This window comes from Euprymna scolopes, chromosome 45 (genome assembly GCF_053919585.1).
Source record: "Euprymna scolopes isolate OS-2025 chromosome 45, ASM5391958v1, whole genome shotgun sequence".
Taxonomy (NCBI): domain Eukaryota; kingdom Metazoa; phylum Mollusca; class Cephalopoda; order Sepiida; family Sepiolidae; genus Euprymna; species Euprymna scolopes.
This window is the reverse complement of record NC_136526.1, coordinates 36,400,977-36,473,065: the sequence shown is the minus strand read 5'-3', so window position 1 is coordinate 36,473,065 and position 72,089 is coordinate 36,400,977. Positions and strand designations below refer to the sequence as shown.

Sequence of the window (72,089 nt, the reverse complement as noted above, 5' to 3'; positions counted from 1 at the left end):
GTTTATCATCAAAGAAAGACGTGAATCGCCGATAAAGAATACGCTGAAATGAATAACCTTAACAGCAGGGACAAACTGTTCTTGAACTGAAGAACATTTTATTTTATTTTGATTTGGTACCAATGCAGAGATTGATCCGCGCTATATTTTTAAATCGTATTTTCACGTTTAATTAAAGTTTTATGATATGTTTTGTTTTATTCAATTGTAAGGTTAAAGTACAGAATAGGTACAAAACACCCTCCCCTTGTTAAGAATGGCTCTTTAAACAATAACCTTATTATTTCCGCCCGGATCACTCTCTGCAGGAGTACCTTTGATTTTCTTGCGTTCATTTTTAAAATAAACGATTGAGCAATCAATCGCTTAAAATTAAACTTTTATTGTCTGTCTGGTTCTTTCTCGCCACCATACGTTTATTCATAATATAACACTGTTTATTCCGAAAGCTGTTCTTAACATGGAGAGGTTGGGGGTGTTTATTCCAAAAGCCGTTTTTAACATGAGAAGGTTGGGGGTGTCCAAAAAGAAATTTATTTTCAACATCCCCATGTTAAGAACGGCTTTCGGAATAAACAGGTGTGACAACCAATGTCCATTTACCTTTATTTATTTTATTGTACTTTGTGTGTGTGTGAATATGTTTTTATTGAAATATATTTAAGCAAATCTACTTTTAGTGTAAATAAATAAATAAAACGCTTAAACATGGCTTAGTCTGGAAGTCCGGTTATGTAACCGGAACAATTGTACATGAGTAAGCGATTTTCAACTAACACCGGTCTGAGTCGCCCATAGTTCCGAATCGCCGGAAAAATATTGAAAAAAAAAAAAAGAAAAAAAAAAAAGGAATTTAAAATCACGCATTCATTATGCATTACCAGGAAAGAAAATGAATTGGAATTTAATTTATGAAAATACAAAGATGAGCCGCGAAGAAAACAATGAGTTGAAAATTATACTTACATTTTAGGGGAGGGGGGGGGTACTTGAAGTTTTTTTCACAGAAAAAAAAAAAAAAGTTTACAATTAAATCTCTTTGTACGGTTTGATTAAATGTTTTGTTTTGTTATTTGTAGTATTTCGAGTAAATCTTAAGATGGATGCTGATAAGGTTGTGAACTCATTAGGGTATGTTAAGAAGAAGGTGTGTCATGGCGGATATGAGAACAATGGTCCCACAATGCAATAGGCTTTTCTACTTCCACGCGTGTACACACAAACTCTTTTTAGTTGTTGAAACCTCATGCGTCGAAATCGACGAGAGATTCCAATTATATATACTACACAATAAATGTTAAAATACTGCACTCTGATATCGACAAATTAAATTTTAAATAGGTATTTTTTTTTTTTACATTAGGTCCACCCCCACCTCCGCAATTTTCTTTAAAATGACGACTTGTGAAGGTTTTCGACTATGCTGAATACGAAAACCGCATTGGAATTTTGCAGTGACGAGTACTTATCGATATATATATATATATATATATATATATATATATATATATATATATATATATATATATATATGGGTTTGTATTACTGTACACATAGATTCGAAAAAGTTGTCAAAAAACAAATATATAACAAATAAATGTTATCAAAGGCAAGATAAGTTACTTTTCTACCAAACTGGATATATTTTTCGTGTTTTTATTCAATGTAACATGTTTATTCAGCTCGAAAAACATACAGTGTTTACCGATGTATTGGAAAATTCAAGATGGCGCCTGATTCTCTCTTTAACACGGTAAGTTTGGGAAAAGGTGTTATAAATAAAAAACCGGATAAAATACTGTTAAAAACTCGCCCAATATATGTTACCGTGACATAGGTTGACATATATTCGGCGGGTTTTTAATAGTATTTTGTATAGTTTTTTATTTATAACACCTTTTCCCAAACTTACCCTGTTAAAGAGATAATCAGACGCCATCTTGAATTTTCTAATACATCAGTAAACACTGTATGTTTTGGAGCTGAATAAATATGTTACATTGAATAAAAACACGAAAAATATATCCAGTTTGATAGAAAAGTAACTTATCTTGCCTTTGATAACATTTATTTGCTATATATTTGTTTTTTGACAACTTTTTCGAATCTATGTGTACAGTAATACAAACCCTATATATATATATATATATATATATATATATATATATATATATATATATATTTAAAAAAACTGTATTAGACCTTGTATTCTTTGGCGACCATGTTTTTTACGCGCACTACAAGCAAATCTTAAAAAATTGTAAAACACGCAGTTTTAGCGGGTGGGCACTCTCATACAGGTCCGTCCGGATTTTTCCGCTAAGTGGTAGGGAGGAAGGGGGAGAGTCTCAGAAAAGTGCATTTTATTTCTACTAGGTGGCAGTGTCGGTCGTAGAGAAGTAGATTTGTTTATGGTGCGCGCATGCTCGTAAAAACATGGCCGCCAAAGAATACAGTGAATAATAGAGTTTTTTTTTATATCTTGATAACGACTTGTGTCTGCAAAATTTCAATGCGATTTTCGTATTTAGCATAGTCGAAAACTTTAAAGTAGTCACTTTACAGAAAATTGTAGAGGTGGACCACTGGACCTAATGTAAAAATTTACCAAATTTTAATTACTAAATGTCGAATTCAGGAATATTAAAATAGAATATATGTGGTAATCTGGAAGAAAGAGAGAGCCTGTTTCCTCCGTTTGACTATAGGTGGCGTTACTGTCTATCCACCCAGTTACGGAAGCACAAAATAATGGCATCCTTGAAATAAAAATAAATGTTTTTGTTATATTTTAATTTTAAACATGTTTTTTTTTTGTTGTTGTCTTTTGCAAACATATTTAAGTTTTATTTTTCCAAACATTCACGTTCTATTGCTTGTTTATTTTCAAACATTTACTTTTTTTTTTTTTGGACGTTTCTAAGAGAACATCCTTTAAGGTGTTGCGCTGTTGCGTATAGCTAAACCCCCACCCACCACTGCCCCTTCTATGAACTCTCCGAAAAAGGAGGAAAACTGGCTGTATGAAAAAACATGGTGCTCAATAAAGCTGCTATTACATCCTAACTCCGTGTCGTCTTCACTCTGATATTAATCCGTGGACGTAACATGGTAGCAGCAGTGTTTATTGAATTAATGACATCCATGGAGACTGACAAATCATCAAAGAACATGTAAGCAGTATTACTTTTGGTTTTAACTTCTGCTATGTTTTTCTTTTATTAGTCGGTCGCTCCAGTAATGGCACCTCGTGGTCGCGGCAGTCTGTTATTTTTACGATCGTTATTATTGATATCGAGTTGCTGTCGCAAGTGATTCTTGCCAAAACTTTATTTTTCCTGCCTCTTTGCATTAATTAACGTTCAAATCAAAACACTTCTGCTTGACGGCGATGTCCGCCGAAGAGAATATGACTGATGCAAATGATCCCGTGTCATTGACTAACGATATGTCCGGCTTACACATAAGGCCACCAGAGCGACTCGTATTTAGTGGGAATAAGGCAGACCCGTGGAAAATATTCCATAAACGATGGTCCAACTACTCGTTATTGGCACGTCTGGACCATAAACCACGAGAAATTCAGGTTGCCCTTCTGGAGAACTGTTTGGGCGATGACGCCATGAAAATATACCAGGGCATGCAGTTTGACACCCCGGAGACTGAGCGCACTGTAGATGACATACTACAAGCTCTGGAGGAGTATTCTGTCAGAATTCTCAACGAAACATATGAGAGATTTGCGTTCCGTCAGAGGAAACAGGGTGAGGGAGAGGCTTTCGACAAGTTCTACAATGATTTAAGGGTACTGTCGAAGACTTGCAATTTCTGTACCCGATGCAGTGACTCACTTCTGCGGGACCAAATTGTAGAAGGTGTACGTGACCAATTAACCAAGCAGGAGCTACTGAAGATACAGCACCTGACTCTGCAGAAGAGTGTTGACATATGCAGAGCGGCTGAAATGGCCTCAACCCACAGCCAAGGAATGGGACTGGGTACAGCCCAGGTAATGAGAGTATATGAAACCAGTCAAATAAAGAAACCCGTCTCCAAAAGAGAATGCCAATTCTGCGGCTACGCACACGTGCCAAAGCGCAACAGATGCCCAGCCCATGGCAAATTATGCCATGCATGTAATGAGAAAGGACATTTCGAATCCAAATGTCCCAACAAAGATGGAAGGACGCGAAAACAGAGACAGAGCACACGGATGTATGGAAGCAAGAAATGTATTGCACCCCCACCACGGGTAAACCAACTTGATACATTCTCAACAGAAGACGATGAAGAATACACCCACTGGGTAAATGCGATAAAACCCCAGAAAACAAAACAGGCAAAAGATGCCAAGTGCCTTATGCTTCTGAACAAGAAAGAAATTATTTTTCAGATTGACACAGGGGCATTCATTAATACCCTCCCTGAAAGGTTTGCAAAAAGGATGCAACCATACAAAGGGGTTTTGTAAATGTGGAATGGGTCTTTGATGAAGCCACTTGATGTATGCCGAAGAAAGATAAAAAAAAAAAAAAAAAACGCAGCAAACCTACTCAGTGAAATTTGTAGTGTTTAGGGATGGAGATGATTGCCAGCCACTGCTTGGCCTGCAGGCAAGCGTACAAATGGGCCGTGTGGAGATAAAGCAGAAGAACTTCCACCATGTCGCAGCAGTCAACATAGAGGAAAGCTACAAGGAAGTATTCGATGATCAACTGGGCAAGCTGCCGGGTGTTGCCACTCTCCAGCTCAAGCCAGATGCAATACCAACTATAATGCCCAATCGGAGAGTCCCTATAGCTATACGCTCTGAATTGAAGAAGGAGCTAAGTAGACTGACCGCATTAGGAGTGATCAGACCAGTAGATAAACCCACTCCGTGGGTTAACCAACTTGTCATAACAAGAAAAAATAACGGAACAATGAGAATATGCTTGGATCCTCATGAGCTCAACAGAGCACTCATGCGAGAGCACTATACCATACCAATTCTCGAGGACGTCCTTCATGACATGAGAGATGCAAAAGTATTCACAAAAGTGGACCTCTCATCAGGATATTGGCACGTTGAGCTCGATGATGTATCCAGTGACTTGACCACCTTTCAGACATGTTTTGGCCGATATTGCTGGCGTCGGTTACCATTTGGCCTGAACTCTTCAGCCGAGATATTCCAAAGAAAGCTGAATGAACAATTCCAAGACATGCCTGGAGTTATTATCATTGTAGATGACTTGGTAATCTATGGGAAAGACCAAGAACAACATGACAGACGGCTCCACAAGCTACTCCAGAAATGCCAAACAATAGGAGTTAAACTCAACCCAGAAAAACTGGAGACCGGACTAGACGCGATCACTTTCATAACATCACTAAAGACGGCATTGGAGTCGACCCAGAAAAAGTAAGGGCTATCACTGACATGCCAGCACCAGGAAACATTGGGGCTCTCCACAGATTCCTAAGTATGGCGAACTACATAGGGAAGTTTATTCCTAATCTGGCAACAGTGACAAAACCCCTCCAGAACCTGACTAAAAAAGATGTTCCGTGGTCATGGTCAGATTCCCAACAAGCAGCTTTCGACACTGTCAAAGAAGCAATTGTGAACTCACCCGTCCTTACATACTACAACCCCCACAAGAAGCTGATTCTCGAGAATGATGCATGTGAGTACGGGTTAGGAGCAGCACTAATGCAGGTGGACAAACCAATTGCATTTGCAAGTAGATCACTATCAGATGCCGAACAAAGATATGCACAAATTGAAAAGGAGATGCTGTCAGTTGTATACGGCCTAGAGAAATTTCACCATTGCACACATGGAAGAGAAGTAGTAGTTTTGACTGACCACAAGCCGCTTATCTCAATCAGCAAAAAGCCCTTATCGAAGGCACCAAAACGGCTGCAGAACTTCCTGCTACGGGCTCAACAATACAACTACACACTACGATATAAAGCAGGGAAAGATATCCCATTAGAAGATACGCAGTTGCGAGCACCAACAAGCAAGCCAGAGTTGGAAGAAATAATGTCAGTGAATAATCTGACAATGCAGCTGATACAAGACCACAGACTCGCAGAGATTCGCCAAAAGACAGTTGAGGACTCCAACATGAGAGCACTGGCAGAAGTAATCGCTAAGGGGTGGCCGCATAATAAGGAAATCTTACCCAACTCTGTCAAACTGTTTTTTGATTACAGAGATGAACTCACAGTAAAAGATGGGCTAATACTGTGAGGACAGAGAATAGTCATACCGCATGCTATGCGGAGTGAGATGAAACAAAAAGCACATGCCGGCCACCTCGGCATAAATACATGTCTGCGACGAGCAAGGGACCTCATATTTTGGCCAAGAATGTCTAAAGAAATTAGACAATACATCGAAGCCTGTGGCACCTGTGCAACCTATGCAGACCGCCAGCCAGCAGAAGTGCAGATCATAGCACCAGTGCCGGAAAGACCTTGGCAACAAGTAGCAGCAGACATGAGGAGGGAACAACTATCTGATCACAGTAGACAGACATAGCAATTTCTTTGAAATTGACAAACTGGTTACGTCGACATCAGAAGCCATGATTGAATGCATGAAAGCGCATTTTGCACGCCATGGAATTCCAGAGGTGCTGACATCCGACAATGGTCCTCAATTTTTGTCTTATGCATTCCGAAGGTTTGCAAGTAAATAGCTATTCATACACAAGACAATATCGCTAGGCAACAGCCAAGCAAATGGTGCTGCCGAAGCAGCAGTAAACATCACCAAACGCCTCTTCCGAAAATGCAAAGCATCAAGAGAAGATCCATTCCTGGGACTGTTGAACATACGCAACGCACCAACTGAAGGACTAAGTACCAGCCCAGCACAAAGACTCTTTGGTAGAAGGACAAGATCAACAGTACCAGCTGTCGAGTTAAAGCTGAAGCCACTTTACCCACATTCAACTGATGAAGCATGGAGGAAACAGGAAAGGAGGATTAGGCACCATAAGACGGGGAAAGAGCTAAAAGGCCTCAACGTGGGTGATAATGTTCGAGTCCAGCCACCCAGTCCCTACACAAGAGAGTGGAGGGAAGCAACGGTCCGAAAACGAATGACTGGTAGGTCCTTTGAAGTGGAAGCAGAGACGGACAATGATACCGCCGAAACAGGCGATTCCTGCACAAAACGCCTGAGTCAAAACATTCCTTCCCAGGACACCATCAAACAGCACACACAGCTGATGATCACCCTCAGTCTCAAATACAGCCTGACAATCCCATATCACAAAGAGAAAGGATTGCACAGGAAAATGAGCCGACTGAAGTAAATATTTGTGAAGTGACCACGCGCTCAGGACGCATTATTCGAAAACCTGCACGCTACAACGAATGAACAATTCACCCTCCCCCATGTGGCCATTTAAAACCCTGTCCCTATCCCTTCCCCCTTAGAGGAAAACAAAATAAACAAACACCCTCCCCAGCGGGGGGAGATGGTGCGTATAGCTAAACCCCCACCACTGCCCCCCACCTGCCCTTTCTATGAACTCTCCGGAAAAGGAGGAAGACTGGTCTGTATGAAAAAACATGGCGCTTCTATTACATCCTAACTCCGTGTCGTCTTCACTCTGATATTAATCCGTGGACGTAACAAAGGAATACTCAAGAAAACACATGTCACTTAGAGGTAAAATGTTATCAACAATTACATCCATTATGTGGTTTGGCAAGGGTTAATTGGGGGCAAAGATCGTATAAATTGCGCATGTTTACAAAATAAAAAAATAAAAAAAAACTATATTTGAAAAAAAATAACAAAAACAAAAAATATGTTTGCAAAAAAAAAAAGAAGAAAAAACGTAAATGTGTTTGGAAAAACAAAAAAGAAACGTAAATGTTTCCAAAACAAACAACAACAAAATAAATATGAAAAACGAAAAAAAAAACCGTAAATGTTTGAAAATAAACAAGCAACAAAACGTAAATATGTTTGAAAAAAAAATAAAACTTAAATATGTTTGAAAAAAAATAAAACTTAAATATCTTTAAAAAAACAAAAAAAAAACGTAAATATGTTTGCAAAAAAAAAAACGTAAATATGTTTGAAAAAAACAAAAAAAACGTAAATATGTTTGCAAAAAAAATAAAACTTAAATATGTTTGAAAAAAAAATAAAACTTAAATATGTTTGAAAAAAAAATAAAACTTAAATATGTTTGCAAAAAACAAAAAAAACGTAAATATTTTGGAAAAAAAAACAAACAAAAAAACAAACCTTAAATATGTTTGCAAAAAAACAACAAAAAAGAACATGTTTAAAATTAAATATAACAAAAACATTTATTTTTATTTCAAGGGTGCCATTATATACATTTTGTGCTTCCATAACTGGGTGGACAAACAGTAACGCCACCTATAGTTAAAGGGAGGAAACAGGCTCTCTTTTTCTTCCAGATTACCATATATATTAAACAAAAATACCTAAAATTAAATGAGAGGAAAAAAATCTGTTTCGGAATCTGTTTTTGCATTTTAAATTAATAATTTCTTGTAAAGAGGATAGATTGAATCGAATTATTAAACATTATTTCTAAAGCATATTTTCAAAAAATTAATTATTAACTGTTTTCAACGGGATCAGATTTTTTTTTGTTCTTTTTGTTTTGTTTTTTTTTCTTAGAAACTTATAGGCGCTTCTACACTATCAGAACGGAATTTTGTAGTGGATAAATAGAGTTTTCAGATAATAATAATAATAATAATAATAATAATAATAATAATAATAATAAACAATGGTTTCCACTGTTTTTTTTTTTTGGCGGGAGGTTGTCAATTCTAATAAATGACAATGTTAACTTCCAAATTATGCCGTTAAAAGTACCTAAATATTACTGAATTATTTAAAAAAAAACAAACAAACAACTTTAAGCATGTTAGCAGGTGAAAAATTGCGGCCATCTTGTTTAAATCCAAACGGAAACTTACCTTCCTTTTGGGCCCTTCTATGTCTTACATAAGCAAATACGATTGTTTTCTTCAAATTATATTTTCTATTTTCTTTAATAAATACTTTTCTACCTCATCGATTTTCGTAATTTTTTGGATATAATCGTCTTAAATCTATGAGGAAATACGTAGATACCATTGTTTTCATACGAAATTCAGTTTTACGATTTCCGAAATTTCGTTGTGACAGTGTAAAAGCGTCACCTTATAGCTCTTCCAGTGTCGAGCAATATTAGTATTTTTATTTGGTGTGTAAGATTTAAAAACGTATTTTTACAAAACGGTGATTATCAAGATAGAATCGACAGATCAATTTTCGTAATATATCCAAAAATTTATCGAGTTCAAAGTTATTTATAGTTAAAGGTAACTTTTACAGAAAAGGAGGTAAAATTGCATTTTTCTTAGATGTTATGGAGTAGACGAGGAAAAGTTCGCACACGGGGACAAAACTTGGAACGCAAGATTTTGATTGCATCGTTAATTGCTTCCGACGTTTGTAGCCTATAGCGGTAAATTTTTCTTTAGTACAAATATTAGTATTAAAGGACCTTTTCCAAGATAACTGTATACTCAGATTCACCGTAGAACTAAATGTTAATATTAACTTGCCTCCCAACGAGGGAAGAATTAGACACTCTCGTCGGTTTTTAATGTAGATAAATCTAGCTCCCCCAACAGGGACACTCTGGATAGGAAGAAAAATAAAAATTGCTTCAATCGAGAAGGATTTCTCCTCGACTGATCGAGGTCAGAAAATGTGAAGTATAGTATCAGAAAAGATACTACACGTTGCTCCTGGCCAAAAGGCAAAGGAAGAACTAAATCTTCCTATTTACTTTGCCTCCCCACGAGGACAGAGTTAGACACCAATGTCATTTTTTAATGTGAAGAAAGGAACAAAATTTTTTAAATGGTCTCAGTTGTGAAGAATCTATAAATATAAAAGCGAAAATGTTTGTGTGTGTGTGCGTTTTCGTGTATGTCCAAGAAAAGCTTCTTTCCAAGAACCGATCGGTCGCCTCACAACTTCTTAAAACTTTTTATATTGTGCCTAAATGATAATATCTACGAGTTAACAACCGAGGTCGCCTGTCTATTTGATTTGCCCGACTTTGAAAAGATAAATATGCAACAATTTTCGATCGCCGCATGTGCATTAAGCTAATTGCTATTCAATTTGGATAATCCCCTTGTTATGGGGAGCTGGCCCCCCCCCCAACATCTTGAGGAAACAAAAAAAAATAATGATAAAAGCGTTCTCGCAGTAAATAAAATACTACCCCGCAGTCAAAGTTGGTCGCATTAAGTCATTAAAACGGGCCCCTGCCAATTCTAAATACTTAAATAAATTCAAATGTGTTTCCGTTAGTATTTCGTGGTGGCCCAATGGTTAACGTTGCACATTTTTTTCACACTTTAATTTCCAACTTTGCCTCAAGGGTTCGGGTTCGATTCTTCATACTTACCTACCAAAATCTCCTATCCGGACAAGCGACGAGGTCTTGCTTCTGAAATTCATCTGTGTGTCTACGGTTTGCACACAAACATGGAGGGAAAGAAAATCCTAAAAGGACTTTAAACAAAAAAACAAAACAAAAAGGCACATGCCTGACTGGCTTTCAATTTGTGAGTATGCTCCTAAAATTAATTTCATATGCGAGTGTGATTAGAAGATACTATTTTGAATACTATTATTCTTTAATGGATACCCACAACTTCTTTGTAAGAACCAGTGTTATTTTTTTCATAATATGTTACCTTGGCGTTTCATAAGTTTAATGCCTGCAAAGGGAAAAATTTGCAACTTATTGTAAATAAAATTTCTTCTTCGTTTCAAAGCAAGACGTTTATATTTTATTCTCTACCCCCTCCCCCTCTTTTGTTTCATGCTGTTTTTTTTTTCAGGTTAGTTACTTTAGCGTCGAATTTATCAGGAAGCAAGATAAATTCCGATGTTGTTTGAAATTTGATCGAAAAATTAGTGAGCAGTGAAGCTTTAAAGCGGATCTAAATGACTACAACTGCCACTTAACCATATATTCAAAATACTACCGTGTTTGAATGCTAAACAACCCCAAAGTCTCTCTTCTAACATACTATGGAAGCTAGTAGCAATGCTTCTTCATAAAACATATATCATCTTAATTGCAAAGCTTTACAATATCTGAAGATTGCAGAAATGTTTAAAGATGAATTATTCAAACCACAAATTTGAATTAAATTTTTTAATAGTCGTATAAACATTTTTAATTGTAATTATTTAAACACGCAAATATATATTTTTCCTTTTAGCGTTTAACTTGGGGCTTTTATGTTGCTAACAAAATCAACATTTACATGTAAAGCAAGTGAAGCATGCAAGTTCCCCCGTAAGTGCACAGTGAACGAGGCAGAAAAAAAATGACTAAGTTCAGCATTTTCCCTCCTCCCCAATTTAGCACCAAAAGTCCCCAGGATACATCAATTCCTGGTGAAAATGAACAAACGGTGCAGTTTTAGGCCTTAACATGTGTAAATTTGAGTTCTACACCATGCAAAAAAAAGAAATGACTAAGTCCATCATTTGCCCCCCCCAAAGTCCCAAGGCCCTAACATATTTACATTTGAGTTCAGCACCATGCAAAACTGCTAAATAGACATAAACAGAAAATTTTGGACAAATATGGTAAAATAGTCCCAAAAATGGAGTGTTTTTATTAGCCCTAAAAGAGCGCCTGGGGCACACCCAAGAGTTATTGCAAAGTATAGACAAACAAAATTATATAGAAATCAGTTAGTTACAACTTTTCAGAAAGTTTTATTAAAATCCAAGGCATCACATTTTTTTGATAAGCAAAAAAGTGTGAATTTAAGCCATTTTAACCAGGAAGGCACCCCTAGGGGGGTAACCGGAGTTTTCCTGGAAAATCCGTTCTGTTACTTTTTTTACGCATATCATGTTTAATGTTTGTGCAAAATTTAAAAAATTCCAAGGCGTAGTTATTGAGAAAAGTGTGGACAGACGTACGGCTAATGGACAAGGGTGAATTTACAGGTCCACTCTCTTTTTGTCGGGGAACCAACAAAAAATAAGATTGTTATATGTCAAAATTGTTATCTGTTTTTAAAACACGATTTTATGGTATTGAATGATTGTAAGATTGATCACAATGTATATATATATATATATATATATATATATATATATATATATATATATATACACTAGACTACCTGTTACCCGTTGGGTTAGTATGTTATATTAGCTATGGAATTCATGTATGAGCAGGACACTTGTGACGTAAAGAAAATAGTTTTTTTTTTACATAACAGAAACATTTCTATGAAAGTATATTAAAATGAAAACTCACAGACGGATCACTCAAACATGAAAAAAAATCCTCCCTATTCGTGTAAAGTTACTTATTTTTCCGAATAGTTGCTCCAAAATCGAAAATTAAACATGATTTTCCTACCAATCAAACACGGATGAAAGTCATTTAGCAGCAAAAACGCACATGAACCTACCAATGAGAAATATAAGAATGAAAAACCCATATTGGAATCCTTCAACTAAGTTATAGAAACTTAAAATTTAAAAAAAGAATAATTAATAAAACCTGAAGCAAAAAAAAAATAAAACCTAAATAAATAAAATAAAATAAAACTAATATTGAAACAGATTAGTAAATGTGTCAACAAATTCACCGTTCTCACACAACTATTTTGTATCTAGAAATGTAAACAAAAATAAAAAAAGAAGGAAGGGAGGGAGGAAAAGAGACGGATAGAAAGTAGTAGTAGTAGCCTTGGCTTTGCTACAATTGTTCTTATGTTTGTCAACGGGTTAAAGTTGTTTAGTTGTAAGAAAATAGCGACAGTATAGTTGTAATAAAGAATAGTTGCAAAACGCCCCCACTCTTCCCATGTTTAATTATAATTTCGAAATAATAACGTTAATATTTCAGTACGCAGGTCAAAATCTGCAAAAGAAGCGATTTGTGTTTATTTGTTTACATTGTTATGAGTTAATGTTTATGCCTGCATGCGCAACCGGATGTCATAAACTAGAAAGTTGGTTACATCATTCGTTACAAGGTCATTTGAGTTTTATAATTATATATATATATATATATATATATGTGTGTGTGTTTGTGTGTGTGAGAGAGTATTTTTGGTAAATGTTTTGTCAATTATATTTTACTCTTTCTGTATATAAATACTTTTCGCTTTAAAGCTCAATGTATATAAAATTTAACAACAGAACATAAAATGTATTAAATGTAAAGAAAACATTTCTTATTTCAATCAATGTAAATCCTTTTTAGATATTACTCTAGTTAACAAATTACAGAAATTAAATATTAAATAAAGTATTAGCAATAATAATATTAATAGTAAATAGACTTCGTAGCCTCGTAGGAGATGTCCTTTCCTCTTCCCTGCAGCCTCTATCTCACAGAAGAAATGTTGCGAGTTTGTCTCTAATGTATCGTTACTTTCATGGAAAGTGTTCGACTGAGCTTAAGTCTGTGGTCCCCCCTCGCCAAACTTTCACAAGAAACACTCGTCTAGCTGAAAACACTATCAATAATTCCCCCCACTCTTTATCTGTGCCTAAACCTAAACGTAGATTCCATGAACAAAGCTTCTTTCTTAGAACTGCACACCTGTGGAATTATCTTCCGTTTTCCTGCTTTCCGGCTGACTACAATATGGCTGTGTTCAAGTCTAGCGTAAATAAGTTCGTGATGAGCCGTTCCATATAAGTTATCAAATTTACCGAATTTTTCATTACTAATGATTACTATATTGTCTAATTTCTACTGTACACTCTTTAACCCTTATGCTTGAGTGGCCTCTTGGCCTTGATAATGTGGTGATTCCTGTGTACAAAAAAAAATTATTTTCAGAAGTAAAGCATTTTAGATACACTCAAATTAAAACAGTGTATAAAACCTCTCTAGCTTTACAACATGAACCAATATTTTTGCCGGAACAAACATAAGATGTTGAGTCTTCTTTGAATTTTATTTCTTTTTTCTTCTTTCGACATGATATTATCATGAACTTTTTTTTTCTAAGCAAAGAATTTCTCATTTTTCTGAGGGGTATATACACGAAAAAAGTCGGTATTGACATAATAATAACCAATTGTTTCTGCATAACGAAGCAGATCTCTAAAAAAATGTACTGAAATTTTAACATTGTATGAAAAATAAATATTTGGATCTTAGAATGTACCTATACTATTATATACATATATTTGTTAGAATACTTCAAAACAGTTATCGCCCTCTTATCAGAGGGGCTTGATGTGTTGAAGAAATTTTGTCTTACTGAGTCCTAATAAATATTGACTAATTTATTAATCGTCCAATATATATATACTAGCGAGGGGTACCCGGCGTTGCACGGGTGTTTGTAGGTGTGTGTGAAAAAACCCGGAAGCCTTGACATGCATAGTAAAAAAATCAGGTGCCCATGAAACAAAACGAAGCCTTGACGACGCGCAGTTGGAAAATAGTAAAGTGTGAAAAAAAAACAGGTGTGCGTTTTTGATTGACGTTGTATGAAAAATAAATATTTGGATCTTAGAATGTTTGTAGGTGTGTGTGAAAAAACCCGGAAGCCTTGACGTGCATAGTAAAAAAATCAGGTGCCCGTGAAAAAAACGAAGCGTTGATGACGCGCAGTTGGAAAATAGTAAAGTGTGAAAAAAACAGGTGTGCATTTTTGATTGACGTGACGGCGATAGCTATTCAGCAGTTACGATTTTGTGCTGGACAGTTTTTAAATAAATAAATAAATCGGTTTGTTTGTTTTTAACTAAGTTCGGGGAAATCCAGCTCTCTGTTTATTAGGGGAAGTGTCTCCTCTCAAAATGAAAGCTACCGTCTGATATGACGAAGTCGACATTGAACAAACGTTACTTAGCTCTCTAGCGACCACTGACTCTGGGCCGGTGATTAGAGTCGAGTTTCGCTTTTTGTTTATACCAAAAACCAAATGTAACGCATGCCGATGCAGGAAATGTGGAATAATAAACGTTTAAAAGTCAATAAAATTAAATAGACAGGCGAGCTCCGTGGTTAAGTGTGAGATATTACAATTTATAGATGATATACAAAGTTTTAAGAAGTTGTGAAGCGAGCGAGCACTTATCTGAAAGAAGCCTTTTGTGGACATCGAGGAAAAGCGTACATACATACATACATACATTTTTTTTCGCTTTTATATATATATATGTTATATGGTTGCTGCTGAGTAAAGGTATGAAAAAAAGAACGAAGGGCATTTCTAATAGTTAAAACATCTTTATTTTTCATAATATAAAAATCTGGGTTTGTATTACTGTACAGTGTACAGTCTGTACACATAGATTCGAAAAAGTTGTCAAAAAACAAATATATAACAAATAAATGTTATCAAAGGCAAGATAAGTTACTTTTCTACCTAACTGGATATATTTTACGTGTTTTTATTCAATGTAACATATTTATTAAGCTAAAAAAACATAGTGTTTACCGATGTATTAGAAAATTCAAGATGGCGTCTCACACCCTAAGTATGGAAAAAGGTATTATAAATAAAAAACTATACAAAATACTATTAAAAACCCGCCGAATATATGTCAACCTATGTCACGGTAACATATATTGAGCGAGTTTTTAACAGTATTTTATCCGTTTTTTTATTTATAACATCTTTTCCCACACTTACCGTGTTAAAGAGAGAATAAGACGCCATCTTGAATGTTCCATTAGTGTTTTTTTTTTTAAATATATTTCTATTAATTTTAAAACAACTTTAATAGCTTATTTTGGAAGTATACGTCCAAAATCCACAAAGCAAATAAACAACCCACTTTTAAAAGAGAAATTACAAGTTTTTTTTATATTTTATTCGCAGTTTCGTATCAGGGGTGTCAAAAATTCCTACAAAAATTCTGATACACCTAGTGGTGAGGTGGTTTGCAAGAGCAAAGTTTTAGGAATAAAAAAATAGCGAATTTTATAAACTGTCATCAAAAGCAAAGAATAATAAATATAAAATTATTTTTAAAATTAAAATCTGTTGTACTATCCAGTTTCATGTTATTTAAGGTAACATCACCTGAAGAAAGTGCACCATTTCTTGTAATAAATCTCACTTGTCTGCTTAAATGCATGTATGTATCTATGCTTGTATGTTTTCCTAAAACTTTCGACAGAGGCCACGTATTTTCACGAGATCAGTATCGTCTTGAAGCTTTACCCTTTGGATGACAAATACCGAAAAATTAGCTAAAAACATTAATCGCTTCACCCTCAACTGGGCACTTTTCTACAGAGAGGGGTCGCTTTTTTTGCCGATATTTTCTAAAGTCATCCTTTTCTTTTCGCTTGACTAGCCTTAATTTAAACCTTTACCACTTCCAGTTTGGCGATGGACACAACAGCAAGGACATCTTTTTTTTCACATTCTTTTCCTCCTTCACGGTATGGGTTCAAGCCTGTCTGCCTACTACCACTTTTTTTTTTTTTTTTGCTCAACACACACCTCCAAACACACAGGCAATGCCGGGCACCCAGGCTAGTTCTTGAAAAAGAAGAAAACCGCGGCAAGAATACCCGGATTGTGACAAGACAGACTTCTGAAAACTATTTACGTGACTACGGTTTTGCACATATTTTAGAAGGAGTGAAATTATTTTAAAGAAAATACCTTTTTACGTGACAAGGAATTTTGGAATCTCCTATCCGGACAAGCGACGAGGTCTTGCTTCTGAAATTCATCTGTTTGCACACAAGCATGGAGGGAGCGAAAATTCTAAAAGGACTTTAAACAAAAAAAAGAAAAAGGCACGTGCCTGACTGGCTTTCAATTTGTGAGTACGCTCCTAAAATTAATTTCATATGCGAGTATGATTAGGAGATACTATTTTGAATCTTATTGTATTCGTTAATGGATGTGACAACCAGTTTTATTTTTTTCATAATATGTTATCTTGGCGTTTCATAAGTTTAATGCCCGCAAAGGGAAAATTTGCAACTTATTGTAAATAAAATTTCTTCTTCGTTTCAAATCAAGACTTTTATATTTTATTCTTTACCCTCTTCCCCTCTTTTATTCCAGTGTATGTTTTATTAAATGTGACGTTTGTGAAAATGAAAATCTACTTATTTGATAGGAAAATGATATTACACTCTTTTTGCATTTCGCTTCAGACAAAGTTCTCCCAAATCAAGGGATGCCACTAACATTTGATCTCTATGTAAATATTTGAATCTTCCATTAAAGTTCACCTATACATCTCAAACACAGAGTTAGTATAGTTGAACATAAATGGTCGATTGGGGCTAGGATAATTAAGTATGGTAAAATTAGGGCTATGACAACAGCATATTCTTTTCATTATTTTGACTTTCGAGTATATATCTGACACAGACACAGTTAATCAACCGAGAACCACATCACTCTATATAAAAGCATATAAGATATCAACGGATACACACTCGAGAGTCAAAACAATGAAAAGAATATGCTGTTGTCACAGCCCTAGTAAGTTTGTACGGCATAATCACGTTGACACACAGGTTCTCATCAGATCACCAAAGTTAAGCAACGTTGAGTCTGGCAATACCAGATGGTGACTATTTGGGAATTCTGGGTATACTGTATGTGCCTTCCGCTTATCTCTGCATTTTGTTTCTACTCGTCCTGAACCTCCACTTGCCACTGGTATTTAATAATGTCAACTCAGGAGAGGTGTGGTTGGAGACTGCGCAACTCTTGCCACAAAAATTTCACATGCACACATCCTTACCGTGGGTATCCATAGTCCGTCAAGACTGAAGGAAGCCTTCTTTTTTTTTAGTTGAAATATATCTTGCGGTCTCTTGGTCTTATTGGATTCATCTAGTCTGGTGTAATATCCAGCTTCCTGCTCTTACTTGGGGTAACATCACTTGTAAAAGGTGCACCATTCTTTGTGATAGCCAGTGTGAGATAATCATACAGATGAGATTTTATTTCGCCAGGGAATACTATGCTATTTTTAATATTTAGTCAGGGCTTACATGTAAGGAAAAGTATCCTTATATCAGACTGTCCTGACAAACCCATGCGCAGAGAGGCGCGAGACTATCAAGGCTAGTGTCTATAAGCACATGCTTTATTAGATGTGAATTCTGAGAACATGAAGATCCACATATTTCACATGAAAATGTTTTTTTTTCTTTAGTGTGTGTGCATAAGTCCTGCCTATTTCATGTGAAAATGGTTTCTTCCCAGTGCGTATTCTTCAAGAAGATACTTTGTACTCTTTCCAAAAATATTTTTTATCATAATGTTATAAAGATGGATGGTGGGTTCTATCTAATACCTGACATTTATCCACTACCTAACATAGTAATACAAACTAATGGAATTTTCTTATTTATTACTTAAGTAACTAAATTTATAAAGAAATGTTCACATACTAAGAAGTATCACATATGTAGGAGTACTTAAAATAGAAATTGAAAACCAGAAATTATGCAATAATAAAACGAATATAAATTAGGCTGAAATCTTTTTAAGATACTAACCAACTCTTCAAGTGCAATTGTCTGTATTGTTTGTACTTTTGTGACACTTGGTTCACTGGATATATTTGTCAGGTAGTTTTAAAAAATTCTTTTTCAGGAGTCCGGTTGGTTTGTAATTACTGGAATGATAGAGATCTCCCTAAGGTCCCATTTGTTCATGTCATACATAGGAAGTTTGTTATATTTTCCCTTTCAGCTCTATTAAACTCAGCATCATTAGGGGCATCTACTAAGGTTGCTTCTTAGTGTGTGCATCCACGTCTTTTCTTAAATGTATTGCTCTAGTTATTACTGGAATAACACAGATCTTCCTAACATTCCAGTTTCTTTTCATGTCGAACATAAGACCTTCATTATATTTTTTCTCTCTGTATCATTACATACACTAGCTTCTATTAAGGTTGCTTCTGACTTTTTGTTTTATTTTACTTCAGTCAAAGTTCTCAGAAATCAAGGAGTCCCACTTCCTGGAACTAGCACTTGAACTCTATATGAGATACATAGATATTTGAATATTCCATTTACGTTCTTTGTCTCTCAAACACTGAGAAAGAAATTGGGAACATAGTTTTCTTCTCCGCAATTAACCATTTTCATATGTTAGAGTATATTTTTCGTTTTGGTCTCTTGGTGTAACTGGATTCCAGGACAAGAATTTATCTAGCCTGGTGGAGTATCCAGCTTTGTATTATTACTTGAGGTAACATTGCTTGGAGAAGGTGCAGCATTTCTCGTATAAGCAAATTTGAGTTAGCCATAGTGAGGAGTCCCACTTCCCAGAGCTAACACTTGAACTGTATATGAGATACATAGATATTCGAATGTCCCATTAAAGTTCTTTATCTCTCAAACACTGAGTTAGTAAAACATTTGAGAACATAATTTCCCTCTCCCCAACCAACCATTTTCATACATTGTAGTATATCTTTCATTCTGGTCTTTTTTTTACATAGGTATCACCACTTATCAAGGCCAATAGGCCACTCGAGGATAAGGGTTAAAGAGTGTACAGTAGAAATTGGACAATATAGCAATCGTTAATAATAATGGTCTTTTCGTCTTACTGGATTCTATGACAAGAATTTATCTAGCCTGGTGGAGTATCCAGCTTTGTATTATTGCTTGCGGTAACATTGCTCGGAGAAGGTGCCCCATTTGTTAGCCATAGTGAGAAGATCTTTGGGTTGCGAATACTATGCAAATTTTAATATTTAGTCAAGGTTTTCTTCTAGGGAAAAGCATCCTCATGCCAGGTTCTTCTGACGAACTCCTGTACAGAGAGACCTTAGACACCTGAGAATAGTGTCTAGTAAGCATTCAAGTTATCTTTTTGTTTTATTTTACTTCAGTCGAAGTTCTCAGAAATCAAGGGGCCCACGACCTGGGGCTAACACTTGAAGTCAATATGAGATACATAGATATTCGAATGTTCCATTAAAGTTCTTTATCTCTCAAGCACTTAGTGTGCGTATCCATGTGTTTTCTCAAATGTATTTTTTGGGTAAATGAAGATGCACATATTTCACAGGAAAATGGTTTCTCCCTAGTGTGTATGCGTATGTGCGTTGTTAAATGTGAATGCTGAGAAAATGAAGTCCCGCATATTTCACATGAATATGGTTTCTCCCCAGTGTGTACACGCATGTGATTTGTTAAATTTGATTTATCGGAAAACAGACTTCCGCAAATTTCACAAGAAAATCGTCGTTCTCCAGTGTGTCTTCTTATATGTTTTGTTAAGTTTGACTTTTCAACAAATGAAGATCCACATATTTCACAGCAGAATGGTTCCTCCCCAGTGTGTATACGCACATGCTTGGTCAGACTTGATTTCTGAGCGAAAGAAGATTCACATATTTCACAGGAAAATGGCTTCTCGCCAGTGTGTACTCGCATGTGACTGATCAAAGTTGCTTTTGCAGAAAATGAAGATTCACATATTTCACAGGAAAATCGTTTTTCTCCCGTGTGTGTAAGCATGTGCTGTGTTAAATTTGACTTTCCAGAAAAAGACGTTCTGCATATTTCACACGAAAACGGTTTCTCTCCTGTGTGTACACGTGTGTGGTTTGTCAAATGTGACTTTTTTGAAAATTTAAATCCACATGTTTCACATGAAAATGGTTTCTCGCCCGTGTGTATGCGGATGTGTTCTGTTAAATTGGATTTTCGAGTAAATAAAGATCCACACACTTCACAGGAAAATGGTTTCTCCATAGTGTGTATACGCATGTGGGTATTCAGCTTTGACTTTTGGAAATATGAAGATCCACAAACCGTACAAGAAAACCGTTTCTGTTCTTTTTGCATAGCCATTTTATCTGAAATAAATAAACCATTAACACAAATTCAAGGCACAAATACTATTAAAATAACTAATCTTATGAAGAAATATTCAAATACTAAGAAGCATCATTAAATCATCAAATTCATAAAATACTCATATACTAAAAACATCACTGACCTACAGAAACCATTGATTAATGACAACTCATAGAACCCCCCCCCCCGGTGTAAGCCAATTTGGTGACCCTGCCAAAATTATGTTCCATAATTTCTTGTTCGTTTCATCCCAACATATTTTTAATAAATATATTTAAATACTTTTATGGGTTAAAAAAAATAAATATGTTTATTTCACCTAATTGCATTTCACGATCTCTTGCTTGTTACATTAAATTTTCGCAAAATGTTTTTGGATATTTCCGTGAATATTTCTGTAAATAAACATAATTTTTAAAAATAAATATATATTTTTTATATTATATTCAAATATTTGTGAAAATGTGAGTCTTGATTTGCATATTAGAAAAATATCTGAAACATTTGAAAAATATACGTGAAAAATTTATAAAAGTAAATTAACGTATTCTTTTTAAAAAGATATACGTGAAAAATTTATAAAGGTAAATTAACATATTTTTTTTAAAATATATACATGAAAAATTTATAAAGGTAAATTAACGTATTTTTTTAAAAAAAGATATATGTGAAAAATTTATAAAGGTAAATTAACGTATTTTTTTAAAAAAGACATACATGAAAAATTTATAAAGGTAAATTAACGTATTTTTTGAAAAAATCTATGTGAAAAATTTATAAAAGTAATTAGACATTTATTTGAAAAATATACAGGAAAAATCTATAAAAGTTTGAAAAAAATATACGTGAACAATTTATAAAAGTAAATAAACATACATTTAAAAAAAATATATATGTGCAAATTTTCTAAAAGTAAATAAACGTATTTGAAAAAATATATGTGAAAAAGTTATAAAAGTAAATAAACGTATTTTTGGAAAAATATACGTGCAAAATTTATAAAAGTCAATAAACGTTTTTTCCTAAATTATTTGCGCAATATCTATAAAAGTAAATATTTTTGAAAAAATATGGGAAAAATCTAAAAAAAAAGTAAATAAACGCATTTTTTTTTAAATATATGTGAAAAATTTATAAAAGTAAATAAACATATTTGTTTAAAAAATATACGTAAAAATCTATTAAATTAACGCATTTTTTTTTTAAATTTACCTGAAAATGTTTATACAAGTAAAACATTTATTTGAAAAAATATACGTGAAAAATTCATAAAAATAAACATTTATTTGAAAAAAATATATGTGAAAAATTTTATAAAAATAAATGAACATTTATTTGAAAAAGTATGCGTAAAAATTAATTAAAATAAATAAACATTTATTTGAAATAAATATTTGTGGAAAATATATAAAATAAACATTAAAAAAATCAATTTACGAATATTCTTGTTATATATAAAAAATAATATTCAAATAAAACAAACAAGAAATTGTGATACATGGCCTGAGCAGGGGGTCACCGAATTGGCTGACACTGTCTATTACCTATTAGGCATCACCAAGTAATGGCTCAAGTAAGTTAATATACATGATTTTCATTTTTATCTTAGCACTGGCTGCAAATTTCAGATGATTAATTAACATCACATTTCAGTTCCATTTCAGGTTAATATATTCAATATCATGAAAAAATATAACGTGTGTACATTATTTAAAAAAAAGCAATAATTAAATGCTTGTTTAAAGTTGGTTTCTAACCTAGAAAAATCCAAGATGAATTGAACATGTACCTTTTAATGTATAAAGTGAAAATTAGGTATGTACTAATCTGATCTAAGAAATGTATAAACGTTTTCACCTCTTTCCCTTCAGCAAAATTCAGGAAACCAATCACTTTTGAAGAAATTTTCAGTATCAATAAAACATCATAGAATATAATAAATTTGTTATTCCTTTCAAATGTTAGTAGCTTTGTATAAACAAAAAGACTTTTTATAAGGTTAAAATCTAAAACACTAAAAAATTGCACGAATTTATTTTTGCTTTTTTGTGAAAATATATCATTGTGGAGGTTATCGATTAATTTGAAACAAATATTACTTATATATTACGAAAATAACATTACTTAGATATCACGAAAAATATTACTTTGATATCACGAAAAAATATTACTTAGATATCACGAAAAAATATTACTTAGATATCACGAAAAAATATTACTTATATATTACGAAAAAATATCACTTAGATATTACGAAAATAACATTACTTAGATATCACGAAAAAATATTACTTATACATTACGAAAAAATATTACTTAAATATTATGAAAAAATATTACTTAGATATCACGAAAATAAGATTACTTATATATTATGAAAAAATATTACTTATATATTACGAAAAAATTGTACTTATATATTACGAAAATAACATTACTTAGATATCACGAAAAAATATTACTTATATATTACGAAAATAACATTACTTAGATATCACGAAAAAATATTACTTATATATTACGAAAATAACATTACTTAGATATCACGAAAAATATTACTTATATATTACGAAAATAACATTACTTAGATATCACGAAAAAATATTACCTATATACTACGAAAAAATATTACCTATATATTACGAAAAAATATTACTTATATATTACGAAAAAATATTACTTATATATTACGAAAAAATATTATTTATATATTACAAAATAATATTACTTATATATTACAAAAAATATTACTTATATATTACAAAAAAATATTATATATTACAAAATAATATTACTTATATATTACGAAAAAGCACATGAAGTTCATGTTAAAGAAATCAGTATAATTTGAAGAAAAATTAATTTACTCGAACTAACAATGTTATCATAGAATTATGCAATGTTTATTCAATTATTTCACTCCCAAATTGCTAAACAATATTTCAAAATTTTAAACCATGATATTTTAATATTTCCCTTGCCTGAAATCTCACAAAAAATAATTATAAAAAGTTAGTTTTTATTACTAAGAATTAAATTGAAGTATGGAAGGACAGAACGGCAATAAATAGACAGGACCTGCACCACATTCACTGTTCTCCAAGCTGTATTTTCAAAGAATTAATAAAATTACCACAGTAGATAGTTCGTACAAAAAAAGAAAATAATTTTCAACAAAATTTTACCAAAGTTTCACATTAAATTCTATAGCAGATTATTGATGTATCCTTCCCTGATTCTGTCACCAGACAGGATAGACAGAGGTGCTGCCACTTGTGTAAGTCATATCTTTCATTACCTTTGCTACACAATCATAATTATTAGGAATTTTAATAAGAAAAAAAAAATAAATACATGAATACTATACCTGAACAGTGGTCTCGACAAGAGCTGAATAAAATTAGTCCCGGAAATCGTCAAAGCAGTTTACAAAAAAAAAATATCATAATATCAACAAATTCATATTTTATTTCACAATCATTAGCTGAGTAAACTGTCCTAAGTCTCTTTAAAAAAAAAGAAGTAGAGCTTTTCCTTAAATGTGTTAATTATTTAAAAATTAAAGTCTAGTAAAGAAATATTGGTAAAAAAAATTGTAACTAATCGCTGGAAAAATGATGGGATTCTTCTATCGATCCAGTAGATATCTACCTGCTATACAAGAGCTAGGTACGTCCGAGGATGGATTATTGCTCCCAAGGGCAGGAGCTGTTAGAAGCAGCTTATCCTGCCTTGACAGAGTTCAAAATTGACTTCGTAGCCTAGTGGGGGGTGCCTTTTTCTCTTCCCTGCAACCTCTTTCTCACAGAAGAGACGTTGCGAGCCTGTCTCTGTTTTATCGTTATTTTCACGGCAAGTGCTCATCTGAAGTCCAATCTATGGTTCCCCCCTCGCCAAACATTCACGAGAGACACTTGTTTAATTGTAACCACCATCAATAATTTCCATCACTCTTTATCTGTGCCTAAACCTAAACGTAGATTCCATGAAGAAAGCTTCTTTCTAAGAACTGCACACCTGTGGAACTTTTTTCTGTTTACCTGCTTTCCAGCTGACTACAATATGGCCATCTTCAAGTCCAATGTAAACAAGTTCTTCATGAGCTGTTCCCCTTAAGTAATCCAATTTACCAAATTTACGCTTCTAACGATTACTATGATATTGTACTTTTGACCGCTGTATACCCGTTAGCCCTTATCCTCGAGTGGCCTCTGGGCCTTGATAAGTGGCGATTTCTTTGTAAAAAAAAACAAAAAAAACTACTGATATATAATTTATCCTGGGTTTGCCAGCATGTTGAAAATTTTGATTTTGCTGTGAAGGTTGGTTAGTACAAAAAGAGGTCAAAACTCTATAACTGAGGTCAACGATAGCACCTTAAATAGGTCATTCAGGTTTGTGTTAAAGAGAACGTGGAAAGAAAGAAAGAGGGAGAGCGTGAAAAAAAAGAGAGGAAGATATCTTTTCTCTTGCATGCAAGTCAGTCTGGTTTCTCATTTTGGACGGAACAAATGCATCAAGATTGCCGCAAAAATGCACTGGAAAAAGAAACGCAAAAAAAAAAAAAGAGTTAAGGACAGCCAACAAGAAAGAATTTTTTTTTTTTAAATCGATCTGTCGGCAGCCGACAGATCGATTTAAAAAAAAATATGTTGTGCTAAGCAAAGACAATATTACGTACTTAACTATCATGTCGAAAATAGTAATATATCCAAAAATTACGAAAATTCATTGAGTAGAAAGTTATTTATAATTAAAAGTAATTTTTTACGGAAAATTGGGTAAAATTGCATTTTTCTTAGAGATTCGAAAGTAGTTCATATACAGAAACGCAAAATTTAGATTACACCATAATATTTTTAACCATCTGTATTCTACAGCGAGACTTTTTTTTTTTACTAAAACACAAGTTTTTCAACTCAATGAATTTTCGTAATTTTTTTTATATATTACTATTTTCGACAGGATGATTAAGTATGTAATATTGTTTTACTTAAAACGACATATTTATAAAAAAAAAATCGATGTGTCCACTATCTTAACAAGGACCTATTTTTTTTTTCATGTTCATCCTGTAAACACAAGAAATAATCGAAAACTAATAAAACAATTATGACATTTTAGAACAAGAGTCCCTATCACGATTTGATGTACATGCATAGTGGACATCAGTATCAGAAAATACTTCAATAAAAATAATCAGTATTTTTAACCAATTTTTTATTTGTCATTTAAAAATACTTCAATAAAAATAATCAGTATTTTTAACCAATTTTTTATTTGTCATTTAAAAATACTTCAATAAAAATAATCAGTATTTTTAACCAATTTTTTATTTGTCATTTAAAAAAACCGGGCCAAATGTCATTGTGTACCAAGTAAATAATCACCGTTCAAAAGTTGTTTTTTTTACAGGTATTCAGGTTTGTTTTGGGTGAATATCACATTTAAAATTGCTGGCAACAAGTAGTTTATACGATATTAAAACCTTTATTATCCGATGTTTTCCCTAATGCTTTTCAATAGTTGCTATTTTTGTTTTCACTTAAAACATTTCACAAATAACGCCCAAAAGAAAATCGAAAATTGCTGAGTGTAATGAAAAAAAAAGGGGTAGATTTATGGTTAGGGGGCTAGGTTAGAGTTAGTTTAATGAAAGGTAAATTACAATGAAAGAAAAAATGATGGTCTTTAAGAAGAGAAGTTACCATGCTGAAATAACTTTATTATTTAGGAACCTGCTATGGAGTACGTAGCTGCGGCTACAACAAAGTATGTAACTGCGACTACAACCTCCTGCGAAACTGTGCGTATGAAAACACGACTAGCTTCGCGAGCCACCATTGATTCAGGCAATAAAGCTGCGGCATATTCTTAACTAAGTATTGGCTTTGTGTTCTCTCTGCTTCTTGCTACTTAACATGGTGTCAGCAGGATTTCTCTCTTCGAAATAACCCATATACACTCAGTGAACACTTCCAACACATGATCGGCAAAACCCACGCAGTATAATACTCTAAACTCTAGTCTTACATACATCCTCGTCTCTGTATAAAAGAGACATCTATCGAACCACGTGGATTTAAACAAGCTTGGAATTTTGACAAAGCCTATTCATCAATAAACATGGCATATGCAATTCCGCCACCAGCAAAAATGGAAATGGGTGGCGATTTGTGAGAAAACTGGGCGCTTTTCAAATTAACATGGGAAACTACAAATGCCTTACTAAGGCACCGCTACGACCGTCTCTCACAAAGTTGAAGCTGTATGACAACTCTATACTTCAACCTTTAGGCTCAATAACACTCCACTGTGAAGTGAAGAGAATAAAAAAAAAAGGTCACCTTCCAAATCGTGGACAGCAACTCACCATCATTACTTTCTGGACGGGCTAGCTCTGCACTGAAGCTCATAGCTTTTAACACAGAATGTGTGCGACAGCTGAGCAAAGTAAAGGAGGCAAAACCAATGACAAAAGAAGAAATCCTCAGCAACTGCAGCGACATTTTCTCTGGACTGGAAAGGCTACCAGCTGAATATAAACTTGAAATTGACCCAAACATCAAGCCTATGCAAAATAGTCCTCGCCGAGTCCTTCTGCCACTTAAAGCGAAGTTAAAAAGAAAACTTGACGAAATGGTCAATGAAGGAATAATAGCCTGGGTCACTGAGCCAACTTCATGGATCAACAACCTAGTTGTCATACAGAAACCTAATAAAATGTGAATATGCATTGATCCATATCACCTGAATAAGGCGATCAGGCGCAACCATTACCTAACCCCAACAGTCGAGGAAATCGCAACGAAAATGAAGAACGCCAGACTATTCTCAGTTGTAGATGCCAAAGACGGCTTCCTTCAGGTCGTTCTAGACGAGCCATCCTCATATTTAACGACATGCTGGACCCTCTTTGGCAGGATACGGTGGCTTCGAATGCCATTTGGAATCAGCTCAACCCCCAAAGAATGGCAGCGACGACTTGACTGTTGTTTCGAAGGACTCCATAACATACAAGTGATGGCAGACGATACTATACTCTACGGGTCTGGTGATAGCGATGCAGAAGCTGAAAAAAGCCATGATGCTACCCTTGTGGCACTTCTAGAAAGGTGCCGCAAACAAGGAGTAACCCTAATAAGTTCCACTTCAAAAAACCTCTGTTAGCTACATGGGACATACTTTCAGTGCACAAGGGTTGGCACCAGATCCGGATAAAGTCAAAGCAATATCAGAGATGCAATGCCCTACGGTTATCAAAGGCATTCAGCGATTACTAGGAGTCATAAACTACCTCGCCAAGTTTGCACCCAAACTCAGTACAGTATATAAACCACTGCGATGCATACTGGACAAGGAATCTGTCTTTGACTGGCTGCTGCAACACGAAACAGCATTTATTCAGATTAAAAAGCTCATCACTGAAGCCCCTATTCTTCATTATTATGACCTCAATAAGGAGGTCTCACTTGAATGTGACAGCTTGGAAGTCGGTCTAGGGGCAGTCCTAACACAGGAAGGACATCCCGTTGTATATGCATCCCGAGCACTCACAAAAACAGAGTGAAACTATGCTCAGATTAAGAGTGTCTTGCCATCGTATTTGCCACAGAACGTTTTGAACAATACATTCTCGGTAAAGAAAAAAATCAAAATATTCTCCGATTATAAACCACTGGAGACCATACTTGCAAAACCCATTCATGTGAGCCCAAAGAGACTCCAGCGGATGCGGCTAAGGCTTCAAAAATACTCTTTAGACATGAGATACAAGCCAGGACCCCAAATGTACATTAGCGATACCCTGTCTCGTGCCTCACTACCTACTCATGAAGTCACGACAGAAGATAACTGCACCATATTCCAACTGCAAGGAGCTCACAAGAGACTTGGAAAACATCAATATGGAAAACAGCCTCTTTGTTACAGGCCATCACCTCTTACAGATTCGAGAAGAGACCAGTCATGACACAACACTACAGACACTAATAAAGATTACAACAAAAAAGGGCTGGCCTGAGGACAAAAACGACACCCCACTAAACATTAGAGAATACTGGCCATACCGTGACAAACTGTTCTGAAAATGGTCTAGCATACTGAGGCACACAGTTTATCATTCCAACCAAATTCAGACCTGAGATGATCACTAGAGCACACAGATCTCACCTGGGCATTCAGTATACACTGAACACAGCCCGTGACATAATGTTCTGGCCACGATTGCATGCAGAGATCACTGAAGCAGTCCAAAGGTGTGAAACCTGTCAACTGACCCAACCTCAACAACAGCGACAACTTCTGATGACCCACCCAATACCAGTACACCCCTGGCAGTGTGTGGCCAGTGACTGTTTTGAACTTAAATACTTTGCGGTATTGGTTGACATATACTCTGATTTTGTGGAGGTCGGCCTGCTCCCAGACCTAAGTGGGAACTTCCTTGTCAAAGTGCTCAAACCCATCCAGCAGCAATGATAACTGACAATGCAACCAACTACACGAGCAGTGATTTCCGTAGATTTCTGGAATCATGGGACATTGAACACATAACTTCTAGTCCTCACCACCATCAATCAAACGGACGGGCCGAAGCAGCAGTGAAATCGACAAAGGAAGGCACGGGCATGTGGAAAGCCATACTAGAATGGCGCAATGCTACAACACCTGGTATGCACAGCTCACCAGCACAAAGATTCTTTTCCAGGCGCACTCGCTCCATGCTACTCTGCAAAACCACAGATTACACATCGCAAGTGCCAGCAGAGGTACAAAATAGCCTCATAAACAAACGACAAACAGCGAAAACATATTATGACCGTCATACCAAGCCACTACCCAATCTCACCATAGGACAGCCTATAAGGGTGATATGCCACCCACAAATCCCTAACAGCAACTGGGAATTGGGCACAATCATTAGTAAAGTTGCTCCTCGCAGTTATGGGGTCAAAGTAAACGGAAGAGGTTATAGAAGAAACAGAATCCACATCCGCCAACCAACCACTCTCCCAACTGATGTAGACTCCATACCACAATATGCCTTCACGCCACAGCATCTGAAACAAAGATTATCAGGCAAACCCAGGACTACAACGACCCCCAACACATGAGAAACAACTGTGTAGGTCTAAGCGGGTGATCAAACCCCCAGCATGATTGAGAGACTACACACTCTAACACACACACACACTATAGTACACCACACATTTCGTTCAATCAAACCAAAAACCAATGGGGAAAAGGGGGATGTTATGGAGTACGTAGCTGCGGATACAACAAAGTACGTAGCTACGACTACAACCTCCTGCGAAACTGTGCGTATAAAAACAAAACTAGCTCCGCGAGTCACCATTGATTCAGGCAATAAAGCTGCGGCATATTCTTAACTCAATATCAGCTTTGTGTTCTCTCTGCTCCTTGCTACTTTACAGAACCAATTCTTAACATGTGAAGGGAGGGTGCTTTGTAACTATTCTGTATATTCACCTGATAATTTAATATATAAAGATATTGTAAACTTGAATTTAACTTAAAAGTATTATAGTATAAATATGTTACCGTGACATATATTCGGTGGATTTCTAACAGTATTTTATCTTTTATTTTTCATTTTTAAATAATTATCAAACCGTTAAATGTCATTTTGTGAATATTTTCCTTGTTCTCATATACCGCTTGTTTTCGAGTTAATATCACTAAAAACTTTCCCAGGCATGTAGAAGAGGAACTTATCTTGCCTTTGATAACATTTATTTGGGTACTTCTACAGTTTATCACCAAAAATGGAAACGTCATTTTTTTTCGCGCCCTTGTCATCAAAATCCGAGGGAGAAATCAGTATTATAAACTTTGCCTGAAGTTAGAAATAAATAACAAAAATTTTAAACTAGATATTAATTTAGGCACCGCCATAACTGGGGGGGGGCAGGTAAGTACTTTTTGACGGACCCTCTTTTTAAAAGTCTTCCAAAAATCAGGTAATTCTCCGATCAATACGAAATTTTCAGCGATTATTAAGAGAAGAATGAACTTTATAACAGTGTACTTATTTTTCATAAACGATATTTATATATATATTTTTGCTTACAACCCCCCTTGTTTTGAGGGGGTACAAATATGCTTAAAATAATCATCTGAAACTGAACACAACATATTGTGTTGTTGTAAGGGACAGAATTATAGATTAAAAAAAAAAACATTGTTTGCATACCTTATTTTGACGTCTGAATATCAGAAATTCGATTGTGTTTTATTATCCCGCTTTTGAGTTTTGGAGTGAGAAATTCGGTGAATATGTTAAGTAAAATAATTAATTTAAGTTAAGCAAAACAAAAATTTTTTTTTTTAAATATTTATACGAAAAAAGCCATTTTAAAATCTTTGATAGATAAATTAACAATTATTTTTTAGCGAGCCGAATAATGCACGACCATTATTAAACAGGGCATGCTTTGAAGAATCGATACAAAAAAAATTCGATAAATATTGTGCCCTTTCTGTTAAAAATAGCATCATTTTTTCGATCCCGTTTGAAAACGTTTGCGGCCTTTCGACTACGGTGGACCAAACGTGCTGAAATAATTTTTTTATTCTGCTTTAAATTGCCCCCCCCCCATTTTGGGGAGCCTGGCCCCCACACACATACACATTAAAAACCAAACTCATAAAAATGGTCACCCATCTGGTACTGGCCAGCCTCAGCTTAATAATACATTGAAATTTTCGTCACTGAAAAATAAGTTTTTTTGGCCTGTTTGGTCTTCCATAGTTTGCTTTTTATCAAATGCAAACATAAACATTGTCGATCTAGACTCTAGATCGACGCGAAGTAACTGGTTGCCTGTATGAATAAGTGGAATTATTTGAAATCCAGGTACTTATATTATAATATTTTTACATATTCTCGTAAAAAAATAATCCTAAATCCTAGTTAGACAACAAATAAATAAATTAATTATTTCAAAAACCTTCTTCTTTTTAAAATATTTATGTACGTTTTTTTGTGCAAGACAAAAAATGTCAATTGTTAACTTTTTGGGAAAATTTAACATTTAAAATTTAATTAAAAATAGTAGAAAAAGTTTTACATTATTCTGTTTTCTATATGATAAAATTCAGGGTTTTATCTTTCTGGAAAAAAAAAGTTACTCAGAGATAATGGATTTTAATAAATGTAATTTCGTTTTAAAAAACAACAAAAATTTGATTTTTCGGCCATTTTTGGCGGTGCCTATATTAATTACTTCCGGAAAGAACTATGAAAAAAAAGTAAATAAAGTGAAAGAGAACATATATCCATAATTGCTTAATTGGAAATGTTTCGATTTAATTAATGAAAACAGGAAAGTTTTTCATCACACACACACAGACACACAGACACACAGACACAGACACACACACACACACACACACACACACACACACACACACACACATTAAAAACAGAAAATAAAAAAAATAAAAACAAACATTTTTATTAAAAACAGAAAATGATATATTCATAACTGGACTCGCGCCATTTGAAAACCAAAACATTTACTGTATAAAAATTTATCAAAATATAATTGGAAAAACATTTATTGAAAAGTTTGCATAAGAAAATATGGTGCTAATGCAGAGTATTTCCATGTTTAATTAAAGTTTTATGATATGCTTTTTTTTTTTATTCAATTGTAAGGTTAAAGTACAGAATAGGTACAAAACACCCTCCCCATGTTAAGAATGGCTTTTTAAATAATAACATTATTATTTCAGCACGGATCACTCTCTACATGAGTACCGAAAATATAATTTTAATAAAACAATTTGTAATGAAAGTAACATTGGATTTGTATAAAATATTTTTTTTTCGAACAAATAAATAATTTTAATGAAACATTTTTTTGAATCAAAGCACCTTTGAAGAGTCAAAACAAATTAATTTAAATGAAACCGAAAAATGGTTATCTAGTTTAATTTTTTGTTATTTATTTCATGCTTTTTAAAATACTGACTTCTCCCTCGGATTTTAATGACAGGCGCACAAAAAATGGCGTCTTCATTATCGACGATAAACTGTAGAAGTACCTTTATTTGTTTTATATATATATATATATATATATATATATATATATATATATATATATATATATATATATATATATTGTATCTTGTGTACAGAAAGTTGTTAGTTGAGACAGATCATTGGTACCGTCGGTTTCAAGCCCGATAATAAGGCCCGTTTAAGGTATCCTTATCAAGCTCTCTTCAGCCAATATATATATTATCACATTTTTGTACTTCTGTGGATTGTAAAACAAACTCCTTTGACTATCACCTATGAGCGGTAAAAACAATGTTGAAAATTATACTTACATTTTTAAGACCTAGTTGAAATGTTTCCATAGAACAAAAAAATAAATAAATACAAATGAAAAAATAAACAAGTTGATATTAAACAAAAGACTTTACAGTGAAATATCTTTTTAAGACTTGATTAATTCTTTTGTTTCCCTATTTGTTGCATTCCGGAAGATCTTTGGCTGATTTAAGATTTCGTATTACGACAAGATGTCATGGCGGACATCAGAATCAGCATTATTACCCATAATGCAATGTTTACTTCCGCCTGTTTACACAATTAGTGATATTTATATACTTATCTAACCATTTAAACATTTCTTCTTTTTTCAATTCATTAATATACATTAAAATAGGAGTATAGTTTTTACTACGAAATTGGGATCTCAACGGTCCTGTTACACTAATTTACTCACCAGACACAGACAATACTCGAAACTGTTGAACCACAGATTTCGAATGAACTGAAAGCGATCTCAATCAAAATCTTGGTCCTTGGAAAAAGCTTTCAATTGAAGTAATAAATGCAACAACAACAACGCAACAATTTAAGGTAAAGTTCGATGCTACTGCTGAGTGCTGCTGCTGGGCTGGACTACTGTGCCATCTTTGTAAATTTTTACCAGCTTTTCCGTACAAGAACACGGTGTGTCAGAAATTTCGTGAAAAATAGTGAATGATTCCACCCCGTCTTTCCAAGCTTATAATTCATCGAAAAATGTAATTCAAGCCCTAATTTTTTTTTCAATTAAAGGAGCGAGGACCAAGGTTTCATTAAAAAAAACAAACAAACAAACGTGTTTTTTTTTTTAAAAGGTTTTAAACTTCGGACTTTACAGGTAAATTTCTAAAAAAACACTTCTTTTTTTTGTTTTAAATTTGAATATATTATTTATTAACCTTTTCTCTTCAATTTGTGATATATAACACTTTGGTGAGTAAATTAATTATTTACTTTTTAATAGACATTTCAAAATGGGGGGCGTGAATTATTCGACCCCCTATCTTTCTAAGCTTATAACTACTCGAAAAATGTAATCCAAGCCCTAATTTTTCTTTTCAATTAAAGGAGCAAGGACCAAGGTTTCATTAAAACAAAAGAAAAGAAAAAAACAAACAACGTGCTTTAAAAAAAAAAAAGGTTTTAAACTTCGAACTTTACAGGTAAATTTCTAAAAAACACTACTTTTTTGTTTTAAATTTGAATGTATTATTTATTTACCTTTTCTCTTCAATTTGTGATATATAAAACTTTGGTGAGTAAATTAATTATTTACTTTTTAATAGACACTTGAAATGGGGGGGCGTGAATTAAAAAAAAATGTTTGTCTAAAATATTATATTCGGTTTATTGGAAAGAGCATAAAATTTCACATTGACCCTGAAAATATCGTAAAAATAGAATCAATAGAAAAATTTTGATAAATTTCTAAAGTTTAAAAATTGAAAAATATTGAGTTCGTAAAATTCATTATTTTTTTTTTTTTTTAAATAATATTTCTATTACTTTTAAAACAACTTTAATAGTTTATTTTGGAAGTATAATCCATAAAGAAAATAAACAACCCACTTTTAAAAGAGAAATTACGAGTTTTTTATATTTTATTCGCAGTTTCGTGTTAGGGGTGTCAAAAATTCCTACAAAAATTCTCATACACCTAGTACACGTGTGAGAAGGTTCCTTGTAATAGTAAATATGGCCTGGTAGACCAACACACAGTCTACCTATAAAAACTTGTTTTCTAGAAATTTTTGGGTGTGCAAATGCATACATAAACATAAACCCATAACAGCGTAAACAAATAAACACAAATAACTACTTTTGCAGAATTTGACCTGCGCACTGAAATATTAACTTATTCTCCATTTTTTTAATACACCTTTCTTAAAAACATTAATACATTTTCTTCTACACTACCAACATAAATAAATAACCCTGAAAATATGTATTTTTTTTAAAACTGCGTTACAAATAAGTAATCAATGCGACAATAAAATGTATTGTTTTACTGTGTACGTTTCCAGTGTCCCAATTGTTTTTCTTTTCGCATTTACATTATCCAAATAAACAATTGTTAATACTTTCTGCATTTTTTTACATCGTTCATTTCTGTATTACGTTGAAGTTATTTTAACACAATTTTCTCACAAATAAATCTACTTTAACCCATTGACAACCATAAGATCATTTTACAACACCGATTACTAGATGTGTCAGAAACTTTGTGAAAAATATTGAGTAATTCGACCCCCTGTTTTTCCAAGATTATAACTACTCGAAAAATGTAATTCAAACCCTAATTTTTTTTTCAATTAAAGAAGCAAGGACCAAGGTTTCATTAGAAAAAAAAAAAAAAAAGAAATAATGTGATTTAAAAAAAAAAAGGTTTTAAACTTCGGACTTTACAGGTAAATTTCTAAAAGACTACATTTTTTTTTAAAATTTGAATACATTATTTATTGATCTTTTATCTTCAATTTGTGATATACAAAACTTTGGTGAGTAAATTAATTATTTACTTTTTAATAGACATTTTTAAATTGGGGGGGCGTAAATTTAAAAACGACATTTGTCTAAAATATTATATTCGGTTTACTGGAAAGAGCATATTTCAGTGACCCTGAGAATATCGTAAAAATAGACTCAATAGAACAATTTTGATAGATTTTTAAAGTTTAAAAATTGAAAAATACTTAACTCGTAAAATTCAATTAATTTCATTACTGTTTTTTAAAAAATAAAAAAAAATATTTCTATTACTTTTTATACAACTTTAATAGTTTATTTTGGAAGTACAATCCATAAAGAAAATGAAAAACCCACTTTTAAAAGAGAAATTACGAGTTTTTTATATTTTATTCACAGTTTCGTGTTAGGGGTGTCAAAAATTTCTACAAAAATTCTGATACACCTTCCGATTTACCCACTGCCTTCCTTTTTTTTTTTAAAAATTATTCTTCATTTTTTAAGGCACCTTTCTTAAAAAAACATTCATACATTTTCTTCTACACTACCAACATAAATAAATAACCCCGAAAATATCTTTTTTTTTTAATTGCATTACAAATAAATAATCAACGCGACAATAAAATGTATTGTTTTACTATGTACGTTTTCAGTGTCCGAATTGTTTTATTTTTTTACGTTTAAATTATCCAAATAAACAATTGTTAATATTTTCTGTTTTTTTTTACATCGTTCATTTCCGCATTGTCTTAATTAGTTTTATTAACGTTATTATTAACATATAAATTAAATATTTGACCCAATGGCTCATGAATGTTTGTTTAAAATAAATGAAAAAAAGTTACATTTTATTTTCATTTTCTATTTAAAAAGCTATTCTGAGAGTGTTTTTACCTATTCTGTACTTTCAACTAACAATTTCATTTAAAAAACATATATTAAAATTCGAATTTAACTATATAGTATGTATTATAGTATCTGTTCAGTGCACATTTACCTATAAGTATGGCAAATACTTCAGTGGCTGTAAGTTTTATTTTTCAAAAATAAACAATTATAAACAGAACGTCTCATAGAAATCTACCTATATTCTTTTTTCATGTTAATATACTTTCATAGAAATGTTTCTGTTATTTCACAAAAAAACTATTTTCTTTACATCGGTGTACCATGCTCTTCCATCTTGCTTGGAATTCCTACATAGTCAGAATTGCAAGACTGTAGTTCAAAGCCTCCCTGAAGTAACCGCTCCTGAGAGAGAGTGAGTGAGAGAGAGAGAGAGAGAGAGAGAGAGAGAGAGATTGTGTGTATAATCCAGACAGTTCCTCTTGACTATCACTAGACATAATAAGATTATCTACATAAAAGCGATTCTCCATCATAAATCTGTAGTTATTCATGGGAAACCGAGCAGCATGATACCAGAGAATATAATTCAAGATAAAAGGACTGGAAACGAACCTAAAAATGATTGTGTTGTATCTAAATCAACATAGTCGTCCTCCATCCTTAAAAAAAACAAAAAAAAACAGAATCAGTTCTTATCTGATTTCAGCTTCAGGCAGATCAAGAAAACCTTCTTGATGTCCAGCAACACAATATGATTATTGGAGCGGAAAGTGAGCAGCAAATCCAACAGGTCACTTGTTAAATTTACTCCCCGGTAAGTAGTTTCATTCAAAGATGGAGAGTCCTTAACTTTGAAGCTAAAGTTGAATACTGGCTGAACTTTCATGGTCGAGGTAGGATCCGATTTCAAGATAGGTCTACGAGGAATCCAAATGAATTCCTTAAATCTCTGCGGAGACACAAAAATCTCCTTTATTATACGCTCTCGCTCCTGCTGCTGAAAAACCTGCAGATATTCCTGGTAAAGCTGTGTTTTCTCTAGGTTTTGCGGTACATGTTCTAATATGCGCAAGGCCATAGCATGGTATGAAGGTACACACAATATTTTGTCATCCCCCCCCCCAGGGCAACTTCTCTTTAAACAGGATGAATTGTTGGAGGAGCGCAATCTTCTCTTCGTCATAGTTGGTTACTTCTTGTTCTCTTATTCCAGTGACTTCACTCCGAACATTTTCTCTTTCATGTCACTGTTCGGGAAAAAATCGCTAAGTAGATCCTCATATGTGCTCTGCGACTCTAGTACGAAACACAGGTGAGAGGGGTTGACTTCAGCAGTTGATGCTAGAACTGAATTGAAGGCAAGGCTCTCTGCGTTTTGTTCGAATATGTTTTCCCTTACATATACACACCCACATGTACGCACGCACATATGCACACACACACTCACGCATATACACAGCCTCATACACACACTCACATTCATGCGCATACACACACCCGAGCAGTGACGTCACTTCCTTTAAAGTGAAAACCAGACATACGCACCCAAACACTAACTCCAGTATAAAAGTCAACAAAACCTGTCAACTTCCCTTTTTTTCGTCTGGATCAGCGTTCGAGCTGCTTAGTCGACGAACCGACCGCGTGTTCTAACGTCACTTTCCCTGCTACTGTAATGTGGGGCAAGCGCAAGCACACTTTATACGCTTTCTCTCTCCATGAACTGGATTGACTTTCTTACTGTATCTCCCCTTTCGTCTTTGCCCATCGACACAGACATGTGCGCGACGCTCTACTAAGTTTAACCCTTTCTTTCTACAGACGGCTTGCCACTTCGCGTTTCTCTATTGCATTCCCTTTCCTTCCACGCGTGTAGTCGTCAACGGCTGAATGAACACGTGTACACCGAAGACTTTCATTTCTCAACAGAAAATAAACGACATGTTTATTTTATTCCGACATTTGAGTTCTTTGTTTTCTTCATTCAATTCGTTTCATTATTTTTTCTTGTAGCGAGTTAGGGTATTTTATATCCTGGTCTGCAACAGTTCTCATTCAGAGAATCGCCCAAGTCAAGAAAATGCTTCACCTCATCAAAGGGATCCAGTTCTGTTGGAGTAGTAAAATATTGTCCGTACAAATAAGGAACCAGTTGGAGAATGGCCAAGCGTTCAATAAAATCCAATCCAATTATTCCATGAATCAGAATAAAACTTGTGCCTCTCTCAACTCTATCTGCTAGGGGACAATTATGACGTTGGAACCCATCTAAAAGAGTATTGTTACATGTAAAGATGTAACAATTCAAAAAGAAAATATGAAAGATATGAAATATGATTTTAGGAAAATGATATTTTCTTTATTTTCAACAAATAACAAAAATAAACGAAAAGGTTTGTTCACAAATTTTTACAACAATAACAAAACAAACGAAAAGGGTCGGTTAACAAAAGGTACAGTTGGTTAGAATTACTACTAGCAATACAAAAAGAAATGAATACCTTCCTTCCCCCTCCTACCCTCCGCTTCTTCTTCGTCCTGGTTTTTGATCCGAGTTTCACCAAGCCGTCATTTCTTTTTGTATCGATAGTAGTAATTCTAACCAACTGTATCTTTTGTTAACCGTCCCTTTTCGTTTGTTTTGTTATTGTTGTAAAAATTTGTGAACAAACCTTTTCGTTTGTTTTGTTATTGTTGTAAAAATTTGTGAACAAACCTTTTCGTTTGTTTTGTTATTGTTGTAAAAATTTGTGAACAAACCTTTTTGTTTGTTTTGTTATTGTTGTAAAAATTTGTGAACAAACCTTTTCGTTTGTTTTGTTATTGTTGTAAAAATTTGTGAACAAACCTTTTCGTTTGTTTTGTTATTGCTGCAAATAAAGGAAATATCATTTTCTAAAACCATATTTCATACTTTTTTTGAATTGTTACATGTTTGAATGTAACAGTATCCAACTCCTAAGTGTATACTGATCTATCCAGATCTTTCTATACTAGTACAGGAAGAGAATGTGGACCATGAGATCCAACAGTAACCTCCAATTCTACCTCTCTAGAGCACCTATCAAAGTCTCCTTGTATGGTAGTTAGTTTGAGTTCGCAATCCAGTCTAATGGAAGCTAAGGGACCAAGGGATTCTTACACATTACCTGACATATAAGTCTGGCCACTGTCAGTATCCAACAACCAGTTGGCAGAAGGTTGGTTACTATCCTTACCAAAAGTAACAACCAAAAACAGGGGGAGGCAAGTAGTATATCTGAAAGTGTGTAAAGATTGCCTTGGGCTTCCACTCTACCACCTCTAAAGGGTCGTCTGATGAGTTGAACTGTGGCCTCAAGCATTGAACCGTCTGGATTTGCATTTTGAGGGTGCTGGCAATGGTCCTGTTGTCATAACTTGGATCTGTTGAGAGCACGAGTTGTATAGCAGCACATTTCCAATCTCACTCACTGAACAGTGTGTCATTTTCAGACACCATTACTCTTGGAATTTGTACACAACTGGTCAACTAGTAGATGGCCTGTAACAAAAACAAAAAAAAAAAAAAAAAAAAAAAAAAAAAGAAAAAGAAAACCGGTTTTCATCAAAAGAAATCGGAATCTTTTCTAGGGCAACAATTTTATAGTTCTATTCTGTAATCTCCCAGCACCTTCCTAAATGTAGGAAAAGGGGACTGGACCCATCCTCTCCTGTGTAGAATAATCAAAAGAACTGTAGTAGTCAATAACACACAACAACAACAACAACAACAACAACAACAATAATAATAATAATAGCAGCAACACTTACCAAGGGTCCAGCTTATGCACAAGACAATATTTATTTGCATAAATATATATACAAAATGTGACACAAGGCCAAAAATAGGGGGGGTAATGTGGACCTATCTAACATAAAGTTAACTTAACTAGACTCTTTCACCAGAATACCAGAATCACTCTATGGGAATCCTAATTATAACCCGAAAAATGATATATACATGATGTGGGGGGGGGGGACTAAAAATTTTATATACAAAAAAGAATGAAATATTTACAATGAAAAAATAGTAGTTAGTAAAAGAGCCCCCCACTACTAATTGTGGCATATAGAAAGCTTTGTCAGTCGAAAAGACGCAAGTCCACACGAAAACTGACTTTATTGAATAAACACCACAAAAACGACCTGCATCACTGACAAAGCAGTCCATCCGTCACCTAATTGGGGTCGGGAATGGGGATTATCGAACCTAAGGTGGGGAGAAAAAAAAAAAAAAAAAAAGGGGGGGGACAAGGGCAAACGAAAAGAGGGACTGGGACGATGAACACATACATACTCTAGCTAAGCTAAAAAATCAAACAATAAAGCCTAACTAACCTATACTAAACTAATCGGTCCGATACTGATGTCTTGTTAGTTCAGGACACCCAAAATCCTTTTTGACCTAAATCAAATCAGAAACGAATTCAAGGCCAGCTCCAGTCACTCTACACAGTCGCGAAGCTTTCACCCACCTTTCGTTGAAATTCACAGGAGTGAGTTTCACCTTCTCCAGCTTAATTCGCATTTTCAACCGATGCTTGAAAATGAGAACAAGCTGGGGAGCAGTGAAGGTCTCATCTCCGTAAACCTCCTTCTGTCGTGTCGACCAAATCACGCCTCTCATAACAGCTAGCAAACACAGAAAAACATAACGTTCCTCTTTCTTCATACTCGGCGCCCAATTGCAGCACAGGGAAACCGCATCCAGTACAAAAAAAAAACGCCCGTTTAGTATGCGAACCGTGAAGCTCTCAACTAACTCACATAACGGTCGAACGATAGCGCAGTGGAAGAAAGCATGGCTTAGGTCTTCCTCCCAATCTCCGCATCAGACACAACTAGGTGTCATTGTAAAACCCGCTATGAAAAGTTTTTTGTGAACCCAGAGGGCATCTCGGATTACCAGCCAGGTGAGCGATGCCTCGTAGTTATCGAAACAGCTCATCCCGGGCGCCCAAGGCCATATCGAGCGACGCTCCTCATTCGTGAAACCGAACTCCTCAATCTTTTCGTCTCGGACAGATCCCCTCACTAAAACCCTATATAGCGCTTTCCGAGAAAACAGCCGGGTGTCAGAGAGGCTTTCATTCACCCGTTGAAGGAACCTCAACGCCTGTCGAGACTCGTAATAGAAATGGCATTCGTTTCGGGGCCTCCTGCGTGCCTCCCCCTCAGCCGAATGCACACTCTACAAAGCCGGAAAGGCTTTCTTAGTGTCTTCCATCCAGAAGACACCGTTCCCTAAGTCAGGTGTACACATTCGGTCCAGGTATATCAGCCTTAGAGTGTGTCTACGTATTTTGATATTAGGCATACCCAGACCGCCTTCAGACGGATGCAGGCAACAGATCTCCCGAGCAACTATGGCTTGCTTTCCGCACCATAAGAACGCGAAAAGAGCACGCACTAGTTCAAGTAATGAGGACTCCGGAAGTGGAAGCACTGATAGACGGTATAGGATCAGGGGGTAGATATGAGTATTGCATACCTCCGCCCGACCCTTTAAAGTTAGATTTCTCAAAGACCACAAATGAGCTGTGGTCTTGACCGCTTTCAACACTTCCGACCAATTTTTCTCCAGCTGGAGGTCGGGGCCAAACCAGATGCCGAGTAGCTTGCAGGGCCCATCAGTCCAGCCAAAGGGCCCCTGAAGGGGCGTTCCCCTCCAGGCACCAACACGTAAGCCAATAGACTTAACGTAGTTGATTATGGCCCCTGTTACCTGCGCATACCGTCTTGTTTCCATGTCGACGACTCTAATCTCGGCATTGCTCGTTATAAGCACAGTCACGTCGTCGGCATAGGCGGTATACTTTACTAGGGTAGAACCACCTGGCAAAGTAATCCCGCGAAGGACCGGATTCACCCTAAGCTGGCGCAAAAAGGGCTCAAGCGCGATGACATACAGCATGGGTGATAACGGACAACCTTGACGGATAGATCTTATTAACCTGAAGGGCTTCGATCTCACCCCATTCACCTCCACCATAGCACCGGGGTTAGCATACAAGAGGCGAATCCATGAGCGAAACTGGGGTCCAAACCCAGCCGAGCAAAGAACAGCCCCTAGGTAACGATGGTCCACCCTATCGAATGCTTTGGACTGATCTAAATTGATCAGTGCGGCTTCTGTGTCGACTTTCTCTATGATCAAGCATATCACGTGCAAATTATCTTGAATCGTCCGGCCCTTAACAGAACACGTCTGTTCGGGACTTATGAGACGATGTAAAACAACCTGCAGACGATTTGCTAAGATCTTGGCCAAAATCTTTAACTCTGTGTTTAACATCGTTAAGGGCCGGAAATTGCTAATCCCATCCCCTCCATTTTTATCTTTGCGAAGCAATTTAATGATCCCCCTGGTAAAGTACTGAGGTATGCACCCGTTCCTAAACCAGGAGTTGAAGAGTGTGGCCAGCAAAGGAATAAAAATGGGCGACAGCCTCAAGTACACCTCGTAAGGCAGACCATCAATCCCAGGGGTCCTGTCCAGCCCGACTTGTTTCAGAGCCTCAAGAACTTCTTCCTCTTTTATGCTACCTTCACACGTAGCTGCTTCGGTCGCTTCAAGGCGAGAAAAGTCAGCTAAATACGTGTCAAACTGTTCAATCTCCAGACCGGGCTCCATGGTAAAAAGCTCCTGCAAATGAGCTCGAAAACCCTCCAGGATTCCATCATTTGATGTTACGGTTCGTCCGTCCAGCAATGTGACACTGGCGATGTGTCGATCAGTCGCACGTCGACGCTCCTCCGCACGCATTGACGCAGCCATGTTTGTTGCCTCGTTCGGCACTCTTTTTAACCTAGCCCTAACTACTAGACCCTGGTCCTTCCTGTTATCCAGGGAGTCCAGTTCAGCCTTAATTAAAGTATAACTATCCCCCTCCTCCACCGCCCTTTTTAATCTATCATCTAGTGCCGCTTTCGCTGCTCTAGAACTAAGATTGAGTCGATGACTAAAATCAGCAGCGAAAGACATAATTACTTGTTTAAGTTTTCCCCACCACTTATTCCCGATAATGACTCCCGTCAATTCCCTCTGTATTGTTAGTAAAAGCTGTTCCCGGAAGCCCTTCACGTCAAACGACGACGTGTTGAACTTCCAGTAACTAGCCATCCTAGGTTTAACGCTATCTAAGTTTACCCGAATCCGGACTAACCTATGGTCCAAATAAACTATGTTATGAAAACTTGGACAGTCTAAAAGCCCTAAGTCGACTCTCCTAACTAAGAACCGATTGATGTAACTCGAAAGTTGCACCGGATCGGAGCCGCGTCTAGCTGTCCAAGTCCAAACTACATCCCCGGGCTTTTCGTTTCGAAATTTATCAACAAGATCAAACTTGTCGATAAAGTCTCGAAATGCCTTAGCATCCCGGTTCTGGTTAGTAGCCCTTGAAGTATTACCCCCGCGATCTAAATCGAGATCCAGGACCGCGTTCCAGTCTCCCGCTAAAACTATCCGCCGAGACGAATTCATGAAGGGCTCGATCCCCCGGAAAAAGGAAACACTCTCGCTATGGCTATTGGGAGCATAAACCCCAATAAATCGAAATGCCACATCCTTTACGGTAACATCCAGCACGTGCACTCTTCCTTCTGGATCAGCATAGACTGGGTCACACGAAGCATCAAGAGCGCGTCTAACTAGCCAGGAAACACCCCTCGAGTGGGAATCAAAATGTGCTGAATAGAGCTGAAAGTCCCAAAGCAGTACACCCTGATAATCATTGGGAATGAAGTGCGTTTCCTGTACACAGCATATATCCACCCCGAGGCGTTGAAGGTCGCGTGCAACTCGAAGTTTACGAGAGGCGTCCCTCAACCCTCGGACATTCAAAGTAGCTAACCTTAAAGCCATTGTGATCTATCTAGGGTTGAGTATCCTTAACAAACATGGACGGTGCCAAGACACCGACAGCTGTCCCCAATGATCCAGAGGTCATCTCATTAGTGATGGCCTCATCAGGGGACAGACCACCGATGTCTAGAGGAAATGTTAACTTAATCGCTCTATAAAGTGAAGGGTGGATTTTTATGGGGACCCGTCCAACACATAGTTTCTTCATTTTAAGTATGTCGGAGTCGCTAAAAAAGGCTGCTGGAGGAATGATATTAAAAGCAGAGTTTGCTTCCTCCAGCATAGTCCAAACTCCTTTGGCCTCTTCACGACTTCTAACCACAGTTAAAAAGCCTTTTGGCATTGGGAAAATTTTCTGGGTTTGTAATGTCCAGTTTGTTTATCTGCTTCACCGCGTAAAGGTTTCGGTAGTCTTTTCTACCATGATTTTTTGATATGGCCTATATATCAGCCGTGATCTTACACACGTCTTTGCCCTGAAAAAAAGGGGGTCTTTTCTTTTTTTGGTCTTTTTCCAGGGAGGGACTTCTTTGTCTTTTCTTTTCAGAAGTAGAAGGGCGAGGTGATGGAGGAGGGGGCATGTCAATTTTCATAGGGGAAGCGGGGGGGGGGCGTTTTTGGGTGTATTGTTTGGGGAGCAGAATGGAGACGGTTTAGGGGATGGTTTAGGGGTCTTTTTGGATGGGGAGACAAGGGTTGTCAACTTTGGGTCTCTTTTTGGTACGTTTGCGGGAGAGAGGGGTGGCGCTTTACGGGGTGATCTTTTCTCTTTTGGAGGAGGGGCAGGCTTTTCGGGGAAGAGAGATTCGGGGAAATCTAATATCTTTTTTTCTTTTTCTTTTTCTTTTTTCTTCTCGCTTTGCTTGCGCTTTTCATCAAGCGAGTCCTTTAGTTTTAGCAGGGCCTTAAACTTGTTGCCCCCCGGGTCTTTACTGGTCCTAATGTCTAATATCTGCTCTTTGGTCAGTTTATCCGCGTACGTTTTACGAGGCAATTTAGTAAACGGTACCAGTGTCCATTCTCTCTTTTTGGGCGATTCCATCTCGGAGTTGAATTTTTCCTCGAATTCTTCTGTTGTGATTTCTTTAATCACTTCAATTGTTTTGCTTGTATTTGGCGTTCTAGCCTCAGGTTCGAGGTGCCCAACAACCACCTCTTTAGGGTTTGTTGTGTTTGTCACATTGGTTTTTATCTTTTTCGGACAGGTGTAAGTTAAGTGACCTACTTCACTACAAATCCAGCAGGTCGGCCTCCTCCCTGTGACCACAATGGGGAGTTTTTCAGCTCCCGCTTCCAGGAAGTAGGGTATTTCGAGGAAAGCTTCTTTATTTAATAGGATGTCGAAGGACCAGACTCCGTTGTACTGGTCCACCTCTATACCAGTGATATCACCGAATTTCAGGAGGTAGGCAGCTAGATATTCACCTGGGACCGCCCCTGGAACTTCGAAAATGGAAACAGTCGTTCTCCTCTGTCCTAGGTACTCCATTCTTAATATGTAGTCTTGTGTAATGATTTCCTTTTTGGTTAGTGCGACGCATTCTTCCTCTGTTTTAAACAGGGCGGCCCAGGTATTGTAGCCTCTGCATTTCGTTACACGATCCGCACGCATTCCTGCCATTGCCAGTAATTTGGTTACCGTTTCCTTAGTTGACCTGATCAATTTTTTGGTCTTGTGATCAATCACAAAAAGTGAAATCGTTTTATTGGCAAATTCCTGTAGCCGTGGTGCTTCCAAAGTAACTCCTGTGTCTGTAACATATTGCAGACATTTCCTTGCTTCCGTTAAAAAGTTGTTGAACGTCAATTTTAACTTTGGGTGGTTTCGCCCACCCATTCTTTTGTTCACCACTTTTGTCCTCTTCCGACGGCACATTGCTGGCGGACGCCATGGCCGACGGGTTAGAGAGGGGGGAAAAAAAAATTAAAAAAATAGGGTAAAAGTCCCGTTCAAAAATAACAGCAGGAAGATAACAGCAATAACAACTTTAACAAATAAAACAAATTTAACACGGCAATAACAATAATAATAACAATATGTGAAACAATCGCAGGAAAAAATAACAAACCAACGTGACGATAAAGACTCGGCTTATGCACAAGACTGACACCAGATTGAGCTGGACTGAGGGCTTGTATTTATGTACAAGCATATCCAATCAGGTGATTCAGCCAATCATAATCCAAAGAATAGACTGGCCCATGTGCGCACAATGGAATCTCCCAATGTGCCATATATAGTTCTCCTCTTTCATGAGAGGTAACTTTAGTCTTTGCCAAGTTATCCACAACTTGAACGCTGACCGAAAGTCCACTACACAATCCAATATCCTGCAAGTTTTAACAGACTTGTATGACTGACCTCCTTTAATCTATTACACGCTGTTTGATAAATTGAATTAAGAGAATTAAAATCGTTACTGGATGTGACCCTATTGTCCACATAAAAATTATTGCGGAGAACAGATGACAATACATCATAAGTCTACTGTTCTGCATGAAATTTAAGAAGATAACTCAATATAAAATGGTGAGCATTGAAGCCAATGGCTTCCGGGCCTTGATAAGTGGTGACCACCTTGTAAAAAAAAAAGAAAAAAAAAAAAAAGAAGCTTGGTCGACATTCACCGATGCCTGGTATCACAGTCATGATGTGAGCATAGGTAAATGTTTCCGAACCCCCAAAAGAAAATAAAAATAAAAAAGCTGTCAGAAACAGCATTAAGGTAAAGACGATTTTAAAAGTTCAATATATGGCTTTTATTTAACCAAAGAAAGAAATAATGTTGTATGGTCGCTAGCAGGAGAGAAATCTTTCTCTGACTGAGGCAAAAATGATGTTGGTTGTTTAATGTCGGTCCGCGACAGAGTCTATCTTGTTGTTACTGTGTGCTGGCTGGTTTTGATTGCGACTGGTTCAAACCGGCTCCAACAAAAGCTGTCGAAAAAATTATTTTGAAATTTATTTCCTTCGTAATTCGATTGGATGAAAAAAAAAGGGGCATCATAGGCTATCTACAACTTTGTAGATACTTTTGTAACGACTGAGTTCATTTTACGATGTGAGGGTGCTAGTACTGGCCCCACGCCCAACCTTTCCAGAAGGTACATACAGCGCCTAGCCTTCCCAAATAGTCACCCATCTGGTACTGGCCAAGCTCAACGTTGCTTAACTTCGGTAATCTGTCGAGAACCGGTGTATCAACGTGATAGTGCCGTACTACTACTACTACTACTACTACTACTACTACTACCAATAATAATAATAATAGCAGCAACACCAACAATGAAAAAAAGAGTGCAAAACGTTAGTGTAATAGGACCGTTAAAAGTAAAGTTATGGGACACTTGAAGCACAATTTCGTAGTAATAACTATGCTGCTATATTGATTTAAATTAATGAATGAAAAAAAATGTTTAAATCGTTAAATAAGTAAATTGCACGAACTACATTTGTAAACCGGCGGAAGTCAACATTGCATTATGGGTAATAACGCTTATTCGCATGTCGGCCATGACATTTTCTTCATAATACATCTTATTATGAATCTGTAACCATCGAAATACGACAAAAAGCAAAACAGCAAAAGTAATTTCATTTTAAACTCTCTTGTGTATTCAGTATTAACTTAAAATGTAAGTATAATTTCTAACTCATTATTTTCGTCGCTCACTTTTTTTTTTTTTCATAAATCAAATTTCAGTGCTTTTGTTTTCTGGTTATGCATTAATTTTTCAATTTAATACAGGATAAATAATTAAAGATTCGGTTGTTGTACAGAATTCAACCTACTACTACTACTACTACTACTACTACTACTACTAATAATAATAATAATAATAATATACATGCAATTAATTTCGAGTTCGAACATGCAGCCCAGAATTTTTGACACCTCTAACACGAAACCGAATAAAATATAAAAAAAACTCGTAATTTCTCTTTTAAAAGTGGGTTGTTTATTTTCTTTATGGATTATACTTCCAAAATAAATTATTAAAGTTGTTTTAAAAGTAATAGAAATATTTTTTTTTAAAACAGTAATGAATTTTACGAACTCAATATTTTTAAATTTTAAAAATCTATCAAAATTTTTCTATTGATTCTATTTTTACGATATTTTCAGGGTCAATGTGAAATTTTATGCTCTTTCCAATAAACCGAATATAATATTTTAGACGAACGGTTTTATTTAAATTCACGCCACCCTCCATTTTCAAGTGTCTATTAAAAAGTAAATAATTAATTTACTCACCAAAGTTTTATATATCACAAACTGAAGAGAAAAGGTCAATAAATAATATATTCAAATTTAAAACAAAAAAAAGTAGTGTTTTTTTTTAAAGAAATTTACCTGTAAAGTCCGAAGTTTAAAACCTTTTTTTAAAAAACAAAAACAAAAACACGTTGTTTTTTTTTTTGTTTTTTTTAATGAAACCTTGGTCATTACTCCTTTAATTGAAAAAAAAATTAAGGCTTGAATTACATTTTTCGAGGAGTTATAAGCTTGGAAAGATGGGGTGGAATTATTCACTATTTTTCACAAAATTTCTGACACACCTAGCAGCCCACCTCCGTGACTGCAGTCACATTCAATTTTCACTACACAAAATGAATAGCCAATGATCAAAATGTATAGACATTAAACCCCTCCCTTTACTTAAAAATTCACCAAAAAATCATGAAATCAATCAATTTTAATGAAATTTTCAGTATTCATCAAATAATGATCACAGAATATAATTGTTATACCGGCCTTCCTTGAATAGAGGAATTTACACCGATTAGCACTATAAATAGCGCTAGTAATTCCAACATCGGTGAGAGAGAGATGCGACTGCACTTCAACTGCTAGCCGAGTGTCCAGTAGATATACACGCTTTCCTATCTTTGTACATTATTGCTAATACACTTGTTCCTTAACCGAACCTCGACTTGATTGTTCTTATTTTCACTTTCGTTCCACTACACAACAATAATGAACATGCTATTTTTATTTGAATCATAATGGAAATGTATTATTTTGTTTGAACAAAAAATACCTTTACTAAAGATATGGTTTTCTGTAGTAAAAAAATGAAAAAGATGCATGTATTTATTTTTGCTTTTTATGAAAATAAAGCATCGTAAATTGTAACAATAAAAAAAAAAAAAATGATTTTTTCAGGAACATTACGAAAAAGCCCCTAAAGTCCGTATTAATCGATATCACTCAAAGAAAAATTAATTTCTTGAACTAATATTATTATCAGTGAATTAAGCATTGTTTATTTAATACTTTCACACAAAAAAATTATAATTGCAAAAAATACTTCCTTCTTTTTTAGACTACATTTTTACCGTCATTTTTATCTAAGATACTAATATTTTTCTTGCCTGAATGAATGTGCAATCTTCAGCGTAACATAATTTTTATATAATCTTGAAAAGAAAATGTTAATTTAAAAGCCGGAACACACAAAAATAATTGAATTTAAAAAAAAAATGGTAAAAATTATACAAATATTCATGATAGGAATATACGGACGCACAGCTGGAGAAAAAAAAGAAAACCAGTCGATTTTGTATCCCCCTCTCTCCCTTTAACCACCTGACGTCATATTCAGATAGCTTTTTTACTTTCTGACATTTTGGGCTTCCATAGAACTTATGTTAGACTAATTTTTATGTTTGATTGTGTGAAGCCAGAATCTCTTGCTTTTGGGGGTGAATTAAGCTATTTTTTTATACAAGCAAGGTTTTGTTTTTAATTCAGTATCTTAGAACTTTATTAATTATCTTTGAAATAGTCCCAGAAAACTAATATTTATATTTGAAGGGATTTTTACAATGAATTTATTTAACTTCAAAATTTTAGCTGGACTTGTCAGTTTCTGAATGTTGCCATGAAAACATTTTTATTATAATTTTTTTTTTTTCACATGTAAGTTTTTTGTTTCCTTTTGAAAATTAACTTTAGGCTTTAATTTTTCAAATACACTCCAAAAGTAATCAAGAACTTACAAAAAAAATTATAATAAACCGGCTTTCAAAACAATGTCTTGCTATCAGTTTCCTGCCACCAATGCACGTATGTAAAATCCTTATAATTTGTTTAAAATGAGTTTCTTTATAAAAATAAAACTACATGATCAATTTACCTGATTTTTGGTGTACAGTATTTTCTTTATGTCATGGGTATGTACATCGTAAAGATTTTTGTGCAGTTTTTTGGTTTTGTTGCGGGGGGGGGTGCTATGGACTAACACAACTTAAATATAGTAACAATATAGAAAGTTTCATGGAGAAATTTTTAAAAATGCAGTAAATTACTGCTTGTTTTTAATAATGTAGACGTGTTAAAGTTTTAGTGATATTTCTCATTTTTTAGGAAGGATCTGATTATGTTGACTATTCGTCCAGAAATACCATATGATTTAATTTTCATAAGAAACTCTTCATGCCAGACTTTGTCAAAAGTTTTGGATATATCAAAGACTACAGCTCTAATGTCCCCTATCTTATTTTTTTAAAAATTTTCTTCCTTTGAAGATTGTAATGCTGGGTATGGGGCAGGCAAACCAGCTGCCAACATTGCCCTGCTTTTTATTGTAATCAACCGAGAGCTCTTTTTAGTATCCTCATTGTTCCCTTTAGTGCAATTGTCTGGATCTCTTTTGCACTTGGTTCACCAGGAACATTAGTTAGGTAGGACTTCAGGTTCTTCTTCATAAGCCTTGTAGCACCCATAATAACTGGTATGATTGATATATCCCTAAGATTCCAGTTTATGACGGTTAAAATATCTGTAGTAGAGTGAGCTTGCCTAAATCCATACTGTTGGACAGAAAAAAACATAACATTTACAAGATGGTCACTTAGTGCATTATTGATAAAAGACATGAATAAAAATGGGGAGGAGACTGATGAGTGAGTAAGTTCTTTCATGAGAATTTTTAAATATTGGTACAAAGGAAGCAGTTTTTCAACTATGAGAGAAGCAAAACTTGTTGACGACTTTGTAGAAGATGGGCTAGATCAGCAAAACCTTTTTTAATTATTATGATTGGGGTAAGATCAAGCCTACATGCCTTGGGAGTGTCTAGGTTTTGCATGATATTACAGACAGTAGAAGGTGTAAATTTTATATGTTGTGTATTCATTTTCTTGCAGATTGCTGTCCTCATCTTCATAGGTGTTGTTTCAATTAACTAATCCTTAGGACTTCTTACGGTGATTACATGTGATGAATAAGATTGCTGAGGATAAGGGTTTCCAAGGCCACTCAAGGATAAGGGTTAAAGATTGTACAATGGTCAAAAGGACAATTGTTGGAAATGTAAACTTGGTAAAATTGGATTACTTAAGGGGAACAACTCATCAAAAACTTGTTCACATTGGAGTTGAAGACGGCCATATTGTAGTTGGCTGGAAAGCAGGTAAGCTGAAGAGAGTTCCACAGGTGTGCAGTTGTAACTGTATCCCCAGAATTACTGCCTTCCATATTTGTTTTTTCACAACGTTTTTGGCCAACTAATCTTCTTACCTACTTGGGTAGGATTAAAATGGCTATCTTCAGACAGTGTTCACCTGGAACCATAGAGATTCAACACCTTTATCCACTGTGCCACAAACTGAAACATTATGTAACAACAACTATGAAGATGACAGTAGTCCACAAACGAATGAATACACAGTTATGAAGTCTCATCTAAAAGGATTCCTGGAATAAAAATGCATAATTCTTAGATTTACTGTAAAGGGAAATTGAGTAGTGAGTGCTTTGAGGAATCTAAACCAGAGTTATAGGCGAACCACTGAGCAAGCAGATCATTTTGCTCAGAGTTGTTGGATATTGGATAGTGGAATTGTGGATTGGCCATTATTTACCACATTATTACAAATTTCCCAGAAATTATGAGAACAGTAATAAATGTTCATCTGAGCTCCAATATCTGGACCCCCCTCACAAATCTTTCATGATAAACACCCGTCTAGCTGAAACCACTGTCAAAAATTTCCCCCACTCTTTATCTGTGCCAAAACCGAAACGTAGATTCCATGAACAAAGCTTCTTTCTTAGAAATGCACACCTGTGGAACTCTCTTCCGTTTGCATGTTTCCCACCTCACTACAACTTGGATGTCTTCAAGTCCAACATAAACAAATTCCTGATGAACTTCCCCCTTAAGTAAGACGCTTTACCAAATCTCCAATACTAACGATTGCTACGATACTATTCCATTGATTACTGTACACGCAATAAGACTTATCCCCGAGTGGCTTCCAGGTCTTGATAAGTGGTGACTACTTTGTAAAAAAAAAAAAAAAAGATCCTATTTTCTGCAATTCAATAAGTTTCCGAATCACTTCAGTATGCCTTCTCTAGGCATATTTCAGCATTTATATACTTTTATTCATTTGTACTTGACTTGTGACTGATGAATCCACCATTGGATAGACAGGTGACCCTTACCTTTTTTTTATCTTTTTTTTTTTTTTACATGGTAGTCACCACTTATCAAGGCCCGGAAGCCACTCAGGGATAAGGGTTATTGCAAGTACAGTACGTTAGTGTGGAGATTTGATGAAGTGTTTACTTAAGGGGGCGACTCATAGTTTGAATTTCACCTTTTTAATTCTTTTTTTACAAAGCTACTCGAGGATAAGGATTTCCAAGGCCACTCAAGGATAAGGGTTAAAGAGTGTACAATGGTCAAAAGGACAATCGTTAGAAATGTAAATTTGGTAAAATTGGATTACTTAAGGGGAACGACTCATCAAGAACTTGTTCACATTGGACTTGAAGACGGCCATATTGTAGTCAACTGGAAAGCAGGTAAGCGGAAGAGAGTTCCACGGGCGTGCAGTTCTAAGAAAGAAGCTTTGTTCATGGAATCTACATTAAGGGTTCCTATTTACAATGCCTCCTCATGGGACAGAGTTAGACACCAGGGTCGTTTTTTAATGTGAACAGGAACAAAAATAAAAATTGTCTCAGTCGGGAAGGATTTCTCCTCAACTGACAGAGAACAAGAAATTGAAGTGTAGATCTGAAGAACAGATACTACACTTTGATCTTGACCCGATACATTTAGGGTTAGGCACAGATAGAGTGGGGGAAACAAGTGTTTCTTGTGAATGTTTAATTCTAGGTTAAATATTTTGTTTTTGAAATCAAATCAACATGTAGTGAATAAAACAGATTAGCTTGGGCAACATATACAAAAAAAAGCGTATCCTATTATATTATTATGTTATCCGAATTTAAATTCACATTGGTATCATCCCTAAACACTCAATCATTTTTTGTTACATGGTGAGGTATGGCCTGGTTCAGTCGAAGGTACTGCAGTTTACACATTACCTTCAGTTATTGAAAAGATGAAGTTGTTGCTGATCGTCTGAGATGGACACACCAGGAATTGGCCGTTTTTCAATTTTTTGCACTCTTTCAATGCGCCTTCATGTATAAATTTGCTACAGTAAGAAGGGCATAAACAGCGTTTCAAACAGCAGACTTCTTTTATTTTCGGCCTATCATATCCCAGAAATTATTGTCCTACAATCAAGAGATTTGCATTTGGTTCATCTGTTTCAGGACACTATGCAATTTGTTGAGTCAATTCACCTATGATGCATTATTACTGTCATAGGAAGAGGTAAATAGTGTTACATAGTATGATTTCTTTTCTTTTACTTTTTTCAATCTGCCAGAAGTTATTGTTCTATGGTCCAGACATTAGACTTTGATTAATCTGATTCTGAAACAATGTGTCTTTTTAAGGGGAGCTCATTTACTATGCTCATGCAAAATCTTACACTTTCTGACAGTCTTTAATAGAGAGTTTGCTCATGCATCTAAAAAAAAAAATTAATAGCTTTTGGTTAAGTAAGGAATTTCATGGCAAGGAATTTTTTAATCAAATAAAAAAATGTTTGTGATTCTCATGCACTAAGAAATCTGCTACTACACTTCCAATGTGGCAAATGAACTTGTTGTCCTGAAAACTTGTTTAATCTATCGAGTAGTCATTCAATCAGAGCTACTAAGCTGCTTCTGCAATGACATCCATATTCCACCAGCAAATTTGGGAGAACAAATTCATTATGTTTTAGACATTTCTAAAAATATGTGATTTGCTTAGCAATATAAGATGTCATGACACCCACGTTGACCAAACAGAAGATTCGTTCTGCTGGTGGTCAACTTCTATCAAGGATTCATTGCAAACTTTTTGACCATTCTTAACCTCTTGATCAACCATTGCAATAACTTCAATTGCCGATTTTTCCTTTAAAAAAAAAAAGAAAATTGTTCTTGCAACAGTTGCTTCCTAGTAATGGTTAAATAAAATGCCTGTTGACTTCATTTCCTTCTTTCTCCCTCTCTTCTATTTCTCAGATCGTTTTTATCCATCCCATCACATCACCTGTAAAAGTGTGACTTGGTTTTGGTATAAAAGCTGTCAATCTTCATGACATCTCTCTTTCAGATCCCATGTGAAGGTAAGTTCGTTATTGTTGTCGTTTTTATGTACAGCCACACAAGGCACAGACACGTGGGAACTTGCTGCTTTGATTACTATCACCCCCCCCACCCCCCCGATCTCATGATCACATAGAGTGCATTGCGGGGTTGGTCTTTTATTCTGCTTGCTTCTGTGAAGGAGCACATATTTTTTTACCATCTTTAACCTCTTGATCAACCTCAAACGTAACAGACATAAGCATCTAGAAGGGCTTTATAACATGGTATGAATTAAGACAACAAAATGATTATTTGGAGACTCCAATCCAAAATAACAATAGATGTCCTGGATGCTGAAATAAGTCTGATAGTAGAACAAAATATTTTGACTTCATCTCAAAGTTCAGATCCAATATCTCTGTCAAAGGAAAAGACATTGCTGTTTTTAATGCAGTGTTATGACCTGGCAGAAATTACATAAAAAAAAACAGTTCTTGCAGCTTTTACTAAAGATTTATTGCAAACTTTCTGGCAGTGTTTACTCTCTTGACTTGGAGATAAACAACATAAGCATTGTTATAATCAACTAACATGGCATTAAATTTAGACAGTTTAATGACTGCTTTGAGACCCCAAAATAACAATATATGTCTTGGATGCAGGAATAAGTGTAGTGCCAAAAAAACTCAATCAGATCCCACAGTCATGACTTTATATTTAACTTAATTAGTCTTCATCACCCTCCTTGAGAAGAGATTTGGTTTTCCCAGACTTGTGTACCACTGGCTAAGGTCATTTAACTAAAGGATGTTTATGTCAAAGAAGGTAAGTATAAGAAATGGGACGATTCCAATATACCGATTCCGATTACTGATTTCATATTAAATTCCTGATTCTGATATAATTACCAATTCCGATTCTTTATAAATATCTAAATATTTAACCATAAAGTTGTTATGTTTCATGATTACCATAAAAACACATGTTTAATGTGCAGATCTTTTCTAGAATGTAAAGATATACTTGTGATGGATGATCTCTTGATTTTAATTTTAAAATGAATTCATTGTTTTAGCATTACTATCAGCAGTAGAAGAATTCTCTGTAAGGAAAATCTAATAAAAATGCCAATTAAAAGAATCGTTTTTGGCATTAAAAAATAGGCACACATTTTTCCGATTCCGATACTCCAAAATGTTCTGATATTTTTCGATTCCTGATTCCGATTCTGATTAATCATTCCAATACTAGTAAATATGTTTGGTTTACATATAAGAATACAACATTTTCCTCTAAACATTTTGATCTCATAAAAAGCATAAAAGTTATTACTGGTGTAGAACAAATTGCTCTTCAGTCTGCCTATAACTCATCCAAATTCGGTGCAATGGCTTTCACCAAAATAACCATGAATGACCACACCTAGACCTAGCAAGCTACTTAACCAACTTCCGACCTTCCTCAGGTGTATCTTGTCGAACTCGGAGAATATAACCCGATGAATAACAGAAACAACCAATCCTAATCTAAAAAATTCAGAAACATCAAAGTGAGTTTGGTAAGTGACAGTAAATATATTTTACTTAATTGAAACCGATTGAATGATTTCTATAGTGATGAATTGTAAATTATTCATTATCTATTTTTCTTGAAGGTCAATTGACTAAGAACTATTTTTGATGAAGAAGGTAAATAATATGTTTGATTCACATATAAATCTACAACATATCACTGATCTACTTTATCTATATATATAAAAGCGAAAATGTATGTGTGTTCGCTTTTTCTGCATGTCTACAAAAGGCTTTTTTCAGAGAAGTGGTCGGTCGCCTAACAACTTTTTAAAACTTTTTATATCACATGTAAATCGTAATATCTATGAGTTAACAACAGAGCTCGCCTGTCTATTTAATTTGCTCGACTTCGGGAAGATAAATATTCAACAGTTTTCACTCGCCGCATGTGGGTTAGGCCTTTTCCTATAATAAAAGCAACACTAATTCTTGCGTTATTTTTCCAGTCTCGATCGCTGGAAATGTCCGAAAGCAATCAGCTTTGATCAATGTGGAAACATTATTTCCTTATATCAGAAGACAATTTCTATTTAATTTTGACAAGTGGAGCTGTTTCCCCCTACCCCCAACGTCTTGGGAAAATAAAAAAAAAGTATTCCTGCACTAAATGAAATGCTACCCTGCAGTCAAAAGTTGACCTCATTAAGTCATTAAAACGCGCACCTGCTAATTTAAATAGTTAAATAAATTCAAACGTGTTACCGTTAGCGTCTCGTGGTGGTCCAATGGTTAACGTTTTTTTTCACACTTTAATTTCCAACTTTGCCTCAAGGGTTCGGGTTCGATCTTCATACTTACCTACCAAAACATTTTTTCAAACCTTCCCCCCCCCGGAGTTTTGATTTACCCAAAACCACACACTTTCAAACACCCGGGCAACGCCGGATACCCCTCGCTAGTCTCTATATATAAAAGGTAAAATGTGTGTGTGTGTTTGTATGTCTGCCAAAAACTTTCGATACACGCAATAAACACTGACAAAATTGGTATCGTTAGAAAGAACAATCTCTTTGATGACAAACATGTAAAAATTGGCCAAAAATATTAATTTTGTGCTGGTTAACTGGACCGTTTTTTTGTAAGGAGGGATTAGTTTTTGTATTGACATTTTTTCAAGGCATTCACACCTAGTGATCTCAACATACTCTTACAATACAACATTTCCAAGGGGAGTGACGTCATAAGTGCGCCGTGGGCAAGAGGCCTGATGCATTTGTTTTTTTACCTCCTTTCCCTCTTGAGTTACAGGTTCGAGCCTGGCTACTGCGGCTAATATTTTGTGCTTGCACGGGTAATCGCTGCTATTTTCATTGAAACAATTGTATTTTTTATAGGGAGTTGATTGTTTAATATCCTTACTATTCCACCTCTCCACACCTGGGCAACACCTGGTACCCATGCTAGTCTAATATATAAAGACCAATGGCTTAAGTGTATGTATCTTATATTTAGCATAAAATATTACTGATATCGAAGTAAGTAAAACGTGTTTATTATCTATCAATAAAACATAAGACAGAGTGAGTTTAGTAAGAGGCAGGTAACTATATGTTAACTAAAACCGATTCTATTTTTTAAAATTATAAATAGTAAATATTGTAGCTGGGTGAAACATTTAAAATATCAATTTAAAAGAAAAATGATGCAATTTTAAAAGGAATAAAATCATTATTTTTTTTCTTATTTTATAAACAGAGATATTCAACATTTAAACATATATTCTTTAAATAATATTTGACAAAAAATGTAATCCTGAAAAGAAGTCTCATCTTATAAAAAAAACAATGATAAATAATTTATGGTTTTCAATTATGTTTTTTTTTTTCATACATATATTGTTTTTTTTCTATTTTAAATATTTGTTGTGTCTGCACAAATAATTAACAAGAACATGAAAGTAAAGGTATAACAATAATATATTAGGAAGAAAAGTTACATGTCTTCAGATATACTTCTGTTGGAGATATTCCGGCAGGTGGCGTGTTGCATGTCTTACTGGAGGCAGCATAGGCGTCTTGCCTATTTGGTGGTCATTCCGAACTCTCCCGGTATTGGTGATTGATATCTTTATATATCTCACTCACCCGCCTATGTTAATTAGTGGGCGTCTCCCCACAAATATTCATGCATATATGATGCTTTTTTCATACATATATGATTCTTTTTGTTTTTTTCTATTTTAAATATACATATATGATGCTTTTTCATACATATATGATTCTTTTTGTTTTTTCTATTTTAAATATACATATATGATGCTTTTTTCATACATATATGATTCTTTGTTTTGTTTTTTCTATTTTAAATATACATATATGATGCTTTTTCATACATATATGATTCTTTGTTTTGTTTTTTCTATTTTAAATATACATATATGATGCTTTTTCATACATATATGATTCTTTTTGTTTTTTCTATTTTAAATATACATATATGATGCTTTTTCATACATATATGATTCTGTTTTGTTTTTTCTATTTTAAATATACATATATGATGCTTTTTCATACATATATGATTCTTTGTTTTGTTTTTTCTATTTTAAATATACATATATGATGCTTTTTTCATACATATATGATTCTTTGTTTTGTTTTTTCTATTTTAAATATACATATATGATGCTTTTTCATACATATATGATTCTTTGTTTTGTTTTTTCTATTTTAAATATACATATATGATGCTTTTTCATACATATATGATTCTTTGTTTTGTTTTTTCTATTTTAAATATACATATATGATGCTTTTTCATACATATATGATTCTTTGTTTTGTTTTTTCTATTTTAAATATACATATATGATGCTTTTTCATACATATATGATTTTTTGTTTTGTTTTTTCTATTTAAAATATGCATACATATATAATGCTTTTTCATATATATATGATTTTTTTTCTATTTTAAATATTCATACATATATGATGCAATTTTTTCATACATATATGAACTTTTTATTTTGTTTTTCTATTTTAAATATTCATACATATCTGATGCATTTTAATGAACATTGTAAAAGAAATAGTTATTTTTGTAATAATATTAAGCCTTGAATTTGTGTTAATATATTTTATTAATTGCAGATGAAATGGTTGTGCTGATAGAAGAAAAACAATTTTCCTGTACAATTTGCGGATCTTCATATTTCCCAAAATCAAAGCTGAATACACAATTGTGTATATACACTATGGAGAAACCATTTTACTGTGAAGTGTGTGGTTCTTTATTTTCTCGGAAATCAAATTTAACACAACACTTTCGTATACATACTGGCGAGAAACCATTTTCCTGTGAAAAATGTGGATTTAAATTTTCTGAGAAGTCATCATTGACGAAACACACACGTACACACAGTGGAGAGAAACCGTTTTCATGTGAAATTTGTGGAACATGTTTTTCAGGAAAATCAAATTTAACACAACACATCCTTACACACACAGGAGAGAAACGATTTTCTTGCGAAATATGTGAATCTTCATTTTCTACGAAAGCAACTTTGGTGAATCATGTGCGTGTACACACTGGGGAGAAGCCATTTTCCTGTGAAATATGTGGATCTTCCTTTGCTCAGAAATCAGGTTTAACCAAGCATGTGCGTATACATACTGGGGAGGAACCATTCTGCTGTGAAATATGCGGCTCTTCATTTTCAGAGAAGTCAAATTTAACAAAACATGTACGCATACACACTGGAGAAAGACGATTTCCTTGTGAAACTTGCGGATCTCTTTTTTCTGATAAGTCAAATTTAAAGAAACATGTACGTATACACACTGGGGAGAAACCATTTGCTTGTGAAATATGTGGCTCTTCATTTTCTCAGACATCATCATTGACAAAACATATACGCACACATACTAAAGAAAAGCCTTTTTCATGTGAAATATGCAAATCTTCTTTTTCTCAGAATTCACATCTGACAAATCACATGCGTGTACACACAAAGGAGAAACCATTTACATGTGAAATATGTGGATATTCATTTTCTCAAAAATCACATTTAATAAAACATGTACATATACACACTAGATAAGAAACTCAACATTCAGTGTAGTAAAAACTCCTGGGAACATATACCCGAACGAACAGTTGGGAATGACAACTACACTATTCACTATGACTACATAATCCCTACTGCTACATATCTAGAAAACGCAGCTGTTAAACCAGATATAGTGATTTGGGACAGAGCAAACAAAAAAGCGACCGTAATAGAGGTCAGTGTACCCAATGATACAGGGCTTAACAGAGTTGAGAGGGAAAAGATAACAAAGTATCAAGGACTTATGTATGATATAAAACGAAATTGGAAATTAAAAGACGTTTCAATTATACCAGTCATCATAGGAGCAACTGGGCTTATGAAAAAGAACTTTAAAAAGTACATAGCAAGCATACCCGGTGAACCAAGTGCAAGTGAAATACAAACGATTGCACTGAAAGGGACGGCTAGAATCCTGAAAAGATCTCTTGGTTGGACTCACTAAAATAGGGGTAAATGTCAGACATCTGGTTGGATGTCCCATCCCCTAGAAGAAAAAGTTTAAGAAAAATGAAAAAAAAAAGATAAAAAATGTGGCATACACCATATATTACAACCTTGTAATTCCTACAGCCAGCTTCCTTGAAAATGCTGCTGTTAAACCTGACATAGTAATATGGCATAATACAGAGAGTTGCACTCTTGATTTAAGTGAGTGCCCACAATGATGGAGATCTGAACAGAGTGAATGAGAGAAGGTCTCTTGTATGATATGAAGAGAAATTGGAATCTTAAGGAAATATCCATTCTAGAGTTGTAAGCCATGTTTAGCTTCAGAACAGTTTCCGATAGTTGTTCTACACAAATTCTGGAGGTGACTGGTTCTCAGTAGACAGTTCTGGAGTTGGAAGCCACAGAGCAAGAGATTCTTCTCATGTTGACATGAAGAAAACATATGCGAAGTTGCTGCAGAAAAGGTTTAATATTTATGGAGCAATTCTGGTTTCTGATTGGTAGCAGAATGTGAATTAATTTGATTTGTCAGTTCCTAGCAGCATTGTTTATAAATAGAATCTCCCAACTGTGTGGGATAATACCCCCATTATATCTAAAAAAAATATTACAACATCAATCATCCCAGTGATTATAGATGCCACAAAGCTTATGAAAAAGGACTTTAAAGTTTATCTAACCAGTATTCCTGGTGAACCAAGTGCAGAAAAGATCCAGACAATTGCACTTAAGGGACCAATGAGAATCCTGAAAAGAGATCTCAGCTGGAGTCAATAAAAAGCAAGTGAATGTTAGCAACTGGGGGGGCACATATCCAGCTTATAACTAAAAATAAGACAAAAAAACGAAACAACATGAGAGAACTTGAATGCCTACTAGACACTATCCTCAAATGTCTAAATTCTCTCTGTACAGGAGTTCATCAGAACAACCTGGCATGAAAATATTTTCCTAACAAATAAACCCTAAGTATAATATGTTTAAATGGTCAGTTGAGGAGAGGAAATTTATGTTGCCAACACTAAGTTAATTAACTTTGTGTTACTGACTTTTTAAGTCGTTCTTGATGAGTAACAATCATTTCCAAAACATAATATAGTTCTCTGGAGATAATTAATTAGTGCTTAACTTTTTCTGGAAAGCAAGTACACATATTTCTCACAAATCCACTGAGTAAAATATATTAACTCTAACATCTCTATTTCTATCTAATAGTTCTGCTCATGGTAAAATGCATTGATAAATCACAGAAAATGTAATCGTTAACGGTATTGAATATTCTATCATTTCTAACCGGAATGACGTTTTTCATTAAGGAAAAGTTTATTCAAAAATTTTACGACATTATGCAACCTAGAAACTGTGTTACATAAGGGAGGGAGAAGAAACGGATTTGGACTTTGACACTTTACTTGAGGGATACTGGTACCCTGGTGATGACGTGTCCATTTTACTAATGAAGAGAAGAAGTTTACGACGATGAGAGAGATATTACAAGTGTTAAGAGACGAGAGAACGGGACCCAAGATCCCTTAAACCGTTTGACTGGTGGTTAGGACACTTGTTGTGGATGTATGTGTTTATATATAGAAGTTCATACCTGGTTTTGCTGCTCTGGGAGAGTCTTCATCTGGGTGGAGCTCTCTTGCTGTTGCGGAATACACAAGATGAAGACAGATGTTGGGTTTTCAACCTTTTATTCTCCCAGGCATGATCTGCAGATGTCGCCATCGATGGTCTCCACTGTGGGTACCTACCACGTCCCACGTCTGGGGCGCGCATCTCCCCCCTTACTTAGGAGAGAACCATTTTAGACCTCTGCTCGGCTTGGCATTTTCTGAGAGACTCAACGTTTCACCAACCTTGCCACGTAGCATCACATGACATCCGGTTAGATGAAACGTCACTTCCTACAACGTGGATTTACTACAAAAATATCTCTCTGACCTCCTCCCACCCTCTCCCTCTCTCTCTCGATCTACTATCTAATAGAGACACAGAGAGAGAAAATAGAGAGAGTATGAAAGAGCCAGAGAGAGAGAGAGAGGAGAGATGCTCTTTAACAACTGCATTAATAGTTGCAAGCTAAATAGTATATTAATAATGATAAAATGCTAGCTTAATAACAAAGCTGTTACATACAGAGCAGTAAATATAATTATAAATAACTGTGGATCGTATGGCCACCCTTGCTTGAATCTTGTCTGTACAAAAACATTGCCGTCATGGAAGCAACCTTGTATTTAATAAAATTCACACTCCATTCAACTTCTTAGTGACGCACAATATGGTTTACATTCTGCTAGATCTACAGCAGATGTGCTTACAGTTATATCTCATAGGATTAGCGAATCTCTCGACAGAGGAAACCTTTATAGGGCAATTGCTCTTGACATATCAAAGGCCTTTGATAGGGTATGGCATAATGGTTTACTTCACAAGCTCTCCAGCTATGGTATAGCTGGAAATGTCTTCTCAATTATTAAATCATTTTTCTCTGATAGGTTCATAAGAGTAGTAGTTGATGGGCAAAAATTAGAAGCTCACAGTATTAATGCTGGAATCTCTCAGGGGTCCATCCTGGGCCCAACCCTTTTCCTGATCTACGTTAATGATCTTCCAAATCACATCCTTACATCATTCGTAGACATTTTTTCTGTAGACACTACAATTTATGGTAGCACATCTAAGACAGTAAACGATCAAGTTCTCTCCAATTCTCTCTCCTCTGATCTTGATCACTTTGTACAATGAGGAAAGGAGTGACTGGTTACTTTTAATGAATCTAAAACCAAGCTTCTATCTTTACATCATCAACGTTCTGATCCCGATCTGGCATCAATTAAAATGAATGGCATCCGTCTTGGGGAGGCCTCAAGTTTTGACAGGCTTCTTGGCTTGACCTTTACTCCTAATCTTAAATGGAATACGTACATCAAATCTGTTGCCAAGGCCGCTGGAAAAATATTCGGATCCTTCTATCAATCCAGTAGATATCTCACTGCTGATGCAATTCTCTATCTATATAAGAGCCAGATACATCCAAGGATGGAATACTGTTGCCACATATGGGCAGGAACTGTTAGAAAAGACTGGTCTTTCCTTGATATTGTTCAAAATAGACTTTGTGGCCTGGTGGGAGATGTCCTTTTCTCTTCGCTGCAACCTCTATCTCACAGAAGAGATGCTGCGAGTTTGCTTTATCGTTATTTTCATGGAAAGTGTTTGACTGAGCTTCAATCTACGGTCCCCCCTCACCAAACTTTCACAAGAAACACTCATCTAGCTGAAAACATTATCAATAATTCCCCCCACTCTTTAGCTGTGCCTACACCTTAACATAGATTCCATGAACAAAGCTTCTTTCTTAGAACTGCATTCCTGTGAAATTGTCTTCCGTTTTCCTGCTTTCCAGTTCTCTATAATATGGTTGTCTTCAAGTCCCACGTAAACAAGTTTCTGATGAGCCGTTCCACTTAACAAATTTACCAAACTACCATTTCTATCAATTACTATATTGTCTTTTTGACTACTGTACACTCTTTAACCCTTATCCTTGAGTGTCCTATCGGTCTTGATAAGTGGTGACATCTATGTAAAAAAAACCCAAAAAACATTGAGTACAAATAAACTTCGGTCTATGCTTAACTTGTAGAAATAGTTTCAATTATTTTTTGTCATGTTTTAGTTTCAGTTTCAATTCTAGCTGATGGCACTCAAATCCTTTTTCTGTTTACTTTTGAAATCATGACTATATATTGGGCCTAGTGTAATATGAAATAATTGACTTTATAATAATAAATACAAATATCATATTTACACATATTTTACGACCAGACAATGCTAGGCGCTACTGCTAGCAAACTATAAAAATAGAAAAAAAATCATATGCCTGTAAAATATATGAAAAGGTAAAGAATAATGTGAGAAAATTTGAATGCCGACTAAACATAATCCTCAAGCTCCATATTAGATCTTGAAATTGTTCTTGAAATATCAAAGGCCTTTGATAGGGTATGGCATAAAGGATTACTTCACAAGATCGCCAGCTATGGTATAACTGGAAATGTCTTCTCAATTATTAAATCATTTCTCTCTGATAGGTTCATAAGAGTAGTAGTTGAGGGGCAAAAATCAGAAGCTCACAGTATTAATGCTGGAGTCCCTCAGGGGTCCATCCTGGGCCCAACTCTTTTCCTGATCTACATTAATGATCTTCCTAATCACATCCTTACATCATTTGTAGACATTTTTTCTGATGACACTGCCATCTATGGTAGCACATCTAAGACAGTAAACGATCAAGTTCTCTTTGATTCTCTCTCTGATCTTGATCACATTGTACAATGAGGAAAGGAGTGGCTGGTTACTTTTAATGCATTTAAAACCAAGCTTCTATCTTTACATCATCAACGTTCTGATCCCGATCTGGCATCAATTAAAATGAATGGCTCTCGTCTTGGGGAGTCATCAAGTTTTGATAAGCTTCTTGGCTTGACCTTTACTCCTGACCTTAAATGGAATATGTACATCAAATCTGTTGCCAAGGCTGCTGGAAAAATTGTCGGATCCTTCTATCGATCCAGTAGATATCTCACTGCTGATGCAATTCTCTATCTATATAAGAGCCAGATACATCCAAGGATGGAATACTGTTGCCACATATGGACAGGAGCTGCTAGAAAGGACCTGTCCTGCCTTGATATTGTTCAAAATAGACTTTGTGGCCTGGTGGGAGATGTCCTTTTCTCTTCGCTGCAACCTCTATCTCACAGAAGAGATGTTGCGAGTTTGTCTCTGCTTTATCGTTATTTTTATGGAAAGTGTTCGACTGAGCTTCAATCTACGGTCCCCCCTCACCAAACTTTCACAAGAAACACTCGTCTAACTGAAAACACTATCAATAATTCCTCCACTCTTTATCTGTGCCTAAAGCTAAAAGTAGATAAGTGGTGCCGCCTATGTAAAGAAAAAAGACATAGTATTAACTCAACGTTTTGAGAGATAAAAGAGAAGTTCAATTGAATATTAAACTTTCTGTGTATCTCATTTAGAGATCACATGTAAGCCCTAAGAAGGGGTCCTCTGTATTTTTTTTAGAATACCTGTATACAGTGTAATCATGTTGACAGGCAGAGGTTCCTGTTAGAACACTGAATTCAAGCAACGTCAAGCCTGGTCAATACGTAAATGGTCGACTATTTGGGAAGGTGATGTATGTGCTCTTCTTTTATATCAGCATTGTTTCCAGTCGTCTAGCACTTCTTGTCACTGGAGTCAAGCAGTGCCAATGCAAGAGAGGTGTAGTTAGGGATTATGCAACACTTGGCCTCAGAATTACCGTATATTTTAAAGTACAGGGTGTTCCAAAAGTCTTGGGAACATTTTGACATTGAATATCTCTAGAACTAAAAAACATATCTGGTATATCTGGTAATTAGTTCCGGGGTAGACGCTACATAGCCTTACAAAAACCTTAATGCATTTAGCTTTAAAATGGCACCGCTTTCATCTTACTACCATTCACAATTAAGCAGATGTGCGGACTTGGAATGTGCCCAAGACTTTTGGAACACCCTGTATAAGACGACCCTTAAAGTTAAAAAAATCATCTTTAAAAATCTATATTTCATAAGATGCCAGATGTTGCAATCTCTAGCTTGGGCTAAACAAACATGGTTTCATGATTTAACAGTTGTCTTATACAACCGATATATGATACATTTATTAACAATTGCTCCAATTTTGTGCCTCGTCTTATCTGACGGTTGCCTCATACGCCGAAATATATAGTACTTACACAGCTTACCTTATAGGGGCTATCTATTGTCTCTTGAGACTGAATGGAGGCATCGATTAACTATATGTAATATTTTTCTAGACAAAGTAGTAACTGACCGTTTTGAGAGGTAAAAGAGAACTTTGTGTGCATATCATAATGAGATCACATGTTAGCCCTGAGATAAGGGGTGGGGACTAATTTTTAGAACTTTGTTTGAAGTAGGATAAAACAAAAGGATGATATTTTATGTCGACGAAATTCCAATTGCATCGTGTCAGAAAGAAATTTGTATTGTTTCCATATCCTAAAATTATACTTTGCGTATGTAGGGAAACACTTTATTTCTCAGCTCTGGCAATTACCGGAAAAGAAATTTGTTCGATTATAACAATATCACTATTATCGCCTGTTCGAAGTTTCATTTACTTTTTATTAAATTACTAGCCTGGGTACCCGGTGTTGCCTGGGCGTTTGGAGGTGTGTGTTGAGCAAAAGAAAAAAGTTGTAGTAGATAGGCAGGCTTGAACTCATGACACGAAGACAGAAAAGAAAGTGGAGGTGTGTGTAAGAGTGTTTGTTGAGCAAAACATAAAGGGAAAATTGCGAGCACAAAAAATAAAAGAAAAGAAAAGAATAGGAGTAGTAACGCAGTAACGCACCAGAGGAAAAAGAGATGAAAAAAAAACCCTGTCTTACCGATGTGCCTACCAATCACAAGCCAGCTCTCAATCACGTGACCGAGTGTCTAAAAGGTAAAACCGAGAACACTCTCCCTCTTACTTCTCTTTCTGTCTGCTTTGCCCAGCAGCAGCACACATTGGTGGGGGGCTTCAGCCCTTGGCCAAAGTAAGTATAACAAGGCAATATGGTTCTCTTCTAACTCCCACATTTCCATGTGCGGTACCCACACAGACTTTCTTTGTCATGCTACAGAACTGCTCTCGTCAATACACCGACACACATACACCCACTATAACATTTAAATACACTGAAGATTATGCTCTTTCTTTCTCCTTTAATCGGCCTCCTTTGTCTCGATGACTGCTGGCTGCAGTCACGTGTGAACTGAGCTCTTCTCTCCTCAACAAACTGGCAATATATTATATCTGTCTTTACACAAGAATACTGCTACCTACTAAGCCGTTGCTCTCTCCTGCAAACGCTCACCTCAGACTTCATTATTAACTAAAAACCTTGTGGGTCATTTATAAAACGATTAACAATGCTCTGACGGTTGCTGCTAGCACTAAAATGATTTTTGGTTCTACAGATAATGTTGAAGTAACTGAATCCTCTAATTTTAGCTTGCTTATCTATCTGAATGAATCATCTGCATGTCTGATGTCATCAGTTGAACACTATCTGATGGGGGAAATCATAATCCAACAGATTTTTTTTTTTTTGCAGATGCTTTGTTATATAGATCTGAATACTTTCTTAGAACTAAATATGCGGGTATATTTTACAATCCACAGCGATTCGAAAAAGTGGTCAAAATAAAATATACAACAAATAAATGTTACCAAAGGCAATAAATGTTACTTTGCAATCTACCTGCTTTTTTTGTCTTTGAAGTTGTTTTGCATGCTTTTTATCTCATCTCAAATATTAACTCTCTTTACAGCTTTTAAATTTCCAACTAAGATGAAATAAAAACCATTTAAAACTATTTTAAAAGACAAAAAAAAAAATGATACGGGTAGGTTGCAAAGAAAATTTTATTGGCTATGGTAACATTTAGTTATATATCTGATTTTAACCACTTTTTCAGATCGCTGTGAATTGTAAAACATAACCCCAAAACGCTAACAGAGATTTACAATGATATAAAATCCTGTGGTTCTTTTTGTGACAAAAAATATCACCAATTTTTTTATTTTCTATCTCACTATAGTTTCACTCAATACTTGTTCCGGTCACTTGAACCTGTTCGAACATGTTTTCCCACACATCCACATCCACACGTATGCACGCACATACACACACACACACACATATACACAACCTCATACGCACACACACACGCTAACGTACACACATATATGCACACATACGCGCACAAGTACACACACATGCGAAACGTCACTTCCTTTAAAGTGGAAGCTAGACATGCGCAGTCAGAACACTGACCCCAGTATAAAAGTCAACAAAACCTGTCAACTTCCTCTTTTTGCGTCTGGACCAGCGTTCGACCTGCTTCGTCAACGAGCTGACCGCATGTTCTAACGTCACTTTCTCTGCTACTGTAATGCGGGGCAAGTGCAAGTAAATTTAATACGCTTTCCCTCTCCATGAACTGGATTGACTAACTCTCTCTATCTCCCCTTCGCTTTGGCCCATCGACACAGACATGTGCGTGACTTTCTACTGAGTTTAACCCTTTCTTTCTACAGCCGGCTTGCCACTTCGCATTTCTCTATTCCTCCCACGCGCATAGTCATCAACGGCTGAATGAACACGTGTATATGAAGACCATCATTTCTCAACATAAAATAAACAACATGTTTATTTTATTCCAGCATTTGAGTTCTGTGTTTTATTCATTCAATTCGTTTCATTATTTTTTCTTGTGGCGAGTTAGGGTATTTTATATCCTGGTCCGCAACAAACCTGAAAATAGGTTTTGCGACAGACTTTGATTTAAGAGTATTCTTTGATTTGGTACAAAGTCCTAGACTTTTCTGAGAATCATTGCTAAATTTCCCCTTGAGTAAGTATTTCTGCGATCCTTGTTAGCTGATGTCGCTTGGCAGGGTTGGTGATAGGTGGTGATTTGATATCAGCTGAAGAAGGAAAGGGGCTTGCTTGTATAAGGATCATGGGCGAGATGGTAGCGGCGGGCGATGCTGGCTGTATGTAGTAAGCTTCGTCTTAGTAGCACGAGTGAGGTTGGTGAGAGGTGATGATTTGGTATTAGCCGAAGAAGGAAAGGGGCTTGTATCAGGATCGTAGCTGAGATGGTAGCGGCGGGCGATGCTGGTGAAGTATGCTCCGAGTTTGATGTCGCTGAAGAGGGGCTGGGTGCTGGCTGACGACGGAGCGCATTCATAACATGCCACGCTAGGGTCGGTCTGTCTGTTGTCGAAAAGGCTGGTATTTATATATTGATGAAGCGGACATAGTAGGAGCAAATAAAGTTTTATTTTAATCGCTGGCTTGAGTTTGCTTTATGAGTGTGTTTGTTTTTCGTGTTATAATTTGTTGTAGTGAACCGTCTATTTGGTGTATGTATGACTTGTTATATCGATTTAAAGCTAATAAAATTGTGAATGTAATCTAGTCGGTGTTGTACGGTTGCATTGTTATGGGAATTATATATTGGTGTTTATATGCTTAGGAGTTGCGTTTACTGTGATGTTTGTGTTTTGTATTTTTTTTTTTTCTTTTGCTGTGCAGCTAAGCTGCACTGCAGCTTTCTGTGGCGGGTTTCTTTGTTGAAGTAAGGTGCGAGTTATTCTAATGATGTGTGTATCTAAAGAAATGGGATTTGAAGTTGTCATGTGTGTCTATTGTGTTCATTTGCGTTGAAACGACGAACAGATTTGTCCTAGCGTCGCCATTGCTGGTTTTCGGTTTATTCATGGAAATATGGAGGGATATGCGATATAACATAACGCTTGGGCCAACTTATCCTCTCATCTTTTTTTTCCTTTGTAAAGCGAGGCTCTGGCTGTATTAAACACAAAAGTAACTAGCCTTATAGTGAAGCATTTTACTTTATTTTAAAATAAAAAAAAAAAAATCAGTTTGAAATTTTTAATAGAGAAATAATTTTTATTTATTTTTTATTTATACCCATTCAACATCTCCGCATTTGGGTCAAGCAACGCATTCCTTCACCGGCAGGTCACTTCTATTATCATCAGCAGCAGCATAGGTATAGTTCGCTTTCTAGCAGCCAGCCTGGAGAGGAGAAGGAGGAAAGGTTTTTTTGCCCGTTTTTGTCAGTTCGAATCTAGCCGGCCAAGAAGAAGGATGCTATTCGGCTCCATCAGATCAGAAAGTATTCTTGACGTTAAATTTCACGTTTTTTTTCTCTCCTCCTTTGGAGAAAGACGTTTGTTTAGAACTAAACTATTAACGTTATTTTATTCGCAGTCATTATAAGACAACAAGGTCTTACGACGGGAAGATTAATACCGGTTATTAAAAGTCAATCGGGTCTTACAACTGGTAAATTATTATTCTCAAAGGACTAACGAAAGAAACTACCGTGTGTTGAGGAGTTCTTTTCTAAGAAGAACAAAATTTAATTTCGCCGACGAGACGGGCAGAATATCGCCCCTAGAAAAGAAATCCCCTCTTTGAGAGATTTTCAACCCTCAAATCTTCCATAATTCAAGAAGTTACCCCTCATAAAGCCTACCAAAGCGGCTTTATGGTCTTCTCTCCTCTTTGAATAAAAAGGCACATGAGCCTTAACAAAGAAAATTACTTCTTTCTCCCATTTTAGGTCAAAGAAACTTTTTGTTTGTCCTTTCGGAAAAGAAAAAAAAAGAACATTTTGTCAAAGAAAGACTGAACATTTTGTGAAAAGGACTGAATTCAAAACAAGGACTGTTTTCCGTTTTTTATATGTTCTTTTCTTTCAGCCTTCTTGCAAGTAAGAATTGATGTCTTTTTTGTATTTTTTATGTATTTTTAAATGCTTCTTAAAGGTTTTTTTTTTAACCCCAGCCTTGGGAAATAAAGGCAATCGCTAACTTTTTTATTTTAATAAACTTGGATCATTTTAAACTTATTCGGGTCTGTATTTCTGGGTTTGTATTACTGTACACATAGATTCGAAAAAGTGGTCAAAAAATAAAATATACAACAAAGAAATATTAACAGTAGCTATAAAAGTTACTTTGCAACCTACCTGAATCATTTATTAGTGTTTTTAAGTAGTTTTAAATGCTCTTTATTTCATACCAAATATTAACTTTTTACGAGTCGTAAGAATTCAAGATGGCCAAAATTACTACCCCCCTTCTTATTCGAAGAGAGAAGCCTCGTTTTCAAATTATAGTTCGCGCATATTTTTGGGGGAGGAGCTTCTTGCCTCGTTTTCAGCACTGGTCTCTACGGACATATTGTCTCTGCGGACATTTTGCGTTTACATGTCTCTTGCGTTTCCATTTTTTTTGTTTCCATTTTTTAGAAGTTCCGTCCTCATAATGAAAGTATTTGTAAACATTAAATTTAATTTAGATATTTATTGCGCACAAGTACTTTTGGTATTCCGGCATAAAGCTCGAGACAATAGTCTCTAACCCCCTTTCACAACAAAAGGAACTAATTTCCCTATACACCGTTTTTAGTTACTATGGGAACAGCTATTTTTTGTGATGATTCGATTTTTAATAATAAACACATTTTAT

General features: G+C 35.3%; 1 protein-coding gene and 2 long non-coding RNA genes across 3 annotated transcripts in view; 1 reads left to right on the top strand and 2 right to left on the bottom strand.

Moving 5' to 3' along the window:
* Positions 1-1,168, bottom strand: part of LOC145269434 (uncharacterized) — a 14,659-nt gene extending 13,491 nt beyond the window's left edge. The window contains exon 1 of the mRNA XM_080125111.1: positions 967-1,168. The gene's annotated coding sequence lies outside the window, so the exon portion shown is untranslated. The remainder of the gene's footprint in view (positions 1-966) is intronic.
* A 23,149-nt stretch (positions 1,169-24,317) lies between these two features.
* LOC145269441 (uncharacterized) lies at positions 24,318-33,643 on the bottom strand. Its single transcript, XR_013865056.1, has 2 exons — positions 33,228-33,643; positions 24,318-25,405 (listed from the first exon to the last, which is right to left on the bottom strand). It is a non-coding gene; the product is annotated as an uncharacterized LOC145269441 (long non-coding RNA).
* A 14,043-nt stretch (positions 33,644-47,686) lies between these two features.
* LOC145269440 (uncharacterized) lies at positions 47,687-71,467 on the top strand. The gene is made up of 2 exons (XR_013865055.1): positions 47,687-48,052; positions 59,533-71,467. It is a non-coding gene; the product is annotated as an uncharacterized LOC145269440 (long non-coding RNA).
* The last annotated feature ends 622 nt before the right edge of the window (positions 71,468-72,089 follow it).